Here is a 61,273-nt window from a genome sequence, read left to right as displayed (position 1 = left end):
TTGAAGGCTCCCCAAAGACAAACGCATAATTATTGTTGTTGTTTTCCCCCAGTTTTATTGAGAAATAATTGAAATAACATCACTGTACAAGTTTAAGGTGTACAGCATAATGGTTTGATTTACATATATTGTAAAATGATTACCACAATGGGTCCAGTTAGTTGTTTTCGTTGATACTTCTTTCATCTGTGGCATTTGTCTTCACTTCCATTCACTGCTTCTCCAAGCGTCTCCTTGGAGCTCCTCACATCTTGTGGTACGTCATCAGGCTTAGCAATTGAAATGGTGACTTTTCATAAGTGTGAATAAAATGTTTTCTAAAATATCAGAGGCTCAGGCTCCCCCAATCACCTCTGGCAACACTATGAAAGAAGAAATGTTCATTACCAATGATCTCAGATTTTCTTCCCTAGATCTCCCTCATTCTTGTGCTCCTAGACCTTCTTCAAGGTGCCTTCTCTCTGACCTCAAATACTCAGAGCCCTGGTGGTTTCTGTATCCATCAATAGCTTCTTGGGAAGATATGTCACCAGGTTCCTCTCCCAGAGAGTTTTGTCCTCTGATTGTGAAAAGAAAGGCTCTGTCTTTGGCTAAAAAGGATTTCAGGTATCAGGGAGGGTCGCAATGGCAGGATGAAGGGAGGGTGCAAACTTAAGAATGAGACCTTTTCCTGAAATCATGCCATACATGCATCATCTATTCAGCCTCTTCCGGGCCTGTGACTTAGCAAGCTGAGAGAGGAGCTGTAAATACTTTCTGATATACTGGCAAACTTTCACAATATCATAAGTTATTTCTATCCATCATACATGCAGGGTGCCCACAGTTCATTAAAGCTTTTCCCCAGAGCTGACTTGATGATTTCAGCGGTGACCTACAATGTGTAATCCAAAGGGTTCTAGGAAGGCTCCAGAACACAAAAGATGTTTTCCCCTAGACTTTTACTATTCTGGAAAGTTTCACTCATGTGAAAATATGTAGTTTAAACTATAAAAGCAATTCATGGTTCTATATAAAATGGCAGATTGTACACAAATTTGTTTTTGCTCCTTCACCAAGCCTCATTTTAATGACAGTAAAAGAAAACAGATTTGAAAAATAATAACAAAACTAAAAGGATTAGTACCCAAAATGTGTGTACAATATGTAAAAATGATAGTGGTGGGATTTTTTAAAAAGGCATAACTTACAAAGAAAGAAAATAGAATTAATAGTATTTTGAAAACTGGAAAGCAAATGGTGAAGTGATTAATTCACTCAGCAGATCTGAAGAAGCTGAAACATAACAATAGTGAGAAAATTAAGGGAATGAACATTTTAATATATTAATTCAAGAAATTTTCCTCAAACTGAAGGTCGTGAGCCTCCAGGTTGAAAGAACCTATGACAAATGAGAATGGACCCACACTAAGACATATCTTCATAAAATTTCTCAATGTTAGGTTAAGAAGATTGCACAAGCTTCTAGAGATAAAAACAGGTCACATATAATGGATCAGGAATTAGAATGGCTTCGGATTCCTCAATATAAACATTGGAAACTAAGAGATGATGGAGAAATGCCTTCAAAATTCTGAAGGATAATAATTTTCGACCTAGTGTTCTGTATTCAGTCATGCTGTCAATCAAGTGTGAGAGCAGAATAAAGATATTTTCAGACAAACAAGGTCTCAAAAATTTACCCTTCATGCACCTCCTGGTTAAAACAAGAGTTTTAAACCAAGAAGGAGGAAAGACTTAGGTTAGTGGGGAAAGGATCCAGCATAAGAAAGAGGTAAAAGGGAATCTTCAGAATAATAAAGTAGGTCCCAGGATGACAGTTGCACATCAGGAAAAAATAGAAGACAACCGACTCATACAGGCCAGAAGGCTTTAAGAGAGAAAACGTCAAAATACCTGATATACCTGAACACATGGAGAGGAGGTGGAGGTAACTGATAGTTTAAAGTTGAATTTCTGCTAAGCTTTGAGAAAAAACTAAAGAAAAATTATAATAATTAGCTAAAGGAGAAACAAAAAGTTGTGTCAATAAGGAAAAGTATTTATATTTCATGGATGTATTGCAAATAATGTCTACTTAGCCACCACACTATAAACACTAAACAGTGATCTAACCAAAATCACAATATGCCTATATAGGAATAATGTAGGGATAGGAAGGGTCCTTGAGTGAGGTGGGGAGCAGGGTGTGTGTAGGTATGTCAATAGACAATACCCCAAACTAAAAAGTTAAAAAATAACAATTAGATAATGTTAGAGAACCAAGATAAGTACTAAAAGAATCAGCTAAAAGAGTCAAAAGCTCTTCTCTCTGGGGAATGGGAAATTATGGGGAAGGGGAAAAGCACTATTTTTCACAACAAAACTTGTAGAACTATTTAACTCTGTAGACTATGATGAAGTATAACTTTGATAAAAAATAAAAATAAATAAAAATATAAAAGACATACATGCCCAATTAAAAACTTAGAAAATTTAGAAAAGCAAAATATTTTTAAATCACACGAACTCACTACTTATCACTAGCCACATTTAATATTTTGCTGTATTCCCTTTCAGGCTTTTTATATGCCAAATGTTACATAGTTGTGATTATCCTGATATCCTGGCTTGCAAATGGCTGAGTAATACTGCATTGTATGTATGTGTGTGTGTATATGTACATATGTATACATACACCACCTCTAATTCATTAATGGACACCCAGGTGGCCTCCATAGGTTAGTTATTATAAATAATGTTGTAATTAACATATGGATTCACATGTCCCTTCAAAGTAGTGTTTTGGGTTTCTTCAAATAAATATATCTTTTTTCATCCCTTTACTTTCAGTCTGTGTGTGTCTTTTTTTCTGAAGTGAGTCTCTTGTAGGCAGTATATATAAGGGTCTTATACATTCAGCCCCTATCTTTTGATTGGAGCATTTAACCCATTTTCACTGAAAGTAATTGTTGCTAGATATGTAGTTAGTGCCATTTTATTATTGATTTTTTAAAATCTTTTTATTTCTTTTTCTTCTTCTTAAAGTAGTCCCTCTAACATTTCCTATAATACTGACTTGGTGGTGAGGAACCCCTTTAACTTTTTCTTATCTGGGAAGCAATTTAACTGTCCTTAGATTCTGAATGATAGCTGTGCTGGGTAGAGTAATCTTGGTTGTAGATCTTTACTTTTGATCACTTTGAATATTTCATGACAATCCCTTCAGGCTTGCAAAGTTCTTGTTCAGAAATCAGCTGACAGGCATATGGGAGCTCCCTTGAGGTAACTGCTTTTCTCTTGCTGCTTTTAAGATTCTCTCTTTGTCTTTAACCTTTGGCATCTTAAGTGTTATATGTTTTGGTTTGGGCCTTTCTGGGTTCATCTTGTTTGAGACTCTCTGCACTTCCTAGGCTTATAATGTCTATTTCCTTTACCAGGTTAGGGAAGTTTTCAGTCATTATTTCTTGAAATAGGTTTTCAGTTTCTTTCTCTCTCTTTTCTCCTTCTGGTATCCCTATGATGCAAATGTTGGTATACTTGATGCTGCCCCAATGGCCCCTTAAACTATCCTAATTTGGGGGGGGGAATTTTTTTTTATTGCTGTTCTGATCTTCTAAATTGCTGATTTGATCCTCTGCTTCATATCGACTTTTGATTCCTCCTAAGATATTCTTTATTTCTGTTACTGTATTTTTCATTTCTGACTGTTTCTTTTTTATGTTTCCTAACTCTTTGTTAAAGTTCCCACTGAGTTCCTCTATTTTTCCCTTAAGTTTTTGAGCATCCTTATAACAAATGTTTTGAAGCTGCGTCTGGTAGCTTGCTTGTCTCCATTTTGTTTAGTTCTTTTTCTGGAGCTTTATTCTGTTCTTTCATTTGGGACATGTTTCTTTGTCTTTCCATTTTTGCTGCCTACTTATGTTTGTTTCTACGTATTAGGTAGGGCTGCTATGTCTCCTTGTCTTAGTAGAGTGGCCTTGTGTAGTAGGTGCACTGTGGGTCCCAGTGGCACAGTCTTTCCTGGTCACCTGAGCCAGGTGCTCCAGCTATATCCCTTGTATGGGTTACATGTGCCTTCCTATTGGAATTGAGCCTTGTTTGCTGTTTACTTGTCAATGGGAGAGATCGATCCTCAGGCTGATTGGTTGTGATGGCTGGCAATGACCAGAGGAGGAGCTAATGTGTTGACCCTACAGAGCAGGATTTGCTTTAGCAGGGCTCTAGTGCATGCCATGTCTGCCCTTTGGGTGTGTCGTTCTCAGATGTGCCCCCAGGTGGTGTTCCTGCTTAGATCGAAGTTGGCCACGGAGAATGAAGGCCAGGGCTTCCTGGGAGGGGCTCTGCCTCAAGCCAAGTTCAGCTGTAGCCTGTGCCCTGCCTGGGGCCACCTGGCATGAGCCACGAAGCAATCCGCAGATGGCCACCACTCATACTGGGCTTGGAAGTACCTTGAGAGGCCAAGCTGCAAACTGAGGCCAGCTGCTGCTAGTGCTGGGCTTGGGACTGCTCAGCAAGAGGTGTGGGGCATGTTGAGGCCCGATGCTGCTTGTTTAGGTTTTTTGAACCTCGGAAAGATTTTAGGAAAATCCACAGCATGAGCCAAGACAGGCTGTTTATATGGAAAATCTACTGGTAGCAGCTTGGACATGCCACCAGTTGGAAGGGGCAAGGTCTCATTGACTCACCAGTGTGAGGTGACCTGCGTTAGCTCTGTTGCCGGAGACTCAGAAATGGCGGCTGCTTGGATCTGCAAGCCAAGCGGGGGAAGGCTCTAAAAAGGAACAATGCCCTCTACCAACACTTCTGTCCAAGAGGAAGCTTCCCCTCCAGCCTCTTTCCTGAAGCTAGACAATTGAGTTCCTCCCTATATGTCCCTGGTGCCTTTCGAGCTGCTACTCCAGTGCTGGAGTTCAGAGTGAGTCCGTCACCAAGTAAGTTCATGCAGGGCCCTTTAAGAGGAACACCTGGATTCCCCCAGCCTTTCCTCTCACTCTGCAAAAATCTACACTTGTTTTCACAGCCAGAAGTTGTAGAGATATCTCTTCCCAGCACCGGAACCCTGGACTGGGGAGCCCAGTTTGGAGCTAGGACCCCTCACTTCTCTGTGGGATCTCTACAGCCAAGATATTTCTCCTGATTCTCACTGCCACATGTGGGAGTGGGACTAGCCAGTTTTGCCTCTCCAACCCTCCTACCAGTTTCGAAGTGGCCTCTTCTCTGGTTCCCTAGTTGTAGGACTTTTGTTCAGCTAGACTTCAGGTGACTTGCTCTGCTCCCTTTTTCAATGGTAAAAGAAAGTCTGTTGAGTTCAGGCCCTTGGTTTATATTTTCTTTGGGATCATTATCATCATAGCAGCAAGCAACTGTGAAGTGCATTGTTCTAATTGCTTTACATATTTTAACTCATCTAATTTTCATTAAATAAAATTTCATAGATAAGTAAAATGAGGCAGACTTCAAACTCAGGTAAACTGGCCCTGGAATCTGTGTTTCTAACCACTATACCATACTGCCTCACTGCTTCTTCCCTAATACCACACACTTTCTGCCTCTCAATATAGGCTACTACTTGGATATTCTCTCCATGAGAAACAAGTACGCTAAGTTACAGATGAAAAAACTGAAGCTGAGAAAAGTTAAACTTTTCCAAGGCAGCACTGGTAGTATGTGGGGAGCTGGGAGTTAAATCCAGCTCCCTCACACCATATTATCGTTGAGAGAGGCTGCTTTGTGAGCTCTGATTCTGATTTAACATAGTGAAAAGAATTGATTTCAAAAAATTCCACATGCATCAGTCCCTCTTATCATTATGGGATGTTTCATTTTTGGACACTGATCAAAGATAGATTAATAACTTTAGAGGCAGACTTCAAACTCAGGTAGACTAACCTTTAAAAAGAGGATGTCCTCCAAGCACCATCCTCTGTGGATTCAAATTAAAAACAATTATAAACAATAAAATAAATACAACAATGCACTAATTTTTCCATTCATGACTACTTAAAATTACCTTTTTGAAGTCCTAACAATCAAATACTTAAAAGAATTCTTAGAAGCATTTTTTTTCAGTTTCCTAAGCAAATGTTTAAACTGTTAAGTAATTCAGTACTTACTGTTACATATTAATTCCTGGAAAAGGTGTACAAGAGTTATAAATGTAAGGTAAGTTGGGGACAAACGATGACGAAGACAAGTGATCAGGAAGAAAACAGAACGAGCAAGTTAAGGTGGAGCTCTGTGTTTGCAATTTACAGAAATCCACCTTCCATGGGTGTAATCAACAGTCAACAGGAAATCTTTCCAAAACCCTATGGCCTATAGTATAACTGCAGATAAATTGCTGGTGGCATTTAAGTACTCCTGAGAGGTCTCCAGGAAGCAGCCAACCTCAAACTTGATGTCATTCAACCTGGGAAATGCAAACATTAAGACAGTTTGGTAAAACAAAGAGGGAGGGGAGGTGTTGTGATGTCTAGAGCCAAAAGAAGGAAAGTAGTTATTGGAGCATTTGCAAAAAAAGGGGGAGATGGACAGTAAGACATATTTACTGTATCCAGAATTGCCCAAGGAAGAAGGCCCTCAGATTTGGGGCATGCATATTTTAGTTGGATTAGCTGGTATAATCTTATCTTGAAAGGGCCCAACTGATCCTTCTGCTGCAGCCTAATAATGATATTCTATTAAGGCTACCTGACTATCTCTGCTCAGGTTCTATGCTCATCAACTTATCAATTGACTTCCTACTACTCTGATACTGGAAATGGGGGCCCCTACCCACCGGCTTCAATTGGTATCTAGATTGAAAATCATTCTCTTATGAATCACAGGATCTTAAGGTTGGAAGATACTTAAAAGACATTTCATTAATTGTCCATCCAGTGCTGAAAGTCCCCTTATAAAATAATAGTTGTTTATTTTTCCTTAATGTCAAATCACAGGAAACTCATTACCTCTTCATTTCTTTGAACACTGTGCTAGAAAATTCTGCTTTATGTTAAACAAAAATGCATTACTTTAGAGCCTCCAGTCCTAACGTGACTCCTTGGGTCCACATACAAAACAAACTAAACCTTCTCAAAAAAAAAAGAAAACATCCACAAAACAAAACAAACAAACAAACAAATGAAAACAAAACATAGATAAGCCCATGTCCCTAAAAAACTTTTTTTCCAGGCTTAATTCCATAAATTCCCCAAGGACAGGCATTAGTTTCTCTTTTAAGATGTGATCTCAGACATAGTCAAGTATTTTGTTTTGAATTTGCAAAAGTAACATATTTTCAATACAAATGGTTAAGATAATTGTCTCTTTCCATTTCTTCTTCCCCTCTGTCATGCTTCCCCTCACATCAAGTGATGCTGGAGTGGCCATGGGCATTTCTAGAATAGAACCAAGGGGAAGTTGTATTGGTGGTAAGTTTAGTTTTGGTTTAGGAGAATATATATTACGTGGTTCACTGACACTTCCTTGTACAGTTAACTGATTGCTATCTGCCTTAGTATAGAAACGGCTTTCAGGAAAACTCCAACCACCCACTGTGCTAATTTCACCTAGTGTTATGACACTAAGTTGCTGGTGTATTAGGCAGCTAAAGAAAGTATTATGCTATTTTTGTGAGTTTTGTGATACTGAAAATATTTTTCAGCTTTTTAAAATATAAAATGCGCTATGCATTGAGATGTACCCTTACAACAGAGAAATTTTATGGTATGTAAATGATACCTCAATAAAACTGTTAAAATGTGCTATGATTTCTTATTTAAATAAATATTCACTTTTGTGCCTAAAGTAAAGTAAAATAAGAACACATAGCCAGGTATTTACAAAAAGCTACACTTAAAGGTGAAATTTTGAAAGAATCCTTTTTGAGACTGGGAATTAGACAAGGGGTTCGTTATGACTACCTTTGTTCAATGTTATATTAGAAGTTCTAGTGAGTGCACTAAGCCAATAAAAAGAAATAAAATATATAAGAATCAGGAAGGAAGAAATAAAGTCATCATTGTACCAAAAATATGACTGTGTCTGTGGAAAATCTAAAAAGCTAAATACAGAAATATTATTATAATTAATGAGTTTAGCAGCATTGCTTGTACAAAAACTGATATATAAAAACCAGTTGCACTTTTAAATAATAGCCACAATTAAAAATTAAAGTTAAAGGACATAATTTATAACTATATAAAAATGTAAACTACTTAGCAGTAAATGTAACAAAAGAGGTTCAAGAGGAAGTTGAATCTAAAATTTACATGAAAGTACAAAAGGTCAAGAAGAGCCAAAGCACTCTCGAAGAACAAGATGGGGTAACTTGCCCTATCAGACGTCAAGACTTATCATAAAACCATAGGAATTAAGGCTGTGGGGAGAACTAAATAGAGTTCAAGAACAAACCCGCCTATATATAGACATTTGATGTATAATAGAACTGACATTTGGATCAGTGAAAAAAAGTACTTTTCAAAAATGGTACTGGCACAATTAGTTTCCATATGGAAAATAGTAAATTGTACCCTCACACCATACACACACATACACACAAAAGTGAACTCCAGATGGATTTGAAACATAAATGTGAAAGGCAAAATTATAAAACTTTTAAAATGAAAAATCAGAGAATATCTTAATGATCTCTGGGTAGTGAAAGATTTCTAAAAGAAGGCAGAAAATGTATAAATCATAAAGGGGAAGACTGGCAAATCACAGTACATTTAAATTAAAAACATTTATTTACCAGAAAACACTATTAAGACAGTGAAAAGACAAGTCATCAACATAACCAATCAAAGATTAATACTGGATTATAAAGAGAACTCCAAGAATCTGTAAGGCACAGAAAAATAAACCAATAGAAATATAGGCCAGAAACTAGAACAACACTTCTCAAAAGAGAAACCTCAACCAGCCAATAGTTGAAGTAAAAGATTCTCAACCTCATTAGTAATCAGGGGAATAAAAATTTAAATCACAATAAAATAGTATTTTATACTATTTTATCATAAAAATAGAAAGTCTGGAAAATACCAAGTGTTGGTAATATATGGAAGAAGTAGAACATTCATTCATGGCTTATTGGAGTACACATTTATGTGACCAATTTGGGAAAGGATTTGGTATTACATAGCAGAATTGAACATGTGTAAATCCCAGGACCCAGAAATTCTACTTCGGGAGATATATACCCTAGAGAAACTGTAGCACATGCATATCATTCCATCAACATTGTTCCATCATCATATCTAACCACAGTAAAATGGATAAATAAACTATGGTATGTTCAAGCAATGGAATATTATAAAGCAGTATAAATAAACTGAAACTACACGTACCAACATATATGAATCTCAAAACCATACTGTTGAGTGAAAGAAAGCAAATCATAGAAGCATACATACAAACAACTGGGTTCCATTTATTCAAAAGTTCAAAAACAAGAACAGCTGAACAGTATATGGTTTAAGGATGTATTTAGTTAGTAAAACTATAAAGAAAAACAAGACAGTGATTATCTCCAATTTCAAGATAGTAGTTACATCTGATGGGGGAGAGAAGAGGGTTCACTGAGGGTTCACAGCAGGGGGATGTGATTAGAGAGGGCCTCACAGAGGGCTTTAATATATTGTTCATTTTATTAGGTAGTGAGTACATAGATGTTCATTCCTTAAAATTATTTGTTAAATTACCTACGTGTTTTATATACCCTTTTGTGTGTATTTTGCTGCTTTAGAGAAGGAAAATATTCAGTGCCTACAGGTAAACATACAACTCTAGCTAATCAATCATACTAGAAGACAATTGGCTCCCTTGTTTTGAGCACTCTGACTGTTTTGTGAACTGAGGTGTACACTTATACCACTAAATTTTCTTTAATTCTATTTGGCCATTCTTTTCACTTGTCCTATGTAGCCAAGTTCTCCCCAGAGCCAGATCAACCTCTTGGATACTGATCATCCACCAGATACAGAAATTTCTGAGCCAGCCAGGCTTGAGATCCAAATTGCAGCTGGCAGATATGGCAACTCTTCTGAAAGCCCATCTTAAAGCAGCTTCCTTAACATGCTTGCTTCCTACCCTGCTTCTCCTGAGGTCATCTGTTTTATAGTCCAGTCTAACCTCTTTCTTGTGAGGAACCTTAGCATATGCCTTATCAAGGAAGGTAATGTCTCACATTAGGTCCTGTCGATAAAATGAGAAAGCATATTCTCACTCAAGAAGATTGCTATTTCCTGAAGGAACAAATCCCCACCAGGGAAAACCCCTGTGGTTCTCAAGTTTGGGCTAGTCTCCTGAAGCTGATAACATAGTTCTGTCCAGAGGAGGAGGGCCAAATGCACTTATTTATTCCTGAAAGCTTTGCGGGTAGGTGAACATCTTTCACATCTCAAGATTCACAGACTCCGAGCTGAACAGAGGCCACAACCTGGAAGAACCTCTCCAGAATCCAGGTTGCTGAATCTTTCCTGCTACCTAGAGAGGTTTCAAATCACCTCTTGACAATGGGAAACTGGGTGGTTAACCACTGGCTCTCAGTTTTTGTTCTGGTAAGTGATGTTTTACTGCCTATTAATTACTTGTAACAGGTTAAGGAGACATCATATTAATATTTAAAAGTTATTTGAAAGGGAAAGTTTCCATGCCAATATTGAGTTCATCAAGGCCGGTTATCAGTTAAAAAGTCTGACTCTAGGACTTTATAATATGTTTTATATACTTTTCTGTGTATAATATGTTTCACCATTTTAGAAAAGGAAAAAAAATCCAACTCTAGAAATTGATTGGTAAAGAGAGAAATAATATGCAATTGCCCATGTTGTCGAGCCACAAGTATTTGAAATTTCAATGTGAAAATATTTCTGTCTTCTCTTTTTCTCTTCCATCTCACTTCTAACTACTACCATGTAGCATTCATTTCTCTCCATCCTTCCTATACTGTTCTTGTCAAGATTTCATAAAATCACTGAACATTTGAGTTAGAAGTGATCTTAAAGATCATCTGGCCCAGCGCTGTCCACTAGAAATATAATGTGAGCCACATATGTGATTTAAAAATTTTCTAATACTTACATTGAAAAAGGTAAAAAGAAATAGGTGACATTAATGTCTAGTAATATATTTGTTTAACCTGATATATCAAAAATGTAATCTTTTTAACATGTAATCAATGTTGAAAATATTAATGAAATCATTTATATTATTTTATTTTTACTGTCTTTGAAATCTGATGTGCATTTTACACTTACATCACAACCCAGTCAGGACGAGCCACATTTCAATTGCTCAGTAGCTGCATGTGGGTAGTGGCTATGGCATTGAATAGTGCAGAAATAAATTAACTCCTTGATTTTAGAGGAGAAAATAAGACACAGATGTTACACAGAGAATCGTTTGCAGAGCCATCACTCAATCCCAGTGTTCAGGCCAGAACTCCTTTACCGTATTACATATACACAATTCCTTCCTCCTAACGCACACACACAGACACACACACACACAGACGTACACACACACACCCCTTTCTCCACTCTCTTTATTCCATTTCTGAGCCACCTCTGAGCCTGGGACTCCCTGAGTCCTTTCTCACTTTCCTCAGTCTTCATGTTATTGCTTCTTCTGGGATTCTCTCTTTTTTCCTGTTGTTCCTTTAGGTCCCATAAAACTGCCAAGTGCTCCAGGGAAGAGGGCATGAAGAGCAATCACATTCTCCTGGAGGGCTGTTTATTCTTCACTTAACAAGAGGCCAAGTGTTTGTTTGGGCAGGTTATCCTATAACATATTTTCAATGTTTCAATGCCCTACATTTACTTTTGCACTAGTTTAGGAAACAATGTACCTGGAAATTAGTTTTGGCTCTGCTATTAATCGAGCGAACTTGATCAAATTATTTATCCTCTCTAGACTTCAGGTCACCCATGCGTGTGAAGAGGGTAGGGGGGATTAATGAAGTGACTAGAATAGATTTAAATATAAGGGCGTTTCTAGCTTTAGAATCATCTGTGCTTTTTAATCCTCTCTTATTTTTTACTCAGAGAGTTTATCGCCCATGGTGATGACTCACATTTAACTATCTAGCTTTGAATTTCCATCCCTCACCAATCCTGCTGGCAGGCTCAGACTTCTTGCTATCTCTGACAATATACTTCTATGTACTATTTTAAATGAAAAATAAATTACTCAAAAATATTTTTACTCCTCTTTACTGCAGGTCTTCTACTCCACTTGCTTTTCCATTCATAGTGGATAAAATGATAGGCAAGGTGGGAAATAGAATTTACTCCCAGATGTCACCGTATTTCATCATTTGCTTTGCCTACATTTGATTATGGGCTGACAGAGTTCCTTGCCTGTGTCCCTCTTGGATCCTGAAATAGTTCTGCTCCCTCTAAATAAGTTTCTCTCCTCTATCTTCTGAATCTTGAGGTATCTATGGCTTTCATCTCTTTTTCCGTTAGAGTCAAAGAATCTCTGGAAGACACTCATCTATAGAAAGGGTCTCTAAGGATGCAGGAAGAAATTAATTGGTAAAGCCAGTCTGGTAATGATGCAACTTCTGTGGCCAGCATTCATTGAGCTCTTAGTACATCCCAAGCATTGCATTAATAACTTCACATGCATTATTTCATGTAAGCTTCATAGCAGTGCTGTCAGGTGGCTATTGTTGTTATTCTCACTTTGTAGGCAAAGAAATTGAGGTTCAGAGAAGTTAAATGTCTAACATTACAGAGCTAGAAAGTGGTGGAGCTAGAATTTGAGCCCAGGGTGTTTGATTCCAATATCACACTTTAAATCACTATGCCATGCTGCTAGAGGTGTGTGAGTGGTCCTGATCTAGTGAGTCTGAATGGTCAATGTCCTAGGCTAAAGGCCCTTTACCTATGGGCTCATATCGCTCTGATCAATCCTGGGGCCAGGGATATGTATTAGAGGTATCCCAGTGCCCCAGACTGCTGCCCAATTATAGACTAGAACCCCCAAAGCTTGAGCAAGAGCCAGATTGGTTGTCTCTAGGGCAGTGAGCAGTGAGTTCCAAATATCTCCCCTTTGCCAATGCAGACAGAGCTTGGAATCGGCAAAAAGAGCCTCAAGAGCTCAAATGAGTATAAAGCAATGATAGGTTTATTTGAAAAGAGACTCACAATCTAAAAACAGGAAAATGTGTGTCAGGATGTAATTAAAGAGGCAGGCCCATCTGGAATGGTTTAGTCCTTTTCAGATAAGCATTCTTACAGCTGTTAAATTTGTTCTTTGTTTCTTTAGAAGTCCATTATTCACTGATTGCTGTCTTTTAGGTAATAGTTTAAATGCTGTCGTCCAGGAGTTGGCAAATGTTTTCTGTAACGGGCTGAGCGGTACACATTTCAGGCTTTGCAGGCCATATGGTCTCTGTCACAACTACTCAACTCATTCATTGTATCATGAAAGCAGTCATAAATGTGAAGATAAGTGGATGTGGCTAAGTTCTAGTATAGACACTGAAATGTGAATTTCATGTAATTTCCATGTAATAAAGTATCATTCTTCTTTTGATTTTTTCAACTATTTAAAAGTGTGAAAACAACAACAAAAAAGTAAAACCATACTTAGCTTATAGGCTATACAAAACAGGCAGTGAGCCAGATTTTGCCCATCGACCTTGGTTTGCTGACCCTGCTCATTAACATCTAATGCTCGTGTTGAAGTGCTAAGTCACTCTGAAAGCTAGATACTAGCAGAATTGTACTCATTTAAAATGAAAACAGATGTACACAAAATAGCCAAATGACACTATTTTCTATCCCTTATCTCCTCCTGCCGACACCCAAATTTCACTTAATTCTTTGCTTGCTTTTTCTTCCTCTAGGCTACTTGGTTGGGGCTGAATGTCTTCTTGTTTGTGCATGCCTTCCTGTCATATGAGAGGGACGACAAATACTACTACACAAGAGAAATCCTGGGGGTGAGTATCACAGTTGTAATGTGGGGAATCTCAACATTTTTCTTATCTCTGACCCAAAGCTGTGATTTCCTCAAGGGCTAGGGTTACCAGAAAAGTTACAGGATGCCCAGTTAACTTTGAATTCCGGAAAATAAACAAATCATTTCTTTTGGTAAAAGTATTTTTCAAATATTACATTGGTCATAAGGGTATAGTAAGTCCTCACTTAATGTTGTCATTAATAGATTCTGCAACTTTAATCAAAAAGACATATAATGAAATCAATTTTACCATAAGCTAATTGATATAAACGAGAGTAAAGTTCCTATGGCATCTCATTAACATTATAACAAAATTACCTTGAATGAAACAACTTTATTCTAGGGCCTTCTGTACTAAAAAATTACAGGCTTACCCTGCTATCTGAAAATAGAGTGTTCCTATGAAAACTTTTGTAAGCCTAAATGGCATAAAGCATAGAAGTAATTACTATTAATTTATTGGGAAACTTTTTGAGCATTCCTAGACCCCCCAAAATAACCTACCAAATCATACCAAAAAGACTTAAGTATGTCCAGTTTTATGCTAAGTGTAACGCCCTTACTATCTCTGATACCTTAGGGCACATCTTGCTAATGAATGCACAAAATCGATTGAGATAAAGCACATATGTCCCCAGACGCAGTTCGAAGCTCTGGAGACTCATTGCTGAGATGCTGGGTGTTTCTCCAAGGACTGGACTTGGCAGGGCCACTCTCATTGCTCTATGTTCATGCTACCTCTGTAAGAGCTGCTGCAAAACTAACACCGAACGCTATTTTCACTTTCACCATTTTTTTTTCTTTATAAAAGCAAAATCCTCTTTGGATTTTTATCAGTTAGCAAAAAAAGGTACTGATGTAGGTATTCGTAAAAGTTAAGTGGTATAATGAGAACTTTTGAAAAGTGGGGGACACCTATATTCCTTTTTTAAATCTGATGTTCAAATTTAGCTGGGTGTCCTGTATTTTTGTTCACTAAACCTGAGGGCCCTATCTAGGGCACACTCCCTAGAGCCATTAATGAAAACATACAATAAAAAAGACTATTAAGCATTGTTTTTCAAACTGGTTTTCACAGAAACTCAGGTGCTCCCACAGGATGTAAGGGGAAGGCTAACTGGGCAGTGCTCCTGCCCTTGCCCTGAATTTAACCAAAGCAGCCTTTATATGTCTTATGGACTCCTGCTTATGATTTTAAGAGTTTGGTTAAAAATAAACAACTTATTTTGTTGTTTACTTTTCACCCACAACACAGCAGTGGGTGACCTTCCATCAAACAAGAGGGATACTTAGAGGGAGGGATGTGGGGTGGGTGCAGCTGCAGAACTCAAGGTTTGCAGAAAGGTAGGGTCAGGTCAAAGTAATAGGATGAAGAAAGCTGGGAAAGTGACAGATTAAGAACAGAAGATGTGATACACACACACACACACACACACACACACAAGAGAATACTACTCAGCCATAAAAAGATGAAATATTGTCATTTATGACAATGTGGATGAATCTTAAGAGTATCATGTTAAGTGAAACAAGTCAGATGGAAAAGGACAAGAACTGTATGATTCCACTCATACGTGGGTTATAAAACAAAAAGCAACAAACGAACAAACAAATGAACAAACAAAAAACTCATAGATACAGACGACAGGATGATGGTTACCAGAGAGGAAGGGGTGTGGGGGGAGGACAAAGAAGGCAAAGGGGGTCAAATACATGGTGATGAAAGGAGACTAGACTTTGGGTGGTGAGCATACAATAGAGCATACAGATGTCATATTATAAAGTTGTACATCTGAAATTTATGTGATGTCATTAACCAATGTTACCCCAGTAAACTTAATAATAAAAAAAGGAGTAGAAGAGGAAAGAAGGGGGCGGGTTGGGCACATTGGTGTAGAAGTTTCCAGGAGGAAGCACAGAGGTGAAAATGGTTCTCTCACAGGCTCATCAAGCTGGCCACACTACCTGATTAGAGAAGCAAATGTGGCTACTAACTCTAGTCAGTTATTCAGTAACAGGTAAGGGATTTGATTAAATCACTTTCATCTTGATGGTACTCTTTTCCATTGACTTTCCACAAAGAACCACCCAATGAATATATTTAAAGACAGTTTGTCCTTTTTAAAAAACCTTTTCTCTACATAATCAAAGGATTCATGTTGAGATCACAATTAATTTGAATGTTCTGTTCATGACTCATTTCACCCTGCTGTTTTCCATTTTAAATGTTGGTTTTTGATCCCTCTTTGAAAACCATAACTCCAAAGAAAGTGTTAATTTGTTGTAAAAATAGCTTTTTATTAAGAGAATGATGCAATAAATATGACTAGTTATTAAGAGCTGTATTACTCTATGACCATAAAGTCAGCAGCGGAAAAATGAATCATACTGATATCCTGTGGGCATTTCATTTTTAAAGATCCTCTCTGTTAAAAAAATAATTATAAATAATACTGCTTTTGATGAGATCAAAAGATTGAGAAGTGTATAAATAAAATGTGAAAATCACCCTCCCGTCCCCCTTCCCAAAGATAACTACTGTTAATAGTTTTCTGTGTATGTATATATAGACACACTGACATATGCTCACAAATGCATCAGACATGTGGGTTTTGTTTTGTTTTTAATGTAGGTACTATTCTTATTCATTTTTCCTGTATACGATAAAATTTGCTCTTTTTGTTATACCCTTCTTTGAGTTTTGATAAACACATTCAATAGGACACAGTTTTTTTGTTGTTGTTATTTGTTTGATTGTTTACCAAAAAGAAATCACATTGTAGATAGTGGCTGGAAATTTCTTCCTGTACTTAGTGCATCTCAGATGTCTTTCCATGTGGGTGTGTAACCAGTGATATGCTGGAACCAGCTCATACCAGCTTGCAGTAGCCAGTTGTGTGTATCTCTTACCAAGCCTGGCATTCAATGACATAAAGTTGGTATCTTGAAATATGCCATGGTGGGAGTACTTACATCATGTAAATTGGTGAATGCTGGAAATCAAGACCCCTGTCTCCCCCTGAAAGCTGAATGTTAAACATATAGCATCCCTACACCACTGCCCGTAGCTCTTATCCTTTTAAGAGCATAGCAGTCCTAATGGCATTGATGTGCCACAAGTTATTTAATCATTTCATAGGATATTTCTTAAATTCATGCTCCCTATAGAAAAATGCAGTTACTTAATTCACTATGAAGCAGAGCAAATGAATAGCAGAGGATGGAGTTTAAATCGCTTGTCAATGAAGCATTAATGACAGCAGCAATTGAATTCAAATATCAGTATTGATGTTGAAAAATGAACATAAATTGGGATATTTCAATGTGCTGCACTGGAGAAAAAAAATTGCTCTAAAAAGAATTCATCCTATACAAATGGCCTCCATAGAATGTGGAGCTGTGAAATTGTAATCTTGTATTTTCAATTCACTTGCCAATTTTAGTCCTAAGAAACCTCTGTGACTCAAATAAGCAAGCTGTGGGAACCAATGTTGAAATGGAGGATCTTTGAGATGAGCAGAGGAAATTTACTTAGAAATGGAACAGGCTGTCTCTACCCAAAACAGAGTGTGATTCAGCAAAGGGAGAAGCACAGGTCATGTGGAAGAGCAAGAAATGGTAAACAGTAGGGCAGCTTTTGTTCGCTATGCTGCCTAACATTGTAAGCCATTATGGACATGAGGTAGATCTTGTTCTGGCTTATTAAATCCATGTTGTGTTGTCCTTGGTTTAGGTTATATGGGAAAATAGTTTTTGCACCCAAAAGATTATTAGAAAAGAGGCTGAGAAATTGTAACTTGAACCCGTATTCTTCCTTTTAGCAAGTCATTGACAGGCACACATGTAAGGCTAGCCTGTCAGCTGAAGTGCAACAATGATCGCCTGACTGCTGTGAGATTGTCACACTCCATAGCCTGCAGTTTCAAGTACATGGAGTTGACTCAGAGACCAGTTGTATATATTTGAGAAGAGAAGTTGGATTTAGCTACTGTGGAGCTGAGCATATTCTGTCCAGCCTATATCTAATCAAGCCTGTTTCTGGGATAAATACTCCTTTGAAGCACCGATCCCTTGTCTCCTTTTCTAGCAGCTTCTACTGCTGGATCAGATTAATTTTGTTGTCGGTTTGAAATTCTGTTCACAGAAGTTCCCCATTCTCAAATCTCTACCTAAGTTTAAAATATTTGCTCTGAGAGGTTCCCTAGTTTTATCTAAGCTTTATTCAATTATTAAAGACATCTTAAATAAAAATGGTTATAGTTGGATTGTTTTTGTTACGTGCTTGTTACATGCTTATAATCACATTAGAAAATACAGAAAAAAGAAAAATAGTTACCATTTATAATTATACCTTTAAATATATATATATATTTCAAAGTAAAATAAAATAAAAATATATATGATCCTCAAGATTGTTTAACAAATTACAGACAATAAAAATCATAACTGAGTACATTAAGCAAAAATCCTCATTGTAATCTATGACATCCATAGACTGTGTTTATTAACATGGAATCATTAAATCCTGTTCTTTTTCATATTGATAAATGTATAGTCAAACATTTCCAAACCACTGTCATTGGAATTTCTCAATTCAATATTAAGTTCAGCAAATTTTTGGTCATTTGCAAACAGAGAGCCTGACCTGGTTGTTCTAGTTACTGAGAAAGAAAGGAAGAATCTGCATCCTATCAATTTCTAGGTCTCAGACAAGTGGAGTGGACTCGTGCGCCCCTGCTGGATGGTGAGATGAAGCAGCTGATGGTCTCTTCTCTCCTCTGCTCTAGTCGGCGTTGTCCTGGGCCCGAGCCTCTGCTCGCTGCCTGAATTTTAACAGCATGCTGATCCTGCTTCCAATGTGTCGAAATCTTCTGTCCTTTCTGAGGGGCACCTGCTCAGTGAGTTCCAAACACCCGTAGGTCAACTTTCATGGTAAAGACAAAAGACCCTGGACTCCTCAGTCAGACAGTCCAACACCAAGGCCCTAGGAGTAAAAGCCAGAGGTCTCCTTTGGTAGCCAAGGGGGTGGGCAAGATGGGTGGGTATCAGCATGCTCTGTACAAGACATGTTGGTTATGGGTTAGTGAATTTCATAAAGCTGCTGGGAGACACCTGACCTCAATCAATTTACATGTGTAGTTTTGCAGATGCCCCCTGAGAAAGCAACTGGATCACAACATCACCTTCCATAAGCTGGTGGCATATATGATCTTCCTACACACAGGTAACTGAGGCTCCCAGACATTCAGAGTCTAATTTCATTCATTTGTTCATGTAGACAGTCAAAAAATATTTCTTTTACATCTGGCATTATTTACCAGGCACTGTTCTAGGCCTATTTTATAGAACTTACTTTCTATTCTTTTGAGAACACAGTGAATGTGAAAAAGATTTTGGATATCTCTGTAATCAAGGTTTATTTTGGAACCTTCTGTGGACTTGGCATTCTGCTTGACACTATGTATAAGATTCTCCTTTTCTAGTGGGGCATGCCTGCCATGATGTTCCTGAGATACCTCTCACATTCCTTTCCATCTTTCCATTTAGCTATTCACATAATTGCACACCTGTTTAACTTTGAACGATACAGCAGGAGCCAACAGGCCGCGGATGAATCCCTTGCTTCTCTTCTCTCCAGCCTGTCTCATCAAGAGAAAGAGAAGGATTCTTGGCTAAATCCTATTCAGTCTCCAAACATGGTGAGTTGACTCAATGGGAAAGCATCTGTGTTCTGTTCATGAAGAGGAAAGGCATGGTATATATTGTGGATATTGTGTCAGGTCGACATTTCTCCTTTCATAGACAGTGATGTATGTGACATTCACCAGCATTCCTGGTCTCACTGGAGTGATCATCACAATAGCTCTGGTTCTCATGGCGACTTCAGCTATGGAGTTTATCCGGAGGAGTTATTTTGAGGTCTTTTGGTATACGCATCATATTTTTATCATTTACTTCATCGGCTTAGGGATTCATGGCATTGGGTAAGGTCCCCAAGCTCCTTTCTCGTACGCCAGCCCCTGACCTTGTATAATTCTTTGCCCTAACCTATTCTTCTTTGTCTATTTCAGTGGAATTGTCCGGGGTCAAACAGAAGAGAGCATGAAGGAGAGTCATCCTCACAGCTGTGCGGAGTCTTTTGAGAAGTGGGATGATCATGACTCCCATTGCAAGCGTCCCCAATTTGAAGGGCACCCCGCTGAGGTAAAAACCCTATGAACAAGGATAGACTCTTGTTAGGGGCTGTTGTTGTTATTCCTGTCATTATTACTTATTATCATTATCATTATTAGCTCAGCCGATAGATCTACAAAGTTCCTATCATCGAGGAACTCCAATATCACTGGCAACAGGTGAGGGAATTATCATTAGCAGAGGACTCTGAAGAGGAAGGATTGATTGATGGTTAGTGCATGCTGTGAGACCCTCCCCGAAGGTAATAATGATTGCCCATGTTATTAATAGTGTTTACCATGGGCCAGGTTTGCTGCATAGCATGAATTATCTCATTTATACATAGCAATAACCTACAAAGTAGGTACTTCTTTTGTCTCCATTTTGAGACAAAAGGACTAGGATTCAGAGAGATGAAGTAAACTGTCAAGCTATCACAGTAACTAATGGAGCTGGAATTCAAGCCTAGGCCTTTCACAATTCAAAGATTATGCTCTTGACCATTATACTGTCCAAAACTTTATTTTGAAAACCCACTCAATGTTTCTGAGGGGAAAAAAACATTTTTTTTAGTTTATTAAAGTATAACTGACAAAATTGTGTATATTTAAAGTATGTAATGTCATGAATGATGTATGTATACTTTGTGAAATGATTACTGCAATGAGGTTAATTAACACATCCATGATTTCACATAGTAACTTTTTTTTCTGTGTGTGGTAAGAATAACTAATATCTACTCTCTTAGCAAATTTCAAGTATACTATGCAGTATTATTAACTATAGGAACCATACTATACATTAGATTCCCCAAACTTATTCATCTTATAACTGAGGGCTTGTACCCTTTTACCAGCGTCTCCCCATTCTGACCACTCCCACTCCACCTGCCCCCCTGGTTAACCACCTTTCTACTCTCTGTTTCTATGAGTTCAGCTTGGTTGTTTTTTGTTTGTTTGTTTGTCTGTTTCTTTTTTTCCAATTAGAGTTGACATTCAATATTATTTTATATTAGTTTCAGGTGCACAGCACAGTAGTTAGACATTTATATAATTCATGAAGTGATCCCCCTCATTAGTCTAGTACCTACCTGGTACTATACATAGTTATTACAATATTACTGGCTATATTCCCAATGCTGTATTTCACATCCTTGTGACTGTTTTATAGCTACCGATTTGTACTTCTTAATCCCTTCACTTTTTTGACCCAGCCTACAAACCCCCTCCCATCTGCCAACCATCAGTTTATTCTGTGTATCTATGAGCCTGTTTCTGTTTTGTTTGTTCATTTATTTTGTTCTTTAGATTCTACATATAAGTGAGATCATGTGGTATTTGACTTTCTCTGCCTGCCTTATTTCACTTAGCATAATACCCTCTACGTCCATCCATGTTGTTACAAATGGTAAGATTTCATTTTCTAACGGCTGAGTGATATTTCACTGTATATATGTACTACTTCTTTATCCAGTCATTTATTGGTGGGCACTTAGGTTACTTCCATATCTTGGCTATTGTAAATAATGCTGCAGTGAACATAGAGGTGCATAATATCTTTTCAAATTAGTGTTGTGGATTCTTCAGATAAATACTCAGAAGTGGAATTGCTGGGTCATAACATAAGTCTATTTTTAATTTTTTGAGGAACCTGTTTTTCATAGTGGCTGAACCAATTTGCAATACCACCAACAGTGCATGAAGGTTCCCTTTTCTCCACATCCTCAGGGACACTCGATTGTTGTCAATTTTTTTTTAAAAAGCATTCTCAGGGAGACTTTCATTGAAGCTTAGATATTATTGTTAAATAGTGGATGATCAAGAAACTGGATTCCAGGGAATCCAAAGTGTGTCTCAGGGTAATTATGTAGATGTTATGGCTTACTTGTGCTTGCTCATAAAATATGTTAGATTGAGGAATAAATAGAAGAAAAAAATTAACTTGTGGTGCTTCAAAGTGCTCTGAAGATGATTAAAGTCTTTAAATCAGGTGCAGAATAAAGATCAATAGCAAATTTCAAGTATGCTATGCAGTATTATTATTAGTCCTAATTTAGAAATGGAAAAATATCTTTAAAAAATCCCCTAAAGTTGGCATTTTATAACAATGGGAAAAATACAGAGTATTTAATATATATATTTTTTAAAATAATAGAATGACCATCTAAGAAAAAAGCTGTACCTTTATTCCACACTTTACACTAAAATATGGATCAAGGATGCATGGATTAAGAATTCAAATGTTAAAAAAAGAAAGAAATCATAGTACTACCCTAATACCACAAGCATTCTAATACCACATGGGAAATCTTTTTTTCTGATACTGGAATATTAGTAAAACATGCTAATAAGATAAAAAACCTTGAAGCCAAAAAGGGGAAGATAATAAATTTGAATAAGCATATATCAAATTTATTATTTTTGTATATTCAAATTTATTCTCCTTTATATATACTATACACACACACACAATTTTGTGTGACAAAAGAAAAAACTCATCATAAATAAAGACAGGCAACAAATTACTAAGTAGGAAAAGTATTTACAACTTACAGACCATTAACTAATTTTGTAAAACATAAATGACTCCTATAAATCAATAAGAAAAGGCCTAACAATCCAATAAAAAAGATATAGAAGATATGGACAGAATGATCACAAAAATGAAGATATATGTTAATCTTAAATATGTGAAATGATGCTTAATGTTATAATGGAAAAAAATGCAAAATAAAACTACATTAAGATACTTTTTTTTTAATCCAACACATTAGCAAAGATTCAAAAGTCTGCTCATGAGCTGTGTTGGCAATGCTCTCATGCATTGCTGGTGAGAGTGTAAACCTATACAATGCTTGTAAGGGTGATTTGGCAGTATTTATCAAACTTTAAAATTCTACTTCCAGGAGTTTTTCTAAAAATATACTTGCATATGTGTTACATGTATTAGTTTACATGTATTAGTTTATTCATTGTAACATGGCTTGATAGAATGAAAGATTGGAAATAAGTGTTTACCAATAGAGGACTAGTTAAATTGTGAGACTTTCCTACAATGGAACACTCTGCAGCCATTAAAGAGAAAGAGGCAGCTCTATAGGTACTAATATGGACCGGTCTCTAAGATTTTAAATGAAAAAAGGGCAGGGCAGTGTGTATTGTCTTCTACTATTTGTACTTAATTCACTATTAGCACTTAAATACATATTCTCCAGAAGGATTCATGAAATAATAACATTGATCGCCTTTGGAGAGCTGGGGAACAGGGATGGAAAGGAGATTTGTACTTTTGAATTTTGTGCAATGTACATGTATGATCAATGTAAAAAATACTTTTGAAAGGACATGCCTGGAATATGTTAACAGCACATTTCATTTAGAAAGTCAGAGGAACTTGTAAACTATAATCAAACAGCTTTTATTCAACAAGAGGCCCTTAAAAACAGACACCTATAAAGCTTGATCAGCCCCTTACTAGCTAAGGCAGTTAATTCCCTGTCTTACCTTGGACATCAATGTCTTTCTTTTTCTCACATGTTATCTGAGATAAGGCATATTGGGAGGTATTCTTAACGGTTTACTTTAAGATATATTTGGAGGTATACCTAGTTGGAGGTATACTTAAAACTCAAGTGTTGCTTAGATTGGTCATAGAATACCCCAAGGGAGAGAACACCAGTTTTGTCATCTGTTGAGTGTATTGGTTTGTTTCTTCCGTAAGCATTGAAAACACTCTCTCCACATTCTCCACCATTTAAAATTATAAAAATAATTCATGTTTATTGTAGAAAGTTTAGAAAATGCAGAAAAACATTTAGAGGAAAATAAAAATTTCACGGAGTTCTACCACTTACAGGTAATAATTGTTTTTCCTCTTCGTCTATATCATTGGATGCTTTTCTCTGTTGTCAAATATTCTTCTGAAACATATGTTTTTAGAAAGCTACATGATAGACCATTTTTCACATATTTTTTTCTGCATGGTCATTTTTAATGACCTCGTGGACATTATGCTAAGTGAAATAAGTCAGAGAAAGACAAATATCATACGGTCTCACTTATATGTGGAACCTAAATTTAAAAAATAAACAAATAACTGAGCTCATAGATACAGAAAAGAGATTGAAGGCTGCCCGATACAGGGTATGGATAGTAGTAGGTAAAATGGGTGAAAACAGTCAACAGGTACAGACTTCCCGTGATAAATAAATAAGTCCTGGGCATGTAATGTACAGCATGGTGAGTAGTTAATAATACTGTGTTGCATGTTTGAAAGTTGCTGAAAGAGTAGATCTTAAAAGTCTTCATCATAAGAAATTTTTTTTGTAATTATATAAGGTAACAGATGTTAATTAGACTTATTGTGGCGATGATCATTTTGCAATGTGTACAAGTATCAAATAAATATGTCGTACACCTAAAACTAATGTTATATGTCAATTATATCTCTATTAAAAAATTAACATTTTTAGAAAATGTTTGGTATTGACAAAAAAGTATGGTATACCATTTTTGTCATTGTTTTCTTAATAAAAATAATGTGGTCATGACTATACTTCCAAACTTTGTGTACACCTTAATTATTTCTTTATGCTCCATTTCCTAGAAGTGAAATTCCTGGGTAAGAGAAAGAACGCTTTCCAGGCTGTTGAGATGTATTGCCAAATTGCTCCCTGGAAAGTCGCACGTGTGAATGTGTCCATTTCCTTGCATTCCAGTTAATGGTGTTTGAAGTTGTTTACTTTTGAGGCCAATTTTTTTTTCTACATTGTTATTAGCCCTTTCTTAAATAAGATTTTTTCATGTCATTTGAATTCAGCTGGGGATTTTTCCAAATAAGTAGCATCAAATTTTATAATGACCATTCTTAGGTTTGCCAGCCCCATCCCTGCCCTTGGGTATTCTCCCCAGAGATACCCAAGGAAATTATTTACCTGAAAGAGCATAAGAAGCCTCATTTCACATGGTTCCGATGTATCACACTTGAACAATTGTGCAAGAAATGACATGATTTAGTATTGCTAGAAAGTACATTTTTAGAAGATCCTATGCATATGGAAACAACTTGCTACCTTTAAGAAGATTGCAGGAATAGAAAGGCTGCTTTTTAAAAAATGTACACAAGATAAAAAGCATATTACTATGTTAGGTGTTTAGAGCATCTGAGAAAAGAGGTAATGGTTAAGTACCAAGTTTTATATATTATCACCAATAGTTTCAGCTACATACTTTTCCTTTCGTGTTAGTCTGTTTTATTACTAATCACCTGCTTCTATTTTACACCTACCATCTCTTGTTTTTTTTTTCAGATTGGACAAGTTTTCCTGGAAAACAGTCTTAAATTCTTAAAATGATATACATATTTATCATGTACTTTATTTCTGTGCTTTTCTTTTGCTTCCTGGTGAGACCTGTAAAATTTCAGGAAGTGATCTGCTTTATGAGTAGCAGATTAGCAAACAAAACTCTTGTAGTTTATTCCTTTCTTTTCCGTCCTCAAGATTTGGTGAAATAAGTGCCTATATGTGTATAATTGATACACGTCAGAGAACTCAACAAATATTTATTGAATAAAGGAATGAACTGCTACAAAAATAAATCCTAAACAAGAGATTAATGTATAACTTCATTCTTTACTCTGTTTCTGTGCAGTCTTGGAAGTGGATCCTTGCACCAGGTGTTCTTTATATCTTTGAAAGGACCCTTCGATTTTATCGCTCACAGCAGCGGGTTGTGATTACCAAGGTAAAGCATATGCAATTTCATCTTGCCATGATAAGAGTTCTGTTCTTCTTGATTATAGAAATAAATTGCCATGTTGTCACCCTGAATGAAATTAAAAAAAGAACTTGGGGGTAACATACTTCATTTCCTCCAGTGCTGGACAGAACTATGAGAAGAGAAGTTTGGCAAAAATTGTCGGCATGGGTCCATGTCAGAGACTGCAAACTGGTGGCCTGCACCAAATCTAGCTCACAGACATATTTTGTTTGGCCCACACACTGATTGTTTAGAAAGTTGAATTGGTTACTAACATTTAAAAATCTGGATGGAGGCTTTCACTTTAAAAACAGCATTTTTAGCTTCTCTTGAAGAATTAGGTAACCCGTTAACACTGAGTTTCGGTCCTGTAGGGCAACCATTGTCTAGACTAAGTAACTGCTTCCCCCTTTAGAGAGGATGTGCTCACGGTTCACCGTTGTCACCAGCCCTCCAGCTTTAGTCATTTACTTTATCTACCTGTCCCTGTCGCCATTTGAAATTGCCTCCTTTGGTCTCTGTACCTCATTCATAGGTTGTCATGCACCCATCCAAAGTTTTGGAATTGCAGATGAACAAGAGTGACTTCAGCATGGAAGTGGGACAGTATATTTTTGTTAATTGCCCTTCAATCTCTTACCTGGAGTGGCATCCCTTTACTCTGACCTCTGCTCCAGAGGAAGACTTCTTCTCCATTCATATCCGAGCAGTGGGGGACTGGACAGAAAATCTCGTAAAAGCTTTTGAACAACATTCACCGATTCCCAGGTAGGTCCTGGAGAGCAGCAGAGACCCAGACCAGAATGCAGACAAGCAAAAAAGAAAAAGCAATTCCCTGTTGAAACTTAAGTCTGGCACAATATACAATGTGATTGAAATAAATGGCCAAAATCAGCCATGGGGACCGCTGTGTCTCTGGGAGGATGTACAAGGTTAGGGGTGGAGGTGAGATTTCACTTGCCCATTATCTTCTGTCTTCTGCCAGAATTGAGGTGGATGGTCCATTTGGCACTGTTTGTGAGGATGTTTTCCAGTATGAAGTGGCTGTGCTGGTTGGAGCAGGAATTGGGGTCACCCCCTTTGCTTCCATTTTGAAGTCCATCTGGTACAAATTCCGGCATGCAGATAAGAACCTCAGAACACGAACGGTACACCCCTTCATACCACTTTTCATCTGGTCTGGGTCTGACAGGTCCATTGCTTTCATGGACTGAGCTCTTCACATTTGATAAAAAGTAAGGCCTCCCTGGAGTTAGGAGAGCAAGCAATCACTTTTCTCTGCCACGGCATCTGCTTCTACAGATTGACTGTAAGAACAGGGTCTTCATTTTCAATTTGATGTTTAAAATCACCTTGAATCAAAGATGGCACTGGAGGTCTCTTCCCATAAGGGAAATTGTCAGGACTCTGGACATTCATGCTGCCTAAGTTCTGCTACTCTGTAGAGGTGATTTTTCAGGTCACCCTACACTTGACCAACAAAGATAGAGTATATCTAATTAGTCATGTCATCACAATGCACATTTTATAGGGCACTTAATAAGTCTATGTTCTCTCTTGTTGATTCCAGATCTATTTCTACTGGATCTGCCGGGAGACAGGTGCCTTTGCCTGGTTCCATGACCTATTGGCTTCCCTGGAAGAGGAGATGGAGGAATTAGGCAAAGTTGGTTTTCTAAACTACCGTCTCTTCCTCACTGGATGGGATAACAACATTGTGAGTTCAAACAACATACTAATTCCCATGCTGGATGCAAGCTGAATATCAGACAAAAGATAGTGAATGCTGATTGTAAATAATTATTTCTGGTGATTTTCTATCTATGCTCATCATCACATCCAAGTTTAAGAATGCCTGAATGGAGATACAGCTATCAGGATCTGCTTTTTCTAATTTTTATTTTTCTGACTCCAGGCTGGTCATGCAGCATTAAACTTTGACAAAGCCACTGACATCCTGACAGGTCTGAAACATAAAACCTTCTTTGGGAGACCTGTATGGGAAAATGAGTTTTCTACAATAGCTTCCACTCACCCCAAGTAAGTGTATTCCCCTATTGTTAGTTAAGTTTGAAGAATTAGAGTTTAGGAAAGGTATTATGGCATGTTGAACACTCTTGGGAGAAAAATCTCTGGGGCCAAAATTTTTGTACTATTCTTAGATTCTTGCTTAAAACAGAGGAAACTCCATCCGGGGTTTTAGCCAATAAGGGTCATGATATTATTGATGAGAAGAAGTTTGCTGCCTCGACAAGCCCCCATTCAAATAGTGAGGCAAAGAGACTTGATTATGATCTGTATTAGCAAACAAAATGGAAAACTGGAACGATTCAAATGCATTGCTTTTGGCTTTAGTGACCTCTATTTAAAGTAGGAAGTGTTTTGAATGTATTATCTAGTTAACTGACCTTGGTCTTTCTGGAGGGTTTTTGAGACATGCTAGAGCATACGGAAAAAACCTGGTGCCATGAGATCAGCCATTCTGATGGGAATAAGATTAAGCTGATTGTGTGAGATAAATTCGAGGAACAATTTGGCAGGTGATCATCTGAATTCCACAAACATTATTGGTTACTTTCTGAAAGTTCAGCACTCACTATTCTAGAAGCTTTGGAGGTTGAAAGAGAAATAGAACATGGTTTTTGCTTTCAAGGAGCACACATTTTAATAAGAGATGTATACAACCAACTCAAAGCAGAATGATGCACTCCATGAGATGGGAACATAGATGTTGAGGGAAGGAAAGTCTAAGCTCACATGAGGTGATCAAGAAAGGCTCCATGGAGCCAGTGGTCACTTAGTGACTTGGATTCAGATGATCCTGGGTCCTAATGCTAGTTCTGACATTTTCCGGTTATGGGACCCTGAGCTAGAAAACCCTCTGATCTTCAGATTTCTTTCTCATCTGTGAAATGGGAATTATGTTAGTAGATGCCTGCTCTCTCACTTGCAAGATTGTTGTGAATATTAAGTGAGACAATATATAAAAATGCTCTGTAAAGCCTAAAGCAGCATATAAGCAAAATAGATTATTTCAATTAGCGTGTCAATAGTTGGTTATGTGAATATATGAATTGCTAGGAGAGAGAAAGAGTGACAGAGGACAGAGTGTTAAGGAATGTTTACATTATATAGTAAGGGAGAAAGATGAACCAGGGAAGATGGAGGAGAATGTGGAGAAGTGATATCACAGAAGCCAAGGGAGGAAAGATTAGAGAAGTGTGGTCAACAGTTTTGGAGGAGTGGCAGGGTCCAAGGAATGCCTTTTTATCATAAGGATGATCTCAGCATATTTATAGACAGAACAGGAGCCAATAGATAAGAATAAAATTAATATACAAAAGTGGGGAGAGGGCTAGGATGGCTATAATAAAAGACAGGCAGTAATATGAGCTTGCAAGGAAGTGGAGAAATTGTAGGAGGGTTCCTCCTACACTGTTGGAATGTGAATGTGTTGGTGCAGAACTTGGGGAAAACTCTGGCATTTCCTCAAAATGTTAAACATAGATTTACCACATGATCCACCAATTTCACTCCTAAGTATATTCCCAAGAGAAATAAAACATATGTCCATGCAAAAACTTGTACATGAATGTACCTAGAATGTAGCCCCAAAGTGGAAACAAACCAAGTGCCCATCAATAAATGAATGGATAAACAAAACATGGTATATGCATACAATGGAATGCTATTCAGCTATAAAAAAGGAATGGAATACTGATACATGCTGCAACATGGATAAACCTTGAAGACAGTATGGTAAGTGCAAGAAACCAGATGCAAAAGGCCACATGTTGTACAATTCTGCTTATATGAAATGTTTAGAATAGGCAAATCTTCTTGAGAAAGCAAGCAGATTTGATTGTCTAGGCCTAGGACTGGGCAGTTGGGAAGAAATGGGCAATGACTGTTAATGTGCATGTGTTTTTCTTTTTGGGATAATAAAAATGTTCTTGAATTAGATACTGGTGATGGTTGCACAACTTTGTGACTATACTCAAAGCACTAACCACACACTTTAAAAGGGTGAATGTTCTGATGTATGAATTACCTCAATTAAGTAAAAATAAGGGGAGAAGGTATGAGAGAAGGAAGATGAGGTTGAGACCCAGAGAAAGATTATCCTCCACTACTTCTTCAGTGTGAGAAATTTGAGGTGGGGATAAGAACACAATGGATGGATTTAATGGCAGCTAACACACATGCGCTTAACTTTGTGCCAGGCATTTTTCTAATTGCTTTACATGTTTTTCATTTAAACTTCAAAACAATCCTATGTGGTGGGTATTATTTTTATGTCCATTTTCTGTTGGCAGGGTGGGGCGGGGGGACTGAAACACAGAGAGATTAAGAAGCTTCCTATTGTTAATACAGCTGGAACAATTGTCAGCTGGGATTTGAACACAGGCAGCCTGGCTCTCTAGTCTAGCTAGCACTTAACCACCTCAAGGCACTACATCTCCTGAGTGTCTGTTCTCAGTAGAATAATCAAGGCTGAGTGCTGAAGAGTGATAAGGACTGGGAGCACATTGGAGGCTTGCAAACAGAAGCCTGTGAGAGGGGAGTCAACAAATGAATTTTTATGCAGGGTTGTTGGGAGTAATAGAGGCCTCACAAAGGCTGTTGCTTTTGTCTATCTTTGCTGCATTCTAACCCTGACTATTCTATTTTTGCAGGTCTGGTGTGGGAGTCTTCTTATGTGGTCCTCAGGCTCTGGCAAAGAGCCTGCGCAAATGCTGTCACCAATACTCCAGTTTAGATCCTAGGAAGGTTCAATTCTACTTCAACAAGGAAAATTTTTGACTTATAGGAATAAGGACAATAACCTGCATTTAATCTCTCTTTTGTATCTTCAACAACTTACTTGGTCTGGTCAGGTTTGGGCAGCCATTTAAGGACAATAATGTGCCTCTCAAGCCTTCACTCCCTGGCATTTTTTTGGTTGGATTCAACTTTGTTGTTACTGAGCTTCAAGAACCTAAGAACTTCAGAAGCCACAATAATTGCATGGAGCCTCTCTTGGGAAAATAAGTGTAAATCATTCTGGAATGCCATGCCAACAGTAGGGCCTGATAGTAGAGGTTGTTAACAATTTAACTCAGGGTGATTTTGTTGACTCCAAGTGTTACTGTCTCCTGAACTTTGGGTCATATTCTCCCCTCCCTTCCACCCTCAAAGAAGATTTCTGAGTATTTTTTTAAATAAAATTTTATTTAAGAATTAATGACAAAACATAATAAGCATAAATAATAAAGCAAAGTTAACAAGAACCCCATCGCTATATTACAGTATATACATTCTTAGTTATTTTAAACATGGTCTTATCCAGTGTGAACAGCAATGTATGCTTTACTTATTTTTGCTTGTCAAAAATTGAAGGATTTTCTTCTTTGCTTAATGAATAAACCTTTTGTTACTTTAGCCTCTCCATTTGGGAAAGAAATCTTGAAAGTATGCTAAATGTCATTGTATAATTGAAAGTCAGCGATGTTGTCATTAGCTTGCATTGCTCCGCTGGAAATAATTGTAAAAACTTGAACTCCATCTTAGGATGACTTATTTAGTCAACAGGGGTTCTTTATTGCCATTTTTATTGAGGGAGTTTATTAATGTCTAGTTTAAAAAAATAATTTAGAATTTTGATAACATTTTTTGACTCCTACCTACTTATTTATTAGGGAATCATTCACCTAATGACATAAGCAAAATGCCTTTTCTTCCTCCTGTCAAAATGCTTATTTCTCCCATCCACCTGGATCTAGGATGTTAGTAGTCACAGTGAATCAGTAGAAAACCAGGTCTCTTAAGAGGGAAAAAAATCCGCACTTCATTGTGCCCAATTCAACTTATTAGATTTATAAGAATATTTCTACTGAATTGGAATTATAGCACCTATTTCTCTACCATTAAGTGACCAAAAATGAATAAATGGGTATTTCTAATTATCCAGAAACCTGTATGACTTGAAGGATTCGTCATATTGATTTTTTTTCAGTCATTAGTTTGAACTAAATAAAGGTAGGTCAGGAATTCATGGTAGCGAATTGTATTTCATTTACTAATTGGACGTCGGTAAAATATACTAATGAGGTTTCTATAGGAATAGATTGGGATACCCCTCCTGTTGCCAATTTCCTGGATTTCAGCTAAATTAAATTTAATAAGGCTTTAGAAAAATGCACAATGGAACCTTGACAATATGGTTCCTATTAGACAACTGCTGACCAAATGATAATTTGATCTTCAGTGACTTTGATTTGGAATCTTGGTGTTCCTTGAAACTTATGAGTTCCTAATGAGAAAGGCTTTACTCTTGGTCTCAATGTCTAAATATATTGGCACTTCAAGATATTACTGCTGCTAAAATCAAGATAGTAAGGCCTAGAATATTCATGGAAGTAGGCAGTAAAGGCAATGATAATAATAAATCCTACACATAATCAACATCCAAGCCCAAATCAGGGATGTGCAGGATACTTAGAAGGCTCCTCAGCTATTTGGAGCAAGTTTTTCTTTGTAGGCTGTAATACGAAGTACCTTATTCAGCAAATTCTTGTCGTAGTAAATATTTATATATCAGAGTAGAAAATCCCTCAGTTTCAGTGACTCTCATAAAGCTGATTATCATTGCATTCTTTTGCTTGACACGTAAGCAATATGCTATTACATTCTCTAAGACTATGGCAGGCTTTTATTTCACTTGACCATAATCCTAGCCTGGGGGCAGGATTCTGAGAATATAAATAGGCTTGAGCAGTTCCAGTGGAACTTTATTAAGGCACCTCATAACCTCCTGAGGTTAGCCTGATGGAGAGACATCATGTCTCTCCTTAATGCCACTATGAGAGAAAGAACACTAGGCGAGAAGAGCCATAGTTAGAGCTAGGGCACTAATTATGTTCATATCTATCTGCAAGGAGGAAGGCAGGGGAGGGCTTAATGGGCAATCTGATCATTTGTGCTCCACATTTGGTCCTCTTAAAATAAATATGAATGTAAAAGTTCTAGGGTTTTCTAAGTTTTAATTACCCATAATAAATTTGGTTATAGGGTAGCACTATAGGTTAGTGATTATCTAGAAGGTAGGATGGAATGTATTTTGTTCATTTGATTTCTGTTCAGTTTTTCTTTCATCTTGAACATATAAAAAAATCGTGTTTTTTTTAACCCTTAAGGTTGACTACCCAGACTGAAGAGGGCTTTTTTGGTATCCAGGATTTTCTCATCAAATAAATATACGCGTTAGAACAGACAAGTAAGTGTCAACAGTCTCATGTGTTGTTGACATCCTCGAACCAGTAGCTTATACAACATCTTTGTCTGAACTCTGAACTATGCATATGAATAGACCTGCTGTTGACAAAAAAAAATGCATTTTGATATTTGGATTTTTCTAAACTAAATATGCTGCTCTGCTAGGTTTTTTGCTTTGTTGGCCTTCTGACCATTTTATAGCTCTAAGCATATACTGTTTTCTCCCAGTAGACTGAGAAGTCCGAGCAAGTCCTCAAAGGGCAAATCTTATTATTCCTGCTGGAAGCAAATGAAGTAAAAATAAGTTTCAGAAAACACTGTTTCTGAGAAATTTTCAAATATCATAAAGAAGAATAAACAGTTAACTTAGAAAGAAAAAACAGAGCTATAGCAATATAACATTAAAGAACAATACTGCGGTAAGGGTAGAAAACACATCTAAGGTTTCACCCTTGGTATTCAGCTTTTTAAAAGCAAAAAGGTCGTGTATATCAATTTGCAGTATACTAAAATTGTGTTCAAAGTTTATTTCAAGTCACAGAAAATATACAAACTAAGACAACAGAATAAACTTGTTTTGTTCTGAGAGAAGGTGATGGGAGTCCTCCACCTGGCACCAATTTGAGTCATTCAAAGGTTAAGGATGTAGAAGCCATCTTTTTATAATGTTTCAACAAAGTTATGTAATTAACTTCCAGACTTGTTGCCAGGGACTTTTGAAAACCTGTAAGGAAAAGTTGGGAGAAAGCCATTAGAAGTGGAGACAAAGTTCTCTTCACCAAATTTCAGGGAAAAAAAAATTAAGGTCAGGGAGGGAGACTATATGGAAGAGCAAAACATCAGGGGGAGATTCCTAAGGTGCCTGGCTCCTGCCTCCCGAAAGTAATCATCCTTTACAGCAGGGTTTCTCAACCTCAGCACTACTGACATCTGGGGTTAGAAAAACTCTGTTATACAGGGATGTCCTGTGTATTATAAGATGTTTAGTAGCATCTTGGGTCTCTACCCACTGAATGCCAGCAGCACACCACAGCCCCTAAAATTCTGGCAACTATAAATGTCTCCAGACATTTCCAAATGTCCTGTAGGGGGAAAACCTGCCTCAGGCTGAGAACCTGTGATCTAATGGTAATAGTACATAAGTCTGTCAGAGACAGCAGAGATGGATCAAAACTAGTGAGGTATAGGATGGAGGGGAGAGCCAACATTTTGGCTACAGTATGCAGGTAACAGCAAATACACATTAAAACCTTACCTGTGTAAAACTGCACAGCACGACATGCACACACCACACACATACAAAAATTAATGTAGTTTTAAAAAATGGTAAAGACTGAGTCTACAGTCTAGTTAGCAGCTATGTACCAATTTCATTTTTTTTTGATTTTGTACTACAAACCAAAAAGGCATTGTAAAACAGATTCTCAAGATGTTATCATTGGAGGAAGCCGAGGGATGAGGCTCTTTGGACTATTTTCCCAACTACCTTCGAATTTACAATTATTTGAAAATCAAAGGTAAAACAAAAAACTTTTACCTGTGGTTTATGTGTAAGGCTTTCATATGAGATATAAACAAGAAAACATTTAACGAAAGGACTTTCAGAAACATTTCTAGCTCCATTACCCCCAGAATTTCCTCACATTGTAGAGAACACTTTCCTTGGCATAAATAAATTTTAAAAAGTAAAAGGAAAGAAGTGTTTTTTATTTCTTCCTCTGCAAATAATAGGTAATCTATGCTTTTACTGACACAAAAAAGAATGTCTTGGGTATCTGAACTGAAATGTTAAAGTACTGGTCAGACCAATAGCCTAGCTAGCCATTCGTCTATGACAGATATGATGCATATTTCTAGTCTGGATGTTTTAATGACAGTACAAATATGGATAAAAATACAATGTTTAGTAAAGACTGCTAATTAGTATAAATGAGTTCACTCTTACATGATAATATATGGACGGAAATAATAATACAAATGGAGTAAAAAGTAGAAATTTAAAATGTGATATTCCAGCTGATACTGGGACAATGTAAATTTTTTTTAAGTTTATTGGGGTAACATTGGTTAATACAATTATATCATTTTCAGGTGTACATTATCATTTGACATCTGTGTATTCTATTGTGTGTTTACCACCCAAAGTCCAGTTGCCTTCAGTTACCATATGTTTGATTCCCTTTACCCCCTTATCCCTCTCCTCCTACACCCCTACATTTGACCCCCTTTACCCCGTCTACCTCCCCCTCCTCCCCCACCCCACTAGTAACCACTACTCTATAGTGGTCTGGTAACCACTGTTTTTAGAAAACAGAATTGCTAATGAAATACAAGATGATGTTGGGAAATTTTAAGAAAGAAAGACCAATATATGTTCAGGTCACGTGATTATGATCCCTTTTACCTGACCAATGAGAAAGAAAAATAAGGGCAGTAGCATACAGCAACCTCTAAAATGTATAGGAACTGATGGAAGTGGTGGACATTCATGATTTTAATTATATGCTGTCATAGTTTATCCTCAAAATATTCAATATAAAATAAATACTGGGAACTAAAATATGTACACATTTTATTGAAATGCTTCATAGTTTTTTCCATTTATATGGGACAGTTTGTGGTAAAAGAACATAACTGACTCTGGAAGAATATACACTAAACTATATTTAGAGGTTATGTCTGGGGATCAAGATTGAGGAAGTAGAGCTTTTTACCCTGAACTTTCTACATTTCTGTATTTGATTAATTTTATTAAAGTGATTGTATTTTCCTTTTGCCATTAAGGAAAGGTTAAAAAAGATTACGACTAATTCAACACCTGAACAAATGTCCTGTAGCCTTCCACTATCCCAATAGGGGCTGACCTACTGAGGGGTAAAGAGTCCAGCCAAGGGGAGTACAGGCCTTGGAGTCTTAAAATCAGGAAAGTCCTGTTGGCTAAGGTTGGAAGTATGTACCCCAAATGCATAAGGAGCTTGTCTGACTTAGGTGGGGTAGGTCTGCTCACCTTTCAAGGTGCTCCAGTAGATTTCTGTATTTGTTCCTTTAAGATCAGGATACTCTGCCTCTGCTCAGGGGGCAGCATGGCAATCTGATCTGCAGTCAGCTGAAGAACCTGCATGATCAAAGCAGCCTGTGCGGAGAGAAAAAAAGGTAGTGAATTTTAATGATGACATCTAAAAAAACAATGCCAGCTTCTGTCCAAAAAGGAAGGATATTTCACACATAGAAAACAGCATCCCCCAATCAACCCAAACTAAACAAAAACCAAAACCAGCTGGTAAGAAAAGGTACAATGAAAAGCACAAGTACAATAATACCCAAGATTAGAAGGCTCAAAACAGACACCTTCATGAACCTAAAGCTCTTGAAGACTAAGGTGGAATCTATGAGCTCTGAGAAGTCTTCAGTTTTTAATCCTGTTCTGAAAATCTCTCTCCTTTTCACAAGTTTTAGCCTTTCCATCAAATACCAGCTCCCCAAAATGGTCAAATATAGAAACAGAAAGATACTAGTGGGGATTCTGCTACTGTTTTTAGGGATAAGGTAGAAAGGGGCTGAAAAATGGGATTTGGATTTTTGGGTCAATCTGGCCTGCACAAATAACTGCTATTGGCAGATGAATCTGAAATATAAGATAAACTGTCATTAATATACATCTATTTAAGGACTTTTAGAACGGTCTCACAAATTTTCAGTTAACAAGATCACAAAGAATTCTAAGAGTAAAATCACTTTGAAAGGGACTCCGAAAACTCAGGACTTCCAAATGGTAACTAAAAAGAGGAATCCAGATGATTTGTGCATACAGAGGCACTCAAACAGTGTTGTTTACCTTCTCATGGTCCTGTGGAGTGACTTGGTTCTGGCCAGGACTAAAGCCACCAGGCTGACCTCCAGCCTGGATGTTTGCTCCTTGCATGCCTGCTCCCTGCATGACTGGGACCTATGTGCACAAAGAGAGATGAGGAGAGGTTTTCGGAACTTCTCATATAGGTAACCAGAATTTGGTAATAGCAATGTGAAAATATATGATCTGATTATGGATATGAGTAAGAAAAGCAAATTAATGACTCTGAAGATTACTTCCTACTGCTAGCAATGGCAGAAGGCAGGGTTTAGGCAGAGATCAACTAGCAAGTTAAGACACATTTGCTTACAATAGTTCCAGAATCAACAAATACCACACAGCACAACTGGATGTCCTCAAATTAATTAAAATTCAGCCACGGAAACACAAAGAAAACTGAGAGCACCTCGGAAACTAGTGCTCAGTGGAAACAAATGAAAGCCGACGGAGTCTAGAGATAGATAATGCATGCTGGTCCACTGGGGAAGCTACATTTAAAGGATACCACCTCTAGTTCAATCAGACATAGGCGGTTCATACCAAAGGGGTCATCCCTATCCCACAAGTAAGGAAGGGATGATCATAATGGCAGAGGCAGAAAGGAGATGAGAAGGCATCTGGAGAGAAGATTGCTATTGGCCCAACATTTGCTTTTTGTAACTTTCCAGAGAGAATATGCAGCAGCTGCTTTCTGCTAAATAGAGACCAAGAAATACGACTGACCCAAATTAAAAGAACGAAATGCAGTTATATTGGACTTAATAGTTTTTATGATCTTTGGTGAGTTCAATCTTTGGGAAGACTACCAGAGCACATAGAATAACTGTTAAAAGGCCTTTATGGTGGAGTTATGTTTGCACTCAGGCACTCACCTAGAGATCAGGTACCTTTAAACACAAATTGTTAACAAACTTGTTACCTGCTTCACCAGGGGCTTAGAAGCACCAAAGCATAACGGAAATGTGGATAGGCTCTTAGGAGCAGATACCAAGATAGCAATGTGAAGAGATAGGTGACAGTCTGACAGTGAAGGAAACTAAACACCAGGAGTTAACTATGCTTTCTATTATAACATATACACTAATGGGCACATTTAATGATCCTGAGTAATCAAAACAATTAAAATCATTTTTTTGTATCCTGTTTAAAAAAGGAAAGAAGCGTCATAAACTTTAGAAATTATTTTTCATTCGAATAGTTTAAAAACTTGATAGAACAGTTCTATTATCTGGAACATTCATTTACATGCATTCTCATTTCCCAAAGACATCAGAGAGATAAAGCATTAATACAGCTTTGTACAGATTGCTATAGTATTATCATTTTCTGTTCTTTATCAATACTGAATCCAGAGACTGTTCTGAACTTTCGTAATCTGTTACAGATCCAAAACATCCCTGAGAATAACCTTTTTGAAACTTCACTAGATACTAATTTGAAGTACTGTAATGTGATCTGACCATTCACTAATTGCCATTTAAAGTTTCTAGGAATCCTTGTTCTAGGCAGACAAGCAATAATATGGGTGATCACACATCTAGGTTTGCCTAAGACAGTTCCAGTTTATGCTTTTGTCCCAGAGTAATTACTTAACAGTACTCTCACTCTCAAACATGTCCCTCTTTGAATTAAATTATATAATCACCCTAGTAATAATAAGTCTTTTACTGGCACGTTTCTAACTTAGGTATATCGGAGTTAATTTTAAAATTTGATTTAAAATGATTAAGGGTATACTGTTAAGTAAAAATAAACAAGGCACAGAACACTGAAAAGAGGGAAAAATAAGAATGTATATATATTCATATTTGAAAAAATAAAAATATGGGAAGGTTTTTATTGTATATCTATTATATATGAGTGAATATATTTTATATATTTATTTATAAGTGAACACATTGATTTAAACAATTTTTAAAAGGTTTGAAGATTTTTTTATTTGCTCTACCTCAGATCTAATTAGCTCTATAGAATCTACTAATGAAAACTATATAAACCTAATATTACAGAGTGAGTTCAAGTGTTAGCAGAAATAAAGCAGCGAGACATTACCCAGAAATGGTCTTTCAACCATTATTTTCAACATCTGTCTCCACAGAATTATTGACAGAATTACATAAGCACATCATATAATTTGTTGTCTGTCTCCCCAACTAGAATGCAAGCCCCATGAGGCAGGTAAGGGACTTTGTTTTGTTCACAATGTTATATCCCTAGTACCTATAGCTCTGTCTCATACATACTAGGTACTCAATATTTGTTAAATGACTAAAAGAATGCATAAAAACCATAATTATGAGGGTACTGATCATAGAGGGCAAAATAAACATCAAGGGCCATGAACACATTTTTTAATGACTTGAAAGATAATGAACAGTCGTCTTCTGCACATACCAGAAACAACATACTCATATTTCATATTAAAGAGGAGGTAGACACACACATACACATATGCGGCATGCAGGTAACAGGACAGAGTGTGGTACAATAAAAAAAATAGTGGGTCCTATTCCTTCTCTACCACTTTTTGGTTGTGTTAATTTAGGCAAGTCAACTGAATTCTCTCTCTCTCTCATACGCACACACTCACACAGATGATGGGAGGAAGGCACAGAAGTACATGGAAGAGGAAAGAAAGACAAGCACAGAGAGGAAGGAGGAAGACACATACAGGAAAAAGGAAGACGAAGGGGCTCGGGAGAGATGAAGGTTCTAGCATATAAAAACCTAGGGAAGATACACACATATCTCCCCACAACCAAGTGGGGGTGAAGAGGGTGGAGATGACAACTCATAGACCATCAGAGACCACCATGTACACATAGCTGGGGAAAGCTAAATAAAGAGAAAGCAGAGATAAGAATTTGGTTCAACAGGTTTTAAGGTGAACATTAGTAAATTGCCTTTCCCACTCTACTGTTCACTTAAGCTATGTAATGAAAGCAAATGAAAATAGGTTTATATAAACCTAAGATTATCTAAATTGCCACGAAGAGCTCTTCATATTCTCTAATGCAGTGGCTGTTAGGGTTGTACATTAGGATTTTTTCGGGGGGAGATTTTTCAAATGGCCCATGCCTAGATTCAACAGAAATATTTCCAGGGCCTCTTCTCTGAATGGAAGAGGTCCCGAAATTGTGGGACAAGGTTGCTCTTTTGGACTATATTCCTGGTGGCCAGAAAATCACCATCCTAAGGGACAGAGAAACTAAAGGAAGGGAGATTGTAATCGTTCCTTTCTAACAAGCTGAGAAACAGTCCAAAGCAGTAATAATTAGGCTCAATAATAAATTCCTGGATAGATCAAGATTTCACATAGAAGCTAGACGTGAAAGTTATGCATACCTGTCTGGATCCCTGGGGGCCAACCGTGCCCATGTTAATTGGATTGGGACCCTGGATTCCACTAGGTATAGGGCCTCTAGGTCCAGGGACTGGGCCCCTTGTATCCATGCTTCTGGCCTCCATCCCTCTGACTTCCATCGCACGGGCCTCCATCGCACGGGCCTCCATCGCACGAGCCTCCATCGCGCGGGCTTCCATCGCACGGGCATCCAATCCTCTGGTATCTAATCCTCTTGCCTCCATGGCCCGTGCCTCCATGGCTCGTGCCTCTATGCTTCGGGGATCTCTTCCACCTGTAAAGTAAGGTGCGAGAAGACCATCATGTGGCTGTTCACCTTTATGGCAGGAAGAACCAACAATCCAAGATAGAAATCTATTCCTCTAGTCACATCTCCCCCCAACTACAAGACTTTCTCTTCTCCAATTTCTCGGATTTGCAGATAAACCTTAAAAATACTTACCAACCTGAATACCCCAGCATTTTTTATCCCAGATTAGAACCTAAGACAGCTGGGTTTACCATCAGCCCACAACTACCAGTCAGTCTTGTGACATACGTGGTCTGCTCTTCTTACCTCTGCCATCTAAGGGTGGACCCCTCTGATCTAGCATGGGTCCTCTTGGCTCTGCCATAAGAGGTCTGGGCTCAGCTAATGGTCCTCCCCTCATCTCATGTGGGGGTGGGCCACGGCTGTCATGGCCAGGGACATGGTGCATGGGTGGACCCTGATGAGGTGGTCCCAGGTAACCTCTAAAGATGAAAAAAATGTTATATTTTAAAACAGAACAAAACAAGATAAAAGTGTCAACCAGAAGACCAATAACTAAAAATCAGACAAAGAAATGATGCAAAGATCAGTCTATGAATGCTAAGAGAATAGCATCAAAGAGGTTGAAGAAAAGCGATGGAGATGTAAATCAACAGATTCTAGAATTTCATATTTGTTCAGGGCACTTAAAATGAAGAAGGAATTAATGGATATTCATTACAGATAATAAGTATGTAATATAATGTTTAAGGACATGGTTACTGTATGGGTTCAGATCTAAGCTCCATCATTTATTACCTGTGTGATCTTGGGCACACTTACTTAACTTCTCTATGCCTCAATTTCTTCATCTGTAAAATGGGACTGACATTAGTAGCAATTTCATAGGGTTGTTGTGTGTCTTTAATGAGATGATTTAAGTACTCAGAGCAGAATCAGAGGCATAATCCCTATTAATCTCAATTATGATTTTATTATTATTGCTATTATGATATTACCATTACCAATAAGGAAAATAAGTTTTTCCTATTCCAGTATATATGCTAGAACTTCCAATTTCTGAAGATAGAATAGCTGTGGTTAGTTCAAAGTGACATACTCAATTACATGGTTCTGCCCAAGAAGAGGTGCTTAATCTTGGACAGCAGCCAACAGGTACAACTGGTATGGAAAGACTTTCTTCTCAAAGCAAGGGCAAATTCTGATTCCTCTAAGCTTTTTCTTCTATGTCATTGCTTACCTAGGCTCTACCTCTCCAGTTACAGAAAGTAAAGTGCCTCCGCGTGGGTCATTCGGAGCGTCTCCTAACAGACCTCGAGGAGTTGGGACATTGGCAGGCAAGGGCCCACGCTGCATAGCTGCTCTGGGGTCTTGCATCGGCACTGACAGGGAAACAAATGGTGAGTTACTGCTGTGAAGGACACATAAGGGAAAAAGAAATGACTCCATATACCACTGACAACATAATTCAGACACCTTAGAGTGGGTGAAACCTCACCACAGCAGACTCCTCTTGCAGTTCAAGAACAGAAGAAAGGTGTAGGCAGAATCTGTGCCATGTCAGAGGTATGGATGGAATTATGTAAAGAGCAAAATGGGGAGCAACCTGCCAAGGACTAGCACTGTAACCTGAAGAAACTTATGCTCCTGGTTTTCCTTAAAATTAATCTTAGTTCAAGGACCAGAGTCACAAAAGAGAGGTAGGGTCTTGGCATATGTGAACACTGCCATGGCTCTGCAAGAACCTGCTGTCTCCTTACAGACCGCTATTCCATCCAAGCCTCCTGACACCAGTAGGGAGGGAGTACAGCCTCGGACAGATGCCCATATCATCCATGTTCTCTGCCCTGTGTGAAGAGGTCAATCTTAGGCTTGTGGCCTCAACAGGAAAAAAAATAAAAAAATAAAAAAAACCCAAAACACTACCCTTTTGGGTTTTGAACGGGAGGATGACTGCCAAGCAGCCCTTGTCCTCTCAACGTCCCACCCTGAACACCACAAGCCAAAGGAAACCCGCAGATACAATGGGTACCTTGAACTCGCTCAATTGAGGCAGGCCCGGTGGGTCCCACAGGCGAGTGCTGTAGGGTTCCTAGGTAAGCAGTAAGTTCAAAAGGAGAAAGAGCAGACACTTAAAATAGCTTGCACACACATGCAGAAACATACACATACTGACACTGGAGATTTACACATGTTAGTAAAAAAAGCCAAGAGTTCATTAGTTTGCCCTGGGCTACAACATCATCCTAAACTGTATTCTTTGGGATCTGAAACTGTGTCACTTTGATGAGAGAGCCTCTAGTTGAACCTGTGGGCCACTGACTAGGCAGGAATAACCAGCCACTTTCAATTTTCACCTCTGCTACTATGATTCCCTCTAAATCACAGTATGATACCATTTTAAAAAAACCCAAAATACTAAAAGGATGGTTCTGACTCTCTAGTTAGGTAAAAGATATAAACATATTTCATAAGGAAAAATGAAAGAAATTATATTGCATCTGGAAGGCAAAATTTATTCTGGAGAGGCCCGTACCAGTACTATTTTTGCCTTATTTTAAAGTATAAAAATGTTTGCTATCAAAAATTATCAAATGGGGAAATGCAGTGAGCATTAGATGAGAAAAGAGAATATCACTCCTAAAGAAACACTCTGTCACTGCAAATCTTTGACAATAAATAAACATAATGACAGTAGCAAACGAAGACCAATGAGATGACAAAGGCACCAACACTAAACAAAGGTGGCAGAAGGCAAGAGAAAGTATCTTCTTAAACATCTCACTGTCTCAGAAGAAACAAGGGTTCCAGAAAAAGACAAACTAAGGTACAAATGAAGATTCTTGCTTCTTCTGAAGGGTAGTGAAAGAAAGCTAAAAGGAAACTCATCTCACTTTGTCTCCTCATGAAGAGAGCCTTGATATACCTTCAAAATTTGAGTTACTTCCTTTTGTTAACTTTTGACCAGAAAGTTGAAGCTAACTATAGCAAGAAAGATATCTTCTGGAAGTGTGTATTAAATAGCTCTAGCTTGATTGATGGCTTGCGGAGAGGTAAAAGTATGACTGAAATCCCAATTCCTCCTCACTACTGAAAAATTATTTTGGGACATATACACAATCTACTGATTAGCTGAGATGGTGGGGCACACTAGCACAAAAGCATGGGCTCCTCAGATGAGGTATTTAGCCAAGAGCTTGTCCTGCTGTCAACTAGGTGACAAAATTATTAGTCTGTCAATTCAGTAACCACCTTGGTGTACAAACAACAGTCAAGGAGTACAGTATATAGGCCGATTTCTTATTATTTTGCTTTAAAAATAGGTTTCACGTATAGGCCACATGTTAAGAAGAAGTAACTTAAACTTCTCTCTGCTTGTCCACAGAGGTTCTTTTTCATCATAAGGACATGATGAATAAGAATAGAAGACATTGCAAAGTATTTTTGGAAGTTAAAAGAGGAAGTGTGGATTGACATAAGAGGACAGATTCTAGAGTCAGGGACTCTGGATTCTTAGCTCTTACACTTAACGAGCTGGAAAAGAAGATGAGCACACCCGGTCTAGTCCACTTTGCTCAGATATCAGTATTTACTTACCATGTCCCCCTGAGTAACTTAAAACTCGGAGCTTCCATCTTTTTACCTGAAAACTCAGGTGCTGCCCCTAACTCACAAGGTTGTTTATAAAAATTAAAGAGCCTTGCCTACAGTATTCACTCAGTTTTATTGTTAGTTCTTTCTGTTTTCTTGCTCTCTCTCCTCCTAATGTCGTTTTCAACTGAACCACTGCATTTTCTTTTTCTTTCAACTCCAATAACATAGAGAAAATAATGTGGAGATTTTGGAGCAGCTGCCGCTATGGTATCTAGTGTTACTTCAAAGTATAACATATACCTATAAGCTTCATAGACCTTTGATCCCCTCCCAGTTTTCTCTTGGGTTTCAATTTAGACTTCAACATATCCAGATGCATTATTACATGCTCATTATTAAAATTCCTTACTCAGTCAAGAGATATCCAGAAGGAGAGTGCATCACATCAGCAGAATCATCAGACTATCAGGATAAGGTGATATAAATTAAATGGAAACTAAGGATCCATTTGCTTCGTCATCAATTCTTGTAGAACTGGGCTCTGAATCGCTAGTTGGAAAGTCTAGACCAGTGGTGTCTGACAGAATCGTTTGCAATGATGGAAATGTACTATATCTGCAATATCCAATAGAGAGGGAATCCACTAGCCACATGTGGCCACTGAGCACTTATAATGTGGCTAGTGTGAATGAGGAATTGAAGTTTAGATTTTACTTCATTTCTATTCAATTTCAATTACTTTAATATTCAAATAGCTATTTGTGGTTAGTGGCTGCCACGTTACCATCTTAGATAATGCAGCTATAGAACATTTCCAAGTCCAGTCCACATTAATCAGACATTACTATTCATTTACCTTGTCCCCGTTCCATGGACACCGGTCCACTTCCTGGCATTCCAACCTGGGCCTGCATTCCTCCTGGAAGATAAAGGGCCAGAAAGAAAATGCAAATCAGGACAGTGGGGAAAAAATTAGGATAGTGGCTGAGTTAATAAATTTTCTCTTTCTGCCCTATAAGCAGCAATCTACGAGGGAAGATAACTACCATCAAACAATGCGGTTATGAGGAAGGTAGAGTTTGTTAGTATACGTTAGGCTTCAGCGACAGAAAAGTGAATTGTATGAATATTTAATCTCATCGGTTACCAATACCTTGGCAGGAAGTTCTTCTGTAATACAGGAGAACAAGGGCACTTACCCACATAACTCCTCTCACAGGAAGCAATAATGTTCTTGGGCATTTTATAAATGTGTTGGTTTACTGTTGTGGTTGTGACACAGATTTGTGGGGTCAAAGCTGGTGTTTAATGAGAACCCAAGAGGGATACTAGATGTCCTATAATGTATGAGATAGACCCACAAAACAAGAATTACTTTGTCTTGAAAATTTCTCGCTTAACACACAAATGAAAACCTGTATATAGTCACTCAGATTTAAAACCTAAGTCTGTCTTATTTGTAAACAAAAAGTTTCTTTGCCCAGTTTGTGTGTGTGTGTATACATTTACTCGATTTTCCAGAAACTCAATTACTGAGTAAATTATGGGTACTGTATTTTGTTTTGTTAAGAACTTTACCAAGAGTTTTCATCATGTCAGAAAATCACATCACCAATGTCAACAATTTTTGTGGTATCTGAGTTGCCAAACTACCCCCCCAAAAACAAACAAACAAACAAACAAACAAAAAACCTGTATCTGTCTACATTTGCAGATATTTTACATTCATGGTATAGGTCCAAGCACCTGACTACTACCTTTTGTTTTCTAGTGTAGTTATGCCTGAACACTTGCATATTAAAAGTACTTTTTCTTATAATTTTCTTTTACTTATCTTTTATGATATAGTTAAGACATTATACTGCTTTTTTTTTAGAAAACATGTTAAATAGGTTATATTATCTGTGCATTTCATTTCAGGATAGAAAAGAGTTACTGCAACGTATCTGTTATGTAGAGGGGCCACTGGGTCTAACAGAGTTGAGAACCACTTGTCTATTCTAACCAGTCAGGGTATGATGACTGCTGTACAAGGAATAACCATGTACAAGTCCTTGTCTGGTCCTTACCACAAAGCAATAATTCTTTTACTCAGAGGAACAAGGTATGCTGCGAGTAGGGAGAAAAGACAAGCTTAACTGTTTGCAGTCATTAATATTTACCTAAAATATCAATGTTCATTTCACATTCTAATTCCATTGAACATGTTAGGCATTTAATAGCCATGGATGAAAAACCTGAACCTGCTAGCCCTACCCCTGCTACTAAGTAACTATGATTTTGAACAAGTGATTTGATAAAATTAACATAATTCCAGGCTTCCTCATCTGTAAAGAGAAGGAGTTGGCTTAAACCAGTGGTTCTTAGAATATGGTCTTCAGATCAGTGATGTCAGCATCACCAGGGACTTGTTAGAACTGCAAACTCTCAGGGTCCTACCTCATACCTACTGCATTAAAAGTCTGGGGATGGAGACCAGCAATCTGTGTTTTAATAAGCCCTTTATGTGACGCTAATGTACACTAAAGTTTGAGAACCACAGGTCTAATTAATTTCAAAGCTTTCTTCTAGACATAACATTCTATGATTTATTCAGACCACTCGCCAAAAAAATACAAAGATTTAGGATCTGAAAAAAATAGTGGCAGGAGTTATAGGCATAATTTCTTAATGTGACACTACTTTCTTAAAAGACTGAAAAATTTCACAATTCCACCAGCAATGTATAATACCACATTCCCCATCAATAATGTCAACTCTCTTTGAAACTTTTGCTAGTCTGCTACACTGAAGTAAAGTGAAATCTCGTTATTTAATTTGCAATCCCCTGACCACGAATGAATTCGTTTTTGCTGCCATTTGGATTTGCTCTTCTATGAAGTGCCTACTCATTTTTTTTACCTACTTTCCTAATGAGTTGTTATCTCTTGTACAGTGGACCTCAAAAATCTTAAGTGAAGTTTTAAGAACTTCAGAAGTATAAATGCTATAAACTCACAAAAAAAAATCACTTGAAAATTCAATTATTTAAGTTCCTTTTACACTTTCTTTTTTTCCTTTTACACTTTTATATTTATCAATTCCCTCTTCTTGGTATTTTTAAAAATTATTTTTCTAATTATTTAAAACTAGTAGGTTTCCTTTATTCTTTAATAATATAGGCATTTAAGGGTGTTCATTTTTCTTTAAGTACTGCTGTCACTATTTCCCATACTTTTTCTGTTTAAAGTATACTACTTTTTGTGGTCTTTTAGATGGCTTATAAATTTCTTTATATTTTCTATTTAATTCAAGGATTACCTAGAGTATGTTCTTTAATTTTCTAAGTAAATGTTTAAGTCACCTTTTATTTATTTTTAATTTTACTGGCTTACAATAAGAGAATGCAGCCTATAAAATATTTTAAAATTTGTTTTTATTTTATGGCTAAGTACATGGTTTATTTATTTATTTTTTTACTGTTCCATGATCATTGAGGGAGGGGCACATTCTCTAGTGAAAAGATATAAGGTACCCTCTATAGATTAAATTTAGCTTAATGATTCCATTATTTTATTCCTTGTCTTTACTTATTTTTTTGTCCATTAACATGGCTGATCCACACTGTGTATGTTAACAGTTTGTGACAATGTAAGTACAGAAATGGAAAGCAGACATTTAGAAACTTTTATAGCAATGTGACATTGTTTTGACATCCAACTGTGTGATCAGTGCACCTATCTCAGTGAACAGGGTATTTGGGTGTTTTTCAACCCATGTAATGAATGAGCTGCACATGTCTTGGTTTGCATACTTGTCATGTGTAGTAGAACCACATTACAACTTATGACATTTTTCTGTAAATTATACACCTAAAACTCAAAAATGTATAAATTAAAGAATCCATTTCTTTCACTGAAAGATAATTTACCTATAACTCTATAGGATAAATAAAAATTGTGAGTAAGCTGGAATTTAAAAATCCCTTCTTCCAATTCTTGTCAACTTTGCTCTGTACAAAATAGAACAATTTATATAAATTATCCCCCATAAGTAGTATTGCAGTCAATCTAACCCAAATTAGATAAATGAACAAGCAAGTCTGTTGCACAAAAACTTTCAATATTGATATACATCATGTGTTCATACAGGCATTTCATATGGGGAATTACTATTTCACCCATAACTTTTTTTACTTAACATTGTTGAATGATGAAAATCTACAAGTGAAATAGTAATACTCTATAATTCCTATACATACACGTTCAATAAACATATGCAGTTTCAAAACTTTTTTTATTTTTGCCTTTGGTCTGATTATATTTACAAAATGCAATTTTATGTCTGTTAAGAAGAAACATGACCATGTATTGTGTCTTTTTTTTCATATGCTTTTTAACCTAATCTAACAGTCTCTGGCTTTTAATGGGAGAACTCAGTCCATTCACATTTAGTAGAATCATGACTATATGAGATTTTATTCCTTCCTCCTTACTCTACATTTGTTATTACTTACTTCAGTGTCCTTTCCTTTTCTCTATATTTGCTGGCTTGGTCTAATTTCCATTAATTCTAATTTTCCCTTCATTAATTTGGAAGTTTTACTGTACTTTTCCACTTTACTGTCCTGTTCAGACATATAGAATTTATATATAAGAAATCAACTATTTCCTCCACCTAGGATACATACTTCCTAGTTGTGTGTTAATGTTATATCAAGATCTATCCCATTTGCTATAATAAAACTTTAGCAAAATACGAAAATGGTGAAGATTGTAAATGAAACTTACCTCCAGGAGCTAAGGAACCGGGGCCAGGTCCAGTTACAGCAGTTGGTATTTGCCCTGGTACTGGAACTCCAGCTTGAATAGAAGCTTGCATCAGAGAAGGTGCGCCATTGACATGCATTCCACCCTGACCAAGAGAAAAACCAACCAGAGTATGCAGTTGTCTCTCTGGAGACGCAACATACATAGTCTATGATCTTAAAGAACTCTTCAAATTGACACCCCAAATAGTCTACTAAATATCCTTTTTGTATGGCATGTCTCATGTAGCATTGGATTTATAACACATTTTGAACAGAAGTTGCAATACACGTGAAGAGCCTGGTTATACCATTGTTAAGATACACCACATTCTAAAAGTTGAGATTGACAAGTGTTATCTGTGTGGTGAGGCTGCAGGTAGCACCTATTGTTGACTTCATGGCTGGCACGCAGCAATAAGAGTAAAAAAAAAAAGTACTCTGAAGCAAAGAAGAAAAAGAGGAGACTGGGACTTTTTTAAATAAAGAAACTGCTGGCTGTCTACATTTTTAAAATAAAAAAAATTCTTTATTGATCAAATCTTTTCTCATCCCTGTCCTCAGATATAATTCTGGTTTGGGAGGGAGGAATGTTAATTTTTTTAATGATACATTAAAACTTCTGGAGGAAAATGGAATGTTATGTTTTAATCTGTGTATTCTCCAGAGAACTAAGCAGTCCCTTGGAAAGAGTTCAATAAAGAAAGAATAAAAGTTATAGAAAAAAATCACATATACTCTCATAGAACACAAACAAAACTCTAATAAAACAGAAAATTGCATAGCGAGGTGGCTAAGAGAAAACAGGCTATGAGGTCAGACAGAACCAGGTTCAGTTCCTTGATTTGCACTTATGATTATGTTATTTTTGGACCAGTTAACCTCTCTGGGTCTTAATTTATTTCCTTTCTATTTCTGAAAAGTATTTATTGAATTAGAGCAGGGGTTAGCAAACAATGGCCAATGGGCTAAATCTGGCTGACTGCCTGGTTTCCTAAATAAGGTTTTATTGGAACACAACTACAAACATTTATTTATGTATTGTCTGTGGCTGGTTTCATATTCCAACAGCAGAGTTAAGTAGTTAGGACTGATTCCACAGCCTGCACAGCCAAAAATATTTATTATCCGGCCATTTACAGAAGATGTTTGCAGACCTCTGCCTTAAACCTTTGTACAATCCATCCAGTTATTCACCTCTGCCAATCTACAGGTGAAAAATGGTAACTTATTATACTTTCTTTTTACATTTCTTATTGTGAGATTGAACACTTTTTCATATATTTAACATATATTTGTATTTCCACTTTTGTGAACTGTTTATGTTCATTACATACTTTTTTCTACGGGGTTATTGGTAATTTTCTTACTAATTTATAGGAGGTATTTTTTTGTTTATTATGAAAAGTTCCACATATACAAATTGTACAGAAAATAAAATTAACCATGCAGCTTAGGAAATAAATTGTATACACAACTGAAATCTCCCATATGGTCTTCCCCAATTGCACACTATATCCCCTCTTAGACAACCACTTAAAAATTTTTACAGATGTTTTGAAATTTTATGTAAATCACTACATCCTGAACATATTCTTTGCAACTCATTCAACATGTTTTTGGGATATATGCAGAAACATATTTCCCATATTTTGGGAATACTTCCATGTTCACTTATTTTCACTTCTGTATTACCAAACATCTGCATTACATTTTTCCCATTCTTCTTCTGATATACATTTGTTTCTAATTTTTCACTATTATAATGTGGTAATAAACATTCTTGAACATGATTAAGGCCTCTTAAGTAATCAGCCTATTGCCCATCACGTGTGTGGCAAATATTTTTTCCCAATTTGTCATTTGTCTTTGGTGTTTATTCCTTTTTCTCCATATAGAAATTGTTCAGTTTTTCAATGTATTGATTTTTTTATGGCTTCAGGGTTTTGTGTCACACTTATAAAGCTAGCTTTACATTTTTCATCGGTAAGAATAAAGATAATAAGAATGCCACCCTCATATAATTGCTGTATTACATGAAATGATGTATATAGAATAACAGTGCCAACCATAGTGCCATGCATGCACATACACACAAAACTAGCTTATAAAGAATGGCATACAGGAAAGATCTCTTTGTTCTAAACTTGGCACCCAATCTATATTCATTCAGATGCCACATACTCTGCAACTTAGAAACTGCTTTTATGCCTAGAAACCGAAATTATCATCTCTGGCTCCTATTCTTCTTTCCATATAACCTCCTGAAATGAAAATGACATTTTAAAACAGATAAAAGAAATGTTAAAGGGTAAAGCCCTACCAAAGACTGAGCCTGAGGGGCCTGAGGATTCTGTTGGTTCATTGACACACTGGATCCTGAGGCAGGCCCAGAACTGTGGACTGCCTGTGGGTTGCCTGCAATTAGCGTTGGGATATTTGTCTGACGATGCAGAATTTTCTAAAAAGTAAAAAGACAAGTCTATGAGCTGTCTGTTTAATAAAGCAATCAGGCAGTTCCTACCGCACTCAAGGTTTACCCTTGCATTTCCAAAGAAGGACACGAAGTACTCACCAGAGCAATCTCTGGATCCACAATTCTCATCACTACCTGAGCTTGCAGCAAAGCATAAGCCAGTTGAGGGTTTTGGAGCAACATGTTCCTTGCTTCCTGGGGACTATTCTGGACACAGAGCTGAGAAGATAAAACAGATTCATCACCAGGTTCAATACTTATTGCTCAGAAATTGATAGTAATTTAGAGCCACTCCAATCTGAGAAACATAATATTCCAGAGGCTTTTAAAGCTATTATTGGTTTTTGCATAGCACACAAAATCTTGGTCATGGCAGGCAAAAGGAAGAGGCATTTCAAATACCATAATACCATCATTTAGGAAAAAGCCACATTTTAATATCTACATTTGTTAACTATGGGTCACAAAAATCCAGCCAGATTGTGTTGGTGTGTTTGTGTACAAAAATGGAAAGCTCTTTGCACAGAATGTAAAACACACTGTGCACATATGGAATACTGAAGGTGCAAGAAATGGTGGTCAGTAGGCACACCTTCTATTTGAACTCAGGGAATTATTTCCATTAACTAGAAAATTTGATGTGATTGGATTTATTCATAACTTAATGCCTCCTCCCACCTTCATTTGCTTCATCAGCTCAAACATCTGCTCTGGTGGAAGACTGGCAACTGCTTTGCTAATGGACTCAGGGGCATCCTCAGGACTGATGGTCTCTCCATAAGGTGACTCAATGACAGGGGCACCGGTGCCAAGGCCTAATCAGGAAGAAAGTACAAACAAGTTAAGGAGGCAAAATAAAGAGCTAAATCATACCAAGTATCTACTTTCCAGTACTGCTGTAAGGACTTGCTGATAATTTTCAATTCTCTGGAGCTGAGAAATAAGTGATTTCTGAGTCTCTTATTTCTGTGGAGGAAAGTGACAGTGTATTTTCTGTTCTCAGAATAAAGCTGAGACAAGGATGACATAGGTGGACAATGTTAACTTAAATTAGGGAATTGGCATATCAATTTCCTTTAACAAGCCATTTCAGAAGCAAAAGGTTTAAATAGAAAAAGACGCTAATTTCAAACTGGAATTCCTGGATCTATAACCTCATAAAAACAAGGTTAAGAATGTCTTAGTATTCCTGCCAGTTACAGATCTAGCAACATAGTTACAGAAGTGGTAAACACCAGTAAAGTATTTAGCACTACTACTTGTTTGGTGAGTCTGAATTAATTTCTAACTGGAATCAACTCCTTGGAAACTGAAGGACTTCCAAAGTCAACTTTGCTTTGTTTCTCAAAGATACAAGCTTTCCCTTTGAGAAAATCATGCTAATCAAAATAAGCCAGACAGAAAAAGCGGAAAACCACATGCTGTCACTTATATGTGTTACTTATATGTCACTTATATAAACCTAAAAGCAACAAATGAACAGGACAAACAGAGATTCATGGACATGAACAATAGACTAGTGGTTACCAGAGTGTAGGGATGAGGAGGAAAGTAGACAGGGTAAAAGGGGTCAAATATGTGATAACAGAAAGAAACCTAACTATTGGAGGTGAACACACAATATAAATATATGTATATGCCTTACTGTTAAAAATGTACAGGTGAAACTTACTGGATTTCATTAACCAATGGTACTATTAAAAAAAAGACTGAAGAAACAAAGATACAAACTTTCCTAATGCACCTAAGGTGGGTCAAGTAAAGAAGCTATGTGGGTAACCATTTCGGCAGATGCTAGAACATACCACAAACAGAAAAATCTTCATTGTTACATCTTTAGTAACTCATGTACATACAACTTGGATTTACACTCACTCTTCAGCTCTTCTTTGTTCTTTTCACTGGCAGCATTGTCTACTCGAAGTGCTCTCCCACTGAATTCACGCCCATTCAGATTTCGCATGGCACTGAGTGCTGTCTCTTGGTCTTGGTATTCGCAGAAGCCATAACCCTTTGGCTTGCCTGTCTCCCTATCATATACCAACCTGGAGAGCAGAACCAAGCCAAGTATCAGGCACAAATGTTACATACACATAGGGTTCCTGCTAACATTGCCATGTACTAATTTTGTCAATTGTAAGACAAATAACCTTATCATTCACTGAAATATTTTTTAAACACTAATTGAAAAAAATTTTTCAATTACAGTTGACATTCATAACCATTTTTTAAAAAATGAATCCCTATCCTAGCTCATTTGACAAGATTTTTCTGGGCAAGTAGGTCATAAGGACCAGCAGCTTCTCGATGGCTAGTAAAGGGGCTTTTGCTCAATTTGGTGTGGTGGGAAAAGATCATACCCAGCAGTGTTGTCAGTAGGAGTGACAATCCTGGTAGTGGTAGAGCAGGGACTGCTCACAGCTCCACTAGCCTGAAGTTGTAGTCATTATTAGAGAAAGTACAAAAAAGTTAAGGAGGCAAAATAAAGAGATAAATCATACCAAGCATCTTGCTTGACTGTGCATGTGCAACAGATTCTGGAGCAAACCCAATTCAGTTACACATACCTGGGAAACCCTATAGCTGCGCACTCATGCATGGGAAACACAAAAGGGCCCAGCAGAAAGTAAAAGCCTGGGCATATTTGAAAATGGCATGAACTTTGAATGCCGCCTGCCATGCCCACATTCATTTAAAAAAATGTATCTTTTAGTAAAAATGAATGTGAATTGTATGGTAAGTGAATTACATTAAAATGAAACTATTATAAACAAACAGGGAAAAAAAGAATGCATGTAAAAAGTCATCAGTAAAAGCCTTGCCATTATTACTAAGGGTCAAATTTGTGGTGATTTTTAAGAAACTCCCACCAGGCAGTGAAAGGGAATCTCACCTGAAACTAACAACAGGTCCAACCTCAGAGAAGATGTCCTTTAATTGCTCTTCAGTAGCCTCATATGGAATGTTCCCCACTAAGGAAGAAAATAGATAATACATTAAAACTCTGAATTCATAACCTAGATTTTTAGTAAGAAAATGAACAGCATCTACTTATCTCACTTAAAATGTAACAATTGCCTCAACTGTAAAAACAGTGCTCCTCCAATCCCAGTTTCAAGATTTCAATCTTGTCTGCTGATTTTAATTGCAAGACAAATAAACCACTGCGACTAAATACAAAAGGTGACATTAATTCTCAGGCTGATCTGATAAGCCTTAGATTTTCCTTAATTTTGGTGAAAATAACTATTTAGGCATCGGTATTTATCTGAAGGTCTGCAAGTCTTATCAATAACTACTAAAAATAGCAATATTGTAATTAAAAAAAACCGACTCATGTCTGTATTTACACAAACACTCTTTCTTTCAAAGAATGACCATGGAAGTAGTGGAAGATGTTTAAATATTATTCTGAACTGTTTTGTCATGTCCCTTCCAAAAGATGGTTTAAAATCACCACACATACTTAAAAAAAAAATCTTATTCCGGATGAAAAGGTTACTTAGAACTGATTCGAATCTCTTTGAAATGTCTTCGACGAGGTCTTAATTGTTCATTTATTTACAATCCACCTTAAGACGCCAGATAGCCGCTACAACTATCAACGAATTAAAACGTTACAGGCTAAAAGCAGAGGATGAATGCCGTTGAGGGCAGAAAGTGGACACAAGGATCTATACCCTCTGCAGATAATGTGTATTCTGGGATAGGGGGTGAGAAGCAGTATAGGACAGTTGCTATGTGCCCTCGCTTCTAGAAAGTAATTAAAACTCATGAAAGGAAAACCGCATAGAAGCTGAATGCTAGTTTAACTTTCTCAGCCACATTGTGGAAAGGCTGAAAAACCTCGAGGGAAGAGGCGCATCCCTCTGCCCACGAGTCCACCAGCTTGGCCGCCTCGCAGGAGCGGCAGGTAGAACTGCTCGTGCGACCCATCATCGGTTCCCGCGGCTATTCATGAGATGCAGGCGGTGTTCCTCGCCTCTCACTGTCTTTTTCTGTCCCTCCCCATGCTTGGCTCCAAAGAATTCCTCTCACCAAACACCGAACGTAGAGAACGGTCCACCGCAGGGTCTCTCACCGTCAAACCCGCCATCGCTCTCTTCAGTCGGCTTCCGGTGCGCTAGGGCATACTTCCGCAAGGCCCTTGAGTCCAGCGCCCAACCTACTTCCGTACTGCGCCTGGACCGAAAAGGCCTGGGCCGGGCGGACACAGGGCCCCTCCCCTGGCGTCATTGCGTCACAGCAGGCGTTGCTTCCTCCAGCGAATTAACCCTTCCGGGCAGGGCTGCCACCAGAAAATAACTTCATTCAGATCTAGATTCGGGCAGGCCCATGCTAATTTGAAGCCTTTATTATTCACTTTTTCCTTAGGTGAATGCAAGGAATCGTCTATTGCAATAAAGATGGCAGCAGCGGCTTTACCAAGGAAATGGAAATCCTTTGCTAACTACCGCGGCACTTTTATTTTAATTACGCCCTGTGAGGGGCGGGAAATGTTCGGCCCCGCCCCAGCGGCGTGCAAATTATCATTTTGTAAAAGCTATAAGTCTATGGAGTGAGATGGGTAAAGACAGCCGCTACAGACTAGAGAGTGAGAGAATGAGGGGGTGTACTCAGCGTCCAGGCGCTAACAGTTGAGAGGGTGGGGAGGTAAAGAGAACAGATCCTTGTTTACTCGTCTAGTCCCTGGGCTCCCTGGTCTTTCTTGGTGATGGTGACGAGGCGGAAAGGCGGAAGACGTTAGCAGGCAGGGTATCAGAAAACGTCAGAACGGGAAGCATCCTTGACCAGTGGTACACAACAAGCAAAGCATCTAAGGCATGATTTGAACTCAGGTTACTTTTGCTCCGAAGACTGAGTGCTTGCTGCTGTGTCTATTGCCTCCTAGGATAACTGAGAGAATATCAACGGCTTCACATATTTTATTACCATTTTTGGAAAACAACTTAGAATATGTGACCTGGTGATGTTAGGTCAAGGACTCACAGTAATAAACCACCCAAGAATCAGTTAAAGCACTTAGCCAGGGTTTGCACAGGGTTTGCCGCCGGTAACTGTCTATGGAGAATTGACGGTTGGTTCTGTCACTTCATCAAACAATCCTATAGTACTGGTTATAAAAGAGGAGGTGTAAGGAATATTTGCTAAGCTTTTGCTTTTTTATATTTGCGTTTCACTTATAGGCCATGTGCTAGTGACCCCTGCCTCAATATCTGCTCTCCATGAGCATCTTTTCCCTTCAGTGTGACACTCACTCCCACAGCAACACATTTTTTTTTGCTTCCCTGTTACAGCCAAATGAAGACAAGATGGAACGTCTGACGCTGTTGTAGGTATTATGGCTCAGCCTCACTTGACACAACCATATAGGTGCAGATGAGGAGGTAGGGAGGAAACTAGGAAAGATGTATTACTACACAAAAATGAAACTAAATATGTAGGATAGGTGTTATTTGGGGGCTTTGAGCAGAAGAGAAAGGGTATGTAGTGGAGAATCAAAGAATTTTGGAAACTACAGTTGAGCATTGTGGTTCAATGCAGAAAGTTTTGTGGAAAGTTTTGAATTCTTATCCAATCTTGATGACATTAAGAGTTTAGATAACGTTCAATTGAAGCAAGCAAAGACATTCAAGATTATGAAGGCACGGAGACTTGGGTTCTTTCTCTTGGCCATAGGTCAGACTTCCAAGACTGGGGTAAGTACTATATGTTTGACCCTCATTTAAAGCTCCTCAAAGAGTCATGGAATGAAATCCCTCATTGGTCTTCCAAAGCAGGAGTCCCCAATTTCTGGGCTGCGGACTGGTACCGGTCTGTGGCCTGTTAGAAACTGGGCTGCATTGCAGGAGTCGAGCGGTGGACAGGCAAGTGAGTGAAGCTTCATCTGTATTTGCAGCCAATCCCCAGCACTAGCATTATCTCCTCAGCTCCACCTCAGATCATCAGGTGTTAGATTCTCATAGGAGCACCAGTCCCTGGTGCCAAAAAATGTTGGGGACCACTGCTCCATGGAATATCCGAAAAGGCAGCAACTCCTGGATACACATCATTGTATGAAAAAGATTCCAGATGGCACTGTAGCATTACTCGTGTTAGGAGAAATCCTCAAGGAGCAATACCTGAGAGCTAAGGAAAGTTGGGACCCTCAGAGAGCACCTGAATGCTGACACAGAGCCTGGTCAATATCTGGATTTAGGTACTAACTGGCTTCCTTTCCAAAAAGAAACATCATTCTGAAGCTTTGCACTACAGCATTATCATACTGGTTCTGCAGCAATATATGTACTTCTAGGGAATATTTGAGAGTTCATCTCTGAGGCTACTATGTAGAGAGTTGTCAAATCCACCAAAGTTGGCCATTCTTGTCTTTTGATATTGGCATTTTCATTTTTTTATTTCTTTTTAAAATTTTTTAAATTTTCAAATTTATTTTATTTTTTAATTTTATTAATTTAATTTAATTTTTATTATGATAACATTGGTTAATGAGATCCAGTAAGTTTCAAATATACAATTTAGCAGTAAGTCATATATATTTTGCGTTGTACATTCACAGCCATAGATATACTTCTTTCTGTCACCACATATTTGACCCCTTTTAACACATCAACCTCTCCTCTACCCCCTCCTCCTTTCTGATAACCACTAGTCTATCGTCCATGTCCATGAGTCTCTGTTGGTTTGTCCTGTTTGTTTGGTGCCTTTAGATTTATATCCCATATACAAGTGATAACTGGTTTTCTACTTTTTTTGTCTGGTTTATTTCGCTTTCCATGATTTTCTTGAGGTCCATCCATGTTGTCGCAAATGGCAATATTACATCTCTTCTTATGGCTGAGTAACAGTCCATTTTATATCTGCACCACAGCTTCTTTATCCAATCATCTATCCTAGGACACTTCGGTTGCTTCTACATCCTGGCTACTGTGAATAATGCTGCTATGAACATCGGTGTGCAAATAACTTTTCAGATATGAATTTTCAAGTCTTTGAGGTCAATACTGAGTAGAGGGATTGCTGGATCATATAGTAGATCAATTCTTAGTTTCTTGAGGAACCTGCATACTGCTTTCCATAGTAGCTATATGAATTTGCAGTCCCACCAGCCATGAATGAGTGTTCCTTTCTCTTCACATCCTCTCCAACACTTGTTATTCCTTGTCCTTTTGATAACAGCTATTCTAACAGGTGTGAGATTGTACTCATTGTGGTTTTGATTTGCATTCCCGTAAAGCTAGTGATGTTGAGCATCTTTTCATATATTTTTTGGCCATTTGTATGTCCCCTAGGGAGAAGCGTCTGTTCAGGTTCTCTGCTCATTCTTTGATTGGATCGTTTTGTTGTTGTTGTTGTTGTTGTTGTTGTTGTTGTTGTTGTTATTGACCTTTATGAGTTCTTTGTATACTTTGGATATTATGCCCTTATTGGAGGCGTTGCTTGCAAGTATCTTCTACCATTCTGATGGTTGTCTCTTTACCTTGTTGATGGTTTCTCTTGCTGTGTGGAAGCATTTTATTTGATGTTGTACCATTCATTTATTTTTTGTTTTACTTCCCTTGCCTTTGAGGTCAAATTCATAAAATCCTCTTTAAGTCCAAGGTCCTTGAGTTTAGTTCCTATGTTTTCTTCTATGCATTTTATAGTTTCAGGTCTTATATTCAGGTCCTTAATTTTGGTGTGTGGTGATAGACAACAGTCTAGTTTCATTCTTTTGCAGGTGGCTTTCCAGTTTTCCCAGCACCATTTATTGAAGAGGCTTTCCTTTCTCCACTGTATGTTTTTGGCTCTTTTGTCGAAAATTACTTGCCCATGTAAACATGAGTTTACTTCCGGACTCTTGACTCTGTTCCACTGGTCTGTGTGTCTGGATTTCTTGCCAATACCATGCCATTTTGATTACTGTCACTTTGTAGTATAATTTGAAATCGGGAGGAGTGATGGCTCCAGCCTCATTCTTTTTTCTTAGGATGGCTTTGGCAATTCGGGGTCTTTTGTGCTTCCATACAAATCTGATGATTTTTCTTGTCCCTTTTCTTTAAAGAATGTCGATAGGATTTTGCTGGGGATTGCATTAAATCTGTATAATGTTTTATGTAATAAGGTCATTTTAACTGTGTTGATTCTTCCAATCCAAGAACGCGGAATATCATTCCATTTCTTTGTATCTTCTTCGATTTCTTTTAATAGGGTCTTATAGTTTTCATTATATAGGTCCTTCACATGTTTCTTTAAATTTATTCCTAGGTATTTTATTCTTTTTGTTGCAATTGCAAGAGTAAGTATTTTTTCTACTTCTTTTTCTGATAATTCATTGATAGAATGTAGAAAAGCTATGGGATTTTGAACATTGACTTTGTATCCAGAAAGTTTACTGTATTTGCTTATTGTTTCTAGTAGTGTTCTTGTGGAGTCTTTAGGGTTTTCTATATAGAAATCATGTCATCTGCAAATAGTGACAGTTTGACTTCTTCCTTTCCTATTTGGATGCCTTTTATATCTTTCTCTTATCTGACTGTACTTGCTTGGACCTCCAAGTTATATTGCATAACAGTGGCAATAGTGGGCAGCCTTGTATTGTTCCTGATCTTAGCAGAAAGGCTTTTAGTTGTTCACCATTTAGTATAATGTTGGCTGAAGCTTTGTTGTATATGGCCTTTATTATGTTAAGGTACTTTCCTTTTAGATTGATTCTCTTAAGTGTTTTGATCAGAAATGGATGCTATATCTTGTCAAAGGCTTTTTTGGCATCTATTGATATAATCATATGATTCTTATTTTTTACTTTGTGTGGTGTATCAGATTAATTGATTTGCATATGTTGAACCATCCCTGTGCCCCTTGGATGACACCCATTTGATCATGGTGTATAATCTAAATATGTTGCTGTATTCAGTTCGCCAGTATCTTATTTAGGATTTTTGTATCTGTTTTCATGAGTGATATTGGTTTGTAGTTTTATGTTTTTTTGTGTTATCTTTACCAGGTTTTGGTATCAGAGTAATGTTGACCTTATAGAATAAGTTAGGAAGTATTCTCCTCTTCTATCTTTTGAAGAGTTTGAGGAGAGTAGGTATTAAATTTTCTTTGAATGTTTGGTAGAATTCACTGGTGAAGTCAGCTGTTTCTGGACTTTTATTTTTTCTAGGTTTCTGATGATTGTTTAAATTTCCATACTGCTGATCAGCCTATTAAGATTTTCCAATTCTTCCTGAGTCAGTCTAGGAAGGCTGTTTCTTTCTAAGTACTGGTTCATTTCTTCTAGGTTATTAAATTTGGTGTTATATACTTTTTCATAGTATTCTTGTATGATCATTTGTATTTCTGTGATGTCAGTCGTAATTTTTCCTTTTTCATCCTTGATTTTGTTTATTTGTGTCCTTTGTTTTTTTTTCTTTAGTGAGTCTAGCCAAGGGTTCATCAGTTTTATTAATCTTCTCAAAGAACTAGCTTTGATGCATTTATTTTTTCTATTTTTTTTGTTATCAATTTCATTTATTTCTGTTCTAATTTTGATTATGTCTTTCCTTCTGCTGACTTTAGGCTTCATTTGTTCTTCTTTTTCTTCTTTTTTAAGATGAAATGTTAGGTTGTTTATTTGGGCTCCTTCTTGTTTTTTGAGATAGGCCTGTAATGATATTACCTTGGCTCTTATTACTGCTTGTGCTGTGTCCCAAAAGTTTTGATATGTTGTACTATCATTATCATTCATCTCTGTGTATCTCTTCATCTCTTTTTATTTCTTCTCTGACCCAGTCATTCTTCAGTTGCATGTTGCCTTATCTCCATGTATTTGTGATTTTTTCCAATTTTATTTTTATAGTTGATCTC

At 37.4% G+C, this 61,273-nt stretch overlaps 2 protein-coding genes across 3 annotated transcripts; one reads left to right on the top strand and one right to left on the bottom strand.

Moving 5' to 3' along the window:
* The first annotated feature begins 3,963 nt into the window (after positions 1–3,963).
* On the top strand, positions 3,964–33,498 carry NOX1 (NADPH oxidase 1). The gene is made up of 13 exons (XM_016131511.2): positions 3,964–10,523; positions 13,820–13,915; positions 18,723–18,833; positions 19,075–19,159; positions 19,483–19,634; positions 19,738–19,919; positions 20,007–20,139; positions 25,761–25,853; positions 26,404–26,636; positions 26,854–27,016; positions 27,439–27,585; positions 27,784–27,908; positions 30,545–33,498. Exons 1-13 carry the CDS (start codon positions 10,479–10,481, stop codon positions 30,669–30,671), a joined length of 1,692 nt encoding a protein of 563 aa, XP_015986997.2. The 5' UTR covers positions 3,964–10,478; the 3' UTR covers positions 30,672–33,498.
* Positions 33,499–33,617: 119 nt separating this feature from the next.
* On the bottom strand, positions 33,618–55,618 carry CSTF2 (cleavage stimulation factor subunit 2). 2 transcript variants are annotated; one of them, XM_016131509.2, is made up of 15 exons: positions 55,481–55,618; positions 54,336–54,414; positions 53,318–53,487; positions 52,121–52,257; positions 51,542–51,661; positions 51,290–51,427; positions 48,950–49,073; positions 45,037–45,099; positions 42,619–42,678; positions 41,827–41,968; positions 40,893–41,068; positions 40,318–40,610; positions 36,958–37,068; positions 36,130–36,255; positions 33,618–33,846 (listed from the first exon to the last, which is right to left on the bottom strand). In XM_016131509.2, exons 1-14 carry the CDS (start codon positions 55,536–55,538, stop codon positions 36,133–36,135), a joined length of 1,794 nt encoding a protein of 597 aa, XP_015986995.1. In that variant the 5' UTR covers positions 55,539–55,618; the 3' UTR covers positions 33,618–33,846; positions 36,130–36,132. The 2 variants fall into 2 exon arrangements, with proteins under 2 accessions (XP_015986995.1, XP_015986996.1); XM_016131510.2 differs by lacking the exon at positions 42,619–42,678 and having other exon boundaries at positions 33,635–33,846; positions 55,481–55,617.
* Between the last annotated feature and the right edge of the window lie 5,655 nt (positions 55,619–61,273).

Source organism: Rousettus aegyptiacus, unplaced genomic scaffold (genome assembly GCF_014176215.1).
Source record: "Rousettus aegyptiacus isolate mRouAeg1 unplaced genomic scaffold, mRouAeg1.p scaffold_m13_p_9, whole genome shotgun sequence".
NCBI classification, from domain to species: Eukaryota; Metazoa; Chordata; class Mammalia; order Chiroptera; family Pteropodidae; genus Rousettus; species Rousettus aegyptiacus.
This window is presented reverse-complemented; position numbering and strand designations above follow the sequence as displayed.

Bases quoted from the DNA above. Each gene is read 5' to 3' on its own strand.
- NOX1 (XM_016131511.2), top strand. From the start codon at position 10,479: ATGGGAAACTGGGTGGTTAACCACTGGCTCTCAGTTTTTGTTCTG. The intron at 10,524-13,819 runs GTAAGTGATGTT...TTCTTCCTCTAG, and splicing joins GGCTCTCAGTTTTTGTTCTG to GCTACTTGGTTGGGGCTGAA. The intron at 26,637-26,853 runs GTAGGTCCTGGA...GTCTTCTGCCAG, and splicing joins CAACATTCACCGATTCCCAG to AATTGAGGTGGATGGTCCAT.
- CSTF2 (XM_016131509.2), bottom strand. From the start codon at position 55,538: ATGGCGGGTTTGACGGTGAGAGACCCTGCGGTGGACCGTTCTCTACGT. The intron at 51,662-52,120 runs GTGGGAGGAGGC...TTATCTTCTCAG, and splicing joins AGCTGATGAAGCAAATGAAG to CTCTGTGTCCAGAATAGTCC. The intron at 49,074-51,289 runs GTAGGGCTTTAC...TCTCTTGGTCAG, and splicing joins CCCCTCAGGCTCAGTCTTTG to GGTGGAATGCATGTCAATGG.